Source organism: Lactuca sativa, chromosome 3, assembly GCF_002870075.4.
Source record: "Lactuca sativa cultivar Salinas chromosome 3, Lsat_Salinas_v11, whole genome shotgun sequence".
NCBI classification, from domain to species: domain Eukaryota; kingdom Viridiplantae; phylum Streptophyta; class Magnoliopsida; order Asterales; family Asteraceae; genus Lactuca; species Lactuca sativa.
Window position 1 is genome coordinate 24,160,592 of NC_056625.2, and position 72,089 is coordinate 24,232,680.

Consider the following 72,089-nt stretch of genomic DNA (forward strand, 5'->3'; position numbering starts at 1 on the left):
GAGTTTTGACAAGTTTCAAAACTTGGCCTCAAGTTTTGGAATTTGTAAAGTCACACTAATAAAACTTAAATTCCAAGCCCTAGAGTTTTAAATGTTAAAATTCAACCCTTATACTTTATAATATTATAAGTTTAATAATATATATATATATATATATATATATATATATATATATATATATATATATATATATATATATAGATGTATAAGACAAGTTGGTCTTACCGTTAGTAGGCCTCATTCACAAAGCTGGTCTATAATGGGGGTATAAAGTTACTGCCTATAAAATGGTGGTTTAATGGGTGTTCACTCTCACCCACCGCTTCCTTGACTAGTGGAGGGTCGTTAGCTGAACGGGTAGGATAGGACATTAATTCTCCCTCATTAAAAGTATAACGATAAATATAAAGTAATGAAACTTTTATTAAATTCCCAATCTTCGTTACTTTGGAAAATGTGAAAATAGTGCTAATCCATGAAATTACACTTTGCACCTTGTTAATTCGTTAGTGGAGCGTGTGTGGTTAACCGGCACACTAATCTGGGACTAAAAATTTGTGGCGAAGGGTAACTTGGTGTTAATCATAGATCAATGGAGCATGCGTGGTTAACCGACACATTGATTAGGTGATCTATAACATTGGGTATACCAAGCTAATTTGCATGATTATTCACGCCTTATTTGTGATCCTCGGCATCCCAGTCATAAACTTGAAGGGCACAATCGAGATTTAAACATGCCATTGAAAATTTCAATGAATCTCAAAGGATCTAGGAATTTCAATCCAATTAAAACTTAATAATCTATTTCGTTTTTCATGCTGGAAATTGATAAATCGTAATTTACCTACCTTCAAATATTTTACAATTGGATTATGGCATTCCTTTTCGCAATTGTAGAATATTGTGTTGGGTCCTAGCCTTAATATTTTATTTGGGTGTAATATTAAGGATTATCATCTGACCTAAACTTTTTTTCTTCTTTTCAGATGTCTATCCAAAACAATGCTTCCAACCTAATTCCTTCAAGCTCATTCTGCTTCATGAACCTATGTGGGAGGGTCATTCTCTAACTTCAATGATTGGATTCGAAACATCCGAATGGCTATTCGCTATGAGGACAAAGAATATGTCCTAGATAAAGAGCTCAAGGAGATTGATGTCACCACCACTACTCCCGAACAAATTGTTGAGCATACTACTCATGTGAGTGATGCCACAAAGGTGTCGTGTCTAATGATTGCTACCATGACTGTTGAGATGCATAAGTCCTATGAAGGCTACTATCCTTTTGAAATGTATAAAAAATTGATGGAAAGATACCATCAAAGTGCTCGACAGGAGAGGTATGAGATCATTTCCTCCATGATCACAACCAAAATGAAGGATAGTGAACCCATCATGGCCCACTTGCAAAAGATGCAGAGATTTCTGGATCGCTTGCTTAAATTGAATGTCAATTTTGATGAGCCATAGATATTATTCTATACTCTTTACCTTCTTGTTATGATCAGTTTCGTATGACCTATCATATGAACAAGGAGGAGGTCCCTCTTAGCAAGATCCAAGGCCTTCTAAGGACTGTAGAAAGAAACTTGAAAGGAAAGTCGGTTGTGTAACTCCTACTACTACTTATGCCCCTATTCTGGCAATCGGACATGGGAAGAAGAAGAAGGCTCCCTACAAGAGCCACAAGGGAAAGTCTCTTGATGGATCCTCTTCAAGTGGTACCAAAGCTGGTTCTGCTAATCCATCTTCCAATTTGAAGGATGCAGAGTGCTTCCACTGCCATGAAAAAGGGCACTGGAAACGAAGTTGCCCCAAGTGCCTAAAGGACATAAAGGATGGCAAGATCAAGCCCTCTTATGCAGGTATTTACACTATTCAATCTAATAACTCATCACATGCTAATTCTTGGGTCCTTGACACAGGTTGTGGATTTCACTGGTTCTTGTGACAGGGGTGAAGGTCTGTTGGATCTCATACACACTGATGTGTGTGAACCATTCAGAACCGCCACAAGGGATGTTAACCGCTTCTATGTGACTTTCACTGATTATTACAACATATATGGCTATATCTACTTAATTAAGCATAATTCAGAAATCTTTGAAAAGTTTAGAGACTTTAAGCAAGAAGTGGACAATCAATTCGCAGGAAGATAAAGATGTTGCGATCCGATCGAGGAGGAGAGTATCTTAGTATAGAGTTCCTTTACTATCTTAAGGAATGTGGAATTGTTTCACAATTGACGCCACCTAGGACACCGCAACTTAATGGTGTGGCGGAGAGGCGCAATAGAACCTTACTAGACCTGGTTCGTTCCATGATGAGTCGAGCTTCGTTACCTATCTCATTCTGGGGTTATGCCTTAGAGACTGCAGCCCATATCCTGAATCTAGTCCCTACTAAAAAGGTTTCCAAAACACATCACGAGATGTGGACAGGGAAGATTCCCTCGTTAGATCACATCAAAGTTTGGGGTTGCGAGGCTTTCGTGAGACGCGAGAATCAAGACAAGCTCGAACCTCGGAGTGAGCGATGTATTTTCATCGGCTACCCGCAAAAGTCGTATGGATATCTCTTCCATAGACTGAGTTACAATGTTGTATTCATTGCAAGGAGAGGAGTTTATCGTGAGAGAACGCTCATATGCCAAGGGAACAGTGGGAGGCAAATTGACCTTAAGAGCTTCAAGAGTTAAGTGGTGAAGGAACCACAAATGCTAGCAATCAACCCAAGGAGGAAACTCCGATTGAACCAATTGACGAGTCCGTACCTCTAAGGCGTTCCAGTAGAGTTAGAGTTCCACCTGTGTTATATGGTTTTCATATAATAACTAAAGGTGATATATTTATCGGTGATAGCACACTGGTAAATCTGGATGAACCTAACAACTACAAGGAAGCCATGGTAGGCCCCGAGTCTGCAAAATGGAAAGAGGTTATGGACAACGAGATTCAGTCCATGTATGACATCAAGTTTGGAACTTGGTTGACAATGTACCAAGTCGTAAGACAGTCAGGCGCAAATGGATCTTCCAGAAGAAGACCGACATGGATGGGAAAGTACATACATATAAGACGTAACTGGTTGCGAAGGGCTTTACTCAAACAAATGGAGTTGACTATGATGAGACCTTCTCACCGGTAGCAAAGATTAAATATATAAGGGTTATGCTAGCCATAACTGCATTTCTAGACTATGAAATATGGCAAATGGATGTCAAAACCGCATTCCTTAATGGAAAGTTGGCTGAAGATGTTTACATGAGTCATCCATAGGGTTTTGTCAATGCAAAGTACCCTAATAGAGTGTGTAAGCTTGAGAAATCCATTTATGGATTCAAACAAGCATCTTGCAGATGGAATCTTTGTTTTGATGAGAAAGTCAAAGAGTTTGGATTTTCGAGAAGCGATGATGAGTCATGTGTATATGTCAAAGCTAGTGGGAGTATAGTGAGCTTTTTGGTATTGTATGTAGATAACATACTACTTATAGGAAACGACATCCAAACCTTGCAGGAGGTTAAGTCCTGGCTTGGGAAGTGTTTTGCTATGAAGGACCTCGGAGAAGCTGCTTACATTCTAGGGATAAGGATATTGAGATACGGGAGTAAAAGACTAATAGGACTTAATCAAAGTACCTACTTGGACAAGGTGTTGAAGTGTTTCAGGATAGAGGAGTCCAAGAAAGGTGACTTACCTATCCAAAGCAATACCAAACTGAGTAAGACTCAGAGTCCGAATACAGAGGTTGAGATAGCATAAATGATTTGAATACCATATGATTCCGCAGTTGGCTCGATCATGTATGCTATGACTTGTACTCGCCCTGATGTGACCTTTGCTTTAAGAATGGTCAGCGGATATCAAGGGAATCTTGGTAAAGCTCATTGGACTATGGTTTAGAACATTCTCTAGTACCTGCGGAGGATTAAGGATTGGGTCCTTACCCTTGGTGGGAGTGATGACTTGAGAGTGACAGGGTACAGCGACGTCAGTTTTCAAACCGACAGAGATAATTTCCGCTCTCAGTCGGGTTGGGTGATTACCCTCAATGGAGGAGCAGTAACATGGAAAAGTCCCAAGTAGGAGACTGTAGCTGATTCAACATGCGAATCAGAGTACATTGCAGCAAGCGAAGCATCGAAGGAGGCGATATGGTTGAAAAACGTCATCGGAGACCTTGGAGTCATTCAATCCATAAAGGAGCATGTGGATATTTTCTGCGATAATGAAGGGGCGGTTGCTTTAACCAAGGAACCGAGAGACCATGGTAGATCCAGGCATATCGACAGAAAGTACCACTTCATAAGACATCATGTAGAAGAAGGGAACCTCGTGGTAAAGGGGATATTGTCAGAGGACAACCCAGCAGATCCACTTACCAAGGGACTGACTAGGGTTAAGCACTTGCACCATGCAAGGGGCATTGGGCTAATGGAAGATATTAGTTTTAGCAGTTAGATAAATAGAAACTAGTAATAGCTAAATTGTAATTGACATTTGATGATTAAATAAAAGGAGTTTTATTTATAAGTAAAGTTACTGTCTTGTGCCAATTATTTACTATTGTTTCACTTTGCATGATTTGACTTCCCGAATAATTAAATTATTCAAACCACCCATAGTCGATCATACGTTGGAAGTAATTATGAAAGAATACTATCATCAGTTGGCTTGTAGATTGTCTAAGGTGTTAGACATATCAAAAGTTTGCTACACCATTCATGAGTGCTTCTGGAATAACATTTGAGTATTGGAATCAACCCGCGTTCACCTGAATTACTTCATGGAATTCATTACGAGTAATTTTGAGATGATAATATCATATAATCTTCAAACCAAGATATATGAGCTGTTGACTATGAGTTGGTTGTGCATTGATGGCATGAAAACGCATTAGTAACTTGATGTTATAAAACGTGTCGTTATGCATGATTTGATGAGTAGTTAGTACAAGCATATAATGTCAAAGTTTATGTGCTCCTTTTATCATAAGAGGATTAAAAGCAATATCTTGGCCCCTCGATGACTCTGTTTTAACTATGTGCCAAGCCCGATCAGAACTAAATTGATGTGTTCAGTTATGTTCTATGTCAGACGAATCGGAAATCAGGAAAAATTGAAGGACAATAAGTACGACTATGTTCCATGTGTGTGCCTTCATATCTTTAGAACAGAGGAATATATGATCCCTTATCTGAAGGACGCGTCACCGACTAGGTCAAAGTTCGACAGTGGCTTTTGAAAGCTTACGATTGCTAAGTCGGATCCTGAAGTCACATTGGAAGTAATAGTTATTAGACTTATTCAATTGGGAGGCTGTTGGATTTGGTGTCTAAGCCCATAACTATAACTGGGATGTACTTGAACCGATTGTAGCATGGTCCTTTTGGGTTTCCTTCACCAGTGCAACTTGATAGGATGGACTTTTAAGAATAAGGTTATTCATCATTTATTAATATATTACAAGTATAATATATTAATATGAAATCATATTATTTAATTAGTATTGATCAAGAATTATTTTGGAATTAATTTTGTGATCCAAAGAGACAAATTAAATATATGGGGATTGATTATGTAAATCAATTATTCTTATAGTGTGGGCCAATGATCCATGATTATGTACATGGGCTAAACCAATGAGATAATCCATGGATAATCTATGGAGGTTAAACCCATTCAGCATAAGAATGTGAAAGCTCATGGAGCATTTGGGTTTACATGGATGTAACCCTAGCTTAACAACACTATAAAAGCACACCCCTAGAAGCCATAATCGGTTACAAGATACTTTCTAAAAGGGCAAAGTTGATTTTGTGCAAGTAACCAATTCTCTCAATCCTCCTTTTGCATATTGGTGTTTGTGAACCATTAGATGCATCACACTTGAGGTGCTCAAGCTTTCAAGGGACATGAACTACAAGTCCTTCTAAGAGGTAAGTCATCTAACTAGTTGTATCATTCAATTGTTCAAATGTATGCTAGTTAGGAGAATGCTTTGGAAATTGAAAATATGCATGTATAACTAGAGAAAACATAGATCCAAAGCATTTAGGGTTGCATGTGCACCATAGGAGTTTTATGGTGCTTAAAACCCAACACATTTTACCCTAAGGAGAATTATCAGTTTTTGAATAAGTGTTTTTGTGAAATCAATAGTTGGGTAGTTGTGGGAGCAGGCGTCTGAGATTCCTCACACGAGATTTCACGTTTAGCATACGAGGTGAGTTTTCTCCTGTAGGAACGGGTCTAAGGCGCCACGGCCGGCCCATTTAGATAGTAGTAGTTCTGGGCTACGGTCTGATCTCGGGCGCGGATCGATGTAGGTTTATTTGCTATTTTGGGTTTCCATCCGATGTCGAGGCGGTCCCGAGGAATGCTTGTATGCTTAATGTCTTTCTGATTCTAGCATGTGTTTGTATTTTTATATTTCAATGCTTTGGTCCTATGCCGGGTCGGTTCCCGAGGAATGTTAATATGCTTCCAGTTTTCGGTCCGATGTTGGGTGAGGCCTGAAGAATGTTTATATGTTGGTGTTAGTTGCTTATATTATGTATTAGTTGATATGCTCATATGTATGCCGAGATCTGCTCGATGCCGTGTGGGGCTCGATATCGGGCGGGGCCCGATGCCGAATAGGGTTCGATGTCGGGCGGGGCCCGATGCCGGGTGGGGCCCGATGCCAGGAAAGCTGATGTCGAGCCTGACTTGATGTAGCAGGGGTGGGGCCCAAGATATGTTTATGTGATATGTGTATGGTATCTGGTAGTTGGGGAGACTCACTAAGCTTCGTGCTTACAATTTTAAGTTTTTGTTTCAGGTACTTCCGGTAACAAAGGGAAGAGCTCAGGATGATTGCAGTGCACACACTATTGTTTCAGCATGGGATGTTTAGACTCTGATATTTGGCATGTGATTTTGATACAATATTTTATTATGATAATTTTAGATACATTACTTATGTTCTTTTTATGAGATGACAAATGGTATCTATGGTTTTTATAAATAATCAAAACGAAATTTTTGGACTGATTTTTGAGATGTTTCATTTGGGAAGTTTGAAACCTTTGTAGATGTATTTATGGAAAGAAAACTCTCGAAGTTAGGGAAACAACTTTGTTTTGTTATATTTTAGAAACTTAGAGATGAGAATGCACTAGTGAAGAACATTTTTTCTATATAGATTGCAAACCACCATGTTTTTTCTTCAATTGCTAGGTTTCTTCCGGGTTTAAAGAAAGAAGTACGTTCGGCGGATTGGGCTGTAAATCAAGTTCCTGTCAACACTAGTCAGAATTAGAATAATAGTAATTATTTGAAAACATGTGTTCGTGTGGTGGCATTTAATGGGAATAATGGTTTCCATAGTGTTAGTTTAGATGGTGGGAAGTCAGTTATGCTTGATTTGGGACCTCTTTTTGGTCCAAAATTCCATGTGTATCGTTAAAGGTTTTAATGACATGGACATAAAGTTCATTGGAGGTTATGGGTTTGGTTAGAATTCAATTCTTTGGATGCTTAGGCAAAGTTTAAACAACATGACAGGGTTAAAACATTATTCAAAGTGGTGAGACAAATCACAAATAACTTTACTATTAAGGAAAGATTAGTTTGGGTGAAAATTGGCAGAAGATCACTGTATGCATGGACCATGAGTGCTCTAAAAAAGGTCACAAATAATTGGGGAATGTTCATGTTTATTGATTATGATTTATATGAGAACGTAAGTTGTCTAAGGGTTTATATCAAGGCTATTATAGTTATTTCATTTCTAAGATGATCATAGCTTCTTTATGTGAAATACAATTTGATATTTCAGTATGATAGAACTCGATATGGATACCATAGATTATGAATGGAACATAAGTTTACGATAAAGAAGTCGAAGTTCCTACGATTTGTACAATGTATTGGAAGATGATCATAATAATAATTTAGCATAGTTGAGAGATGTTGTGTAATATGGATATGATTTTGGATTTTTTGGGGACAATGAGAGTGAAAATAAAGAGAAACATACTTCTATACTTCTACCCAATTACGTCCTCTTTTAATGGGAAAACCTTTTATACCTAATGGAAAAAGGATCGTACTTTAGTTAGAAATTATGTACCCATTATTACAAGATCTATAGATGTTAGGACCAACTTGACAGACCCAGTTATGGAGAGCATCGGTCGACTTGTGTCAGTTTTGACCTAAAACAGAATCTAACCCGATAGTATCGGTTTTCGAATATTTAAAACCAAATCCTATACCCAAACCAATAGGTTCAATTTCTTTATTTTTGGGTTTTATGAGTTTGGTTTCAGGTTTAAACCTAAACACATTCCTAGTGAAAGTTGGTGAGAGTTGAGAACTTTATGTTGCCTTATATAAGAGATGAAGAGGGCATATGTTTTATGTGAGATCTGATGTAGGACAATTTTAATAGATAAATAAATAGTTTACAATGAATGTAGGAAAAAATTGATGGGTTTTGAGCATTCTAACACTCCTATGGTGTGCATGCTACCCTAGAAACCTTGGATCTATGTTTTCTCTATTATACATGCGAATATGATATTTCCAAGGTTCTCATCCTAACTAACATACTATGGGGTACTTGTAATATAAAACTTAGTGGGATGACATACTTTTTTCTTATGGTTGATTCCTTGGAGCTTCAAGAGCCTAGCACCAATAATGTGGATGCCTCAAGAGGAATCACAAATCACCAAAACACCTTGGAAAACTTGAGAGAATAGTAATCACAATAGAAATCGGCCCACTCTTATTCACTCACACACTAGTGACATTTAATGTGCCAAATACCTCTTTATATAGTATGGAGGATTAGGGTTATATTCATTTAAACCCTAATACCCACGACCTTTCATTTCCATAGGATCCATGGGTTAAAAACTCCATGGACTCTCCATGAAAGCTTAGCCCATCCTAAATGAACTTGGACCATTCTATATATATATATATATATATATATATATATATATATATATATATATATATATATATATATATGTAAGAGTCCATATTTAATTAGTTCCTTTTTATCACTAAATTAATTTTAAATTAATTCTTGATCAATACTAATTAAATAATATGATTTCATATTAATATATTATAACTTATACTATATTAATAAACCATAGACATCGTATTCTGAAAAGACAATCCATACAAATTGTTCTGGTGAAGTGCAACCCAAATGGACCATGCTACTCTCGGGTCGAGTACATACCAATAATAGTTATGTGCTTAGACAACTAATCCAACAGTCTCCCACTTGGATAAGTCTAAAACTATTATTCAAGTATGACTCCAAGATCCCAACTAGCAATCGTAGCTCTTAAAGCCGCTGCCAAACTTTGACCTAGTCAAATGATGCGTCCATTAGATAAGGGATCATATATTCCTCCATTCAAGATATCATATGGACTGAGACATGGATTATAATCATTCTATCTGTCCATTTGTTGTTTTCCGATTTTTGATTTATGACGACTGACTAATTAAACAAATCAAATCAGTCCAGGCTTGGCCAAGCACTTAGGGGTGTCATCACTAAATCATTGAGGGGCCCACATATATCGCTTTTATCCCTCCAAGGGTAAAAGGAATGGATAAACTTCAACCCAAATGTTCGCTTGTACTTACTCATCAAATTACACACAACGATATGTTTTATAACAACCAAGTTAATGGTTGTGTTTACATATGTCAATCTGCAAATGACGCGCAATTACAACTCACACGTCTCCGTTTGAAGAATATAAGATATTATCGTCTCATGATCACTCGTGATAAAATCCATGAAGTGATTCAAATGAGCGTGGGTTTAATCCAATACTCGAATCTCATTCCAGGAACACTCTTAAATGTTGCAGCAACTTTTGCTATGTCTAAACACTTTAGACATCTACAAGCCCAATTCATGACAGTCTTGATTCATACCTACTTCCAAAGTACGATTGATTGTGGAGAGTTTGAATAACCTAGTTATTCGGGAAGTCAAAACATATAAAGTGAAACACAAGAATAATTGAATCCAATATGGTCTTAGAACTTATGAATATAAATAAAACACCTTTTATTTATCACCATGATGATTACACATTATTCATAGCATAATGTTTTAAATAATCAACCTAATACTTGAACTGAAACAATAGTCATGCTATGCTCCAAGCATGCACACTATGTTTGTCCAAACAATACTTATGCCATACTCCAAGTATGCACACTATGTTTTGTTGGATTAGTATCTAAGCCTATAACTATATTTGGCATGTACTTGACCCGGTTGTGCATGGTCCTTTTGGGTTGCCTTCACCAAAGCAACTTGACAAGGTAATTAAGGAGAGAGAGAGAGAGAGAGAGAGAGAAGATATTATGATTTATTAATATATTATATACATAATATATTAAAGGAGAAATCATATTATTTGATTAATATTGGTCATAAATTAATTAGGAATTAATTTAGTGACTAAAAAAGATTAATTAAATAAAGGGGCTTAAACTGTCAAATGTGTGATAGTTGGATTTAGGGTTGGGAAACCTTATGGATCAAATGGGCGACGAAATTATGATGGGGATCCATCAAAATTTCGTCCATAGGCCCTATTCCAGAAGGTTTCATGGGTTGCTTGGTGATTAAGTTGTCCATTAGGGTTTTGGCAAAAACCCTAGCAACCTACAGTATAAATAGAGATCCCTATATGCAATTTTCGGCCACTTGATCCCAAGAGAAACCCTAGGGCCGATTTTAGCATTCTCTCTTCTCTCTCATAATTGCCTTCTTGCTTGTGTGGTGTTTGTAAGCCATTAGAGGAGTTACATTTGTGACTCTAAGCTCAAGAAAGAAGATCAACAATCAAGACAAAGATTTAAGCTCATGTGAAAGAGGTAATCTTCTAGATCTATTTAGTTACATTGATTATGTGATATGTATGCTAGATCTATGGTTCTTAGTCTTGGGTGAATGCATGTACAATAGTAAAACCTAGATCCAAGCGCTAGGGTTTTCATGAACACATAGAATGTTGTTGTGTATAAATTCCATCAGTGGTATCAAAGCCTTAACTTGTTTTAATTGTATTTGATGCTTGTATATTCGTTCATGGTAGAAAAGAATTTTTTTTCATAAATACCCAGCTCACGACGTGAACCCAGTATCAGGCTGGAAATTCGTTTTCTGATCTGATTTTGTGTATGTATAATTACCATAATTGTTTTGAATAAGAAAAATCTGATTTTTGATTAATTCCATGTAATTATCCATAACAAAACAAAAGATAACTTCAAATTATTTAAATAATAAATTCCTTATAAGATAATATTTGACTATTTAAATTATTTGGTAATTATCTTCTGAATAAAATTGGATTAGATCAAATATAGATAATCACCAAATTAATTGTTTAATTTATATTATTTTTTATTTGATCCTTTGTGTTTTGAAAAGTTCAAAACTTGCCCTCAAGTTTTGAAATTTAAATTTTTGATTAAAAGTTTAATTTTGAATTATTTAAATTTCAAGCCCTTCGAATTTTACAAGTTTAAAATTTAATCCCATACTATTATATTATTACAAGATTAATTAATATGTATGTATAACTTAAAATGCTAGTCTTACCGTTAGTAGGCCTCATTCACGAAGTCGATCTATAAGGGGGTATAAGGTTATGGCCTATAAAATGGTCGTTTAATGGGTATTCACTCTTACCCATTGCTTCCTTTATTGGTGGAGGGTCGTTAGCCGAACGGGTAGGATAGGGCAATCCTCTTCTCATTAATATGTATAATGAATCAATATAAAGTAACTAAATGTTTTTTTTTAATTCCCAATCTTAGTTACTTTAGGCAAAGTGAATGGATTCAAACCCATGAAATTACACTTTGTACCCTTGCTAAGAAGTTAGTGGAGCGTGTGTGGTTAACCGGCACACTAATTGGTTCTAAGCAAAGGTGGCAAAGAGTGACTCATTGTTTGTCATAGTTCGATAGAGCGTGAGTGGTTAACTGGCACATTGAATAGGTGACTGTAACAATGAGGGCACCATGTACATTTGCATGGTTATTCATACCCGCTTTGTGATCCTCGGCATCTCAGTCACAAACTTGAAGGGCATATCGAGATTGAAACATGTCATTGAAAAGTTCAATGAATCTCAAATGAATCTAGGAGTTTTCAATACATTTAAAACTTAATTTTTTTTGTTTTTCATGGTGGAGAATTAGTGAATTGTCATTCACTTACCTTCAAATTATTTGCATGTTAGATTACAACATCCCTTTTTTAATATGTAAATAATGTTGTTGGATCCTAGCCCTAATTTCTCATTGTCACACCCCAAAACTGATAACAGCGGAATACGTTCCGGGGTGGAGGACGTCATGTACAGTATCATCACAATTGCATAATAGTAAAATCAAGAAAACAACAACCATTTCATTTACATAATGAGTTTAATTACAAGCGTGTTCTGTAAAGTTTCAATAGACACCAAAAATATAACAAAAATAAGAGATGGATCTTGTATGCTCCATCTTCTCCAAAATGTTGCACCAGTACCTGTCTATCTTTGACCTGAGGATACAAGTTATTTTGAAAACGAGTATCAGCATAAAGCTGGTGAGTTCATAAGAATTTAGTGACTTTCTTGTATAAAATTGCTTCCAACTTATAGAATAAAAGCTGAAAATTTATGTTTATAAGTAGTAGAAATCCCTAGAAAATCCTATATTTTCCAGAAAAGTACTTTGTAAGTTAAATCCTTTGAGTTGTGTGTAAGTATTTTCATTGAAAACCTTCAGTCGTAAAAGTACATTAATAAATCTTGTGTGAGTAACATAGGTGAAGAGAAGTTATGCCTGTTATCAGTAGTAGTGGTGCAAACTTCCATTAGTAATAGATATTTACTTACTTCGGGATATTAGCTTAGACTTAAGTCTTAGTGTATTATGTTGGATAAAGGGGTAACCCCCTCAGGTGACCAGACTGATATAGTAGTAGAGAACCCGATGACCTTCCCGGTCATGCGTAGTGTAGTGACGTAGTGCCACCCCTGAGCCTAGTCGGCTCAAACTGTAGCTAGCAGTCGGGATGTTATAGTGTCTTTCCCGTATAGATCTATACGTGTAGTGATGCCTTCCATCCGGAAAGCCTTGGTCACATAGTGTAAGCGTAGTAGAGTGTCTTATAGGGAGATAGTGTGTTATACCCTGGATTCATGTATTCTTCGATATTGTAGTATAGTAATCTTTTGTATAGTTCTTAGAGTGTTGTCTTATACGTGTATTTACTTGTGGTAATAGCCGTTATTGTGAGTATAGCAGTAGTAGAGGTAACCAGTAGTAGTCTTAGCTATACCTATTATAGCTAACTAGAGTGTATGGTTTCCGGCCTTTGAATAACAAAGGTATTGTATGGTATGAAGACTTTCATATCTAACACTAATATATATGATATATAACTAAGAAATCAACGACAGTCAGACGGCTAACAGATACCCTAGGACCACATCAAACAAGAACAGGAAATAAGGCGAGCTATCGGTCCTAAGTCCTTCAAGTCTTAATTATATAAATATATTAGTGTAGATATATTTTAAAAAGAAAAGTAATTTAAACACAGTTTTAAAAGCAGTTTAATAACAAATAAATCTTAAAATGCATTTGATAATCAACTAACACAGTTTTACTAGAAAGCAGTTAAAAGTGTACAATACCCCTTTTTGATGAAAATTTGTGAATCACATATGATTTAATAATAAAAACTTGTATAATTTATACTTGTATCCCCCCTAAAACATTTAAAAACATTTAGAAAGGTTCATTGAGGGGTATGAACTCACCTGAAATTAGTAAATCGGGTGAATGTGTCGGATGAGCGTTTGGTGTCAAGTAAGGACTTGAACACCCTTTATGACCCTAGTAACATATGAGATATATGTTTTACAAGTAATTAGTGACTTATACTCTTATTTAAACATATATACATTCTAATGTGATTTAAGGTCTTATGGTTGAGTGCTAGAAGGTTAATGAGTTATATGGAAGGAGTGTATGACCTCACATTGGAGTTTACTCTTCTAAAACTCACCTTAAGTGAGTTCACGGTTGGGAGGCCAAATCCCCCATGATTTTACGGCCGTAAACTCATGGGAGGAGTGTTTTTGGTTTTTGAGTGTTTTCAAGTCTCATTTGGTTCTAGAAATGGTTCTAAGGAATTATACAAGGCTATAGGGGTGTTTAAGGGTCCAAGAGTATACTCCCTTGGAGTTTACGGCCCAAAGGCCACTCCTTGGGAGTTTACAGCCGTAAACCTTAGGGTTTATGGTAGTAAACTCTTGTACACCCCATTCCTTGATTTCTACGCCTTTGGTTTAATTCTAACAAATTCTAGTAAAGGTATAGGGCTCTTTAGGGGGCTTAAACTCCCATTTTGCATGATTTAGGGGAGTTTACGGCCTAAGCACATGCTTGGGCCGTGAACTCTATTTTACCCCACAAATGCATGTGTTTAAATGTTCCAAATCAGAAATGGCAAGTCCCTAATTCATATCTTCAGTCTAAGGGTGGTTTGGGAGTGTTTTGGATTTGTTTTACATGGTTAGAGGGTGTTTACGGCCTAAGCATGTGCTTGGGCCGTAAACCCTCTTTTATACCCTAAAAATTGTTGTTTTGAGGTTCAAACACTTCTAGGTTAAATGTACAACTAGTTTCTAAGCTCAAATGGGAGAAATTTAGGACTTTGGGCACCATTTTAGGTGTTCACGGCCTAAGGAGGTTCTTAGGCCGTGAACTCCTTTTTCTTGGCCATTTTGAGTGGTTTTTGGACTATAGCAACAAGAAATGATGTTTAGAACAAGTTAGGGTAGAAGATCTTACGTTTTGGAGGCGGAAACTTGCGGTTTTGAGTCGAAAACGAGCTAGAGAGAGAGAGAGAGAGTGGATCTAGAGTGGTAAAAAGCTTCCATGAAGTGTTCAACCTCCTTTATATAAGTCTCGGGTATTGCACCCGGTATACGACTACCCGATGCTAAAGCTTAATGAGGTTTAAACTTTTTACCCGGGTTAAATGGTCGTAATAAAATTACTTTATCCCATTAAGTGGAAATGAATTTTACGAGTTGTATTTGTTTTGATATGACAATAATTACATGAAGCGTAATTAAATAAATAAACATTTATTTATTTGACGACCACAAAATGACGGAACTTTTTATAAAATGACATATTCCGTTAGAGGAAACAGGTCAATATAACGGAATAAACTTTGGGTTGTCACATCATCCCCCCATTAAGGGAATTTCGTCCCGAAATTTAGAATTTAAATAGTTAAGCTATTACAGTACTACTAAGCAAAGACATGGGGATATTTAAGCTTCATTTGATCCTCACGCTCCCAAGTGAACTCCGGTCCTCGTTTGGCGTTCCATCGGACCTTCACAATTGGGATGCGGCTTTGTTTCGTTCGTTTTACTTCTCGGTCCATAATCTCCGCAGGCTCTTCCACGAAGTTGAGGCTCTCGTTGACCTTGATCTCGTCGAGTGGAATCACGAGAGTCTCGTCGGACAGGCATTTCTTCAAGTTTGAGACGGGGAAGGTAGGATGTATGTTACTTAGCTCGCGGGGTAGGTTGAGTTTGTTAGCTACGGGACCGATTTTAGCGAGAATCTCAAAAGGCCCTATGTACCTTGGATTCAACTTTCTACGCTTTCCAAAGCGTATCGTGCCCTTCCAGGGTGAGACTTTCAAAAGGACACGGTCTCCCACCTGGAATTCCAAGGGTTTTCTTCGTTTATCTGCGTAGCTTTTCTGTCGATCCCTAGCGGCTTTTAATCGTTCGCGAATCTGCACAATCTTTTCGGTCGTCTCTCTGATAATCTCCGGACCCGTGAGAGCGCTGTCAGGAACTCGTCCTTTAGCTAACTAAGTGTCACCCACCTCAGCCCAGCATAGAGGGGATCTGCACTTCCGGCCGTAGAGGGCTTCAAATGGAGCTGCCTTGATGCTCGTGTGATAACTATTGTTGTAGGAGAACTCCACCAGGGGTAAGTGTGTATCCTACGCCTTACCAAAGTCAATCACACAGGCTCGCAGCATATCCTCTAAGGTTTGGATCGTCCTCTCACTTTGTCCGTCAGTCTGCGGATGGTAGGTTGTACTCATGTCCAGCCTTTCCCTAATGTTTTTTGCAGTGATTGCCAAAATCTCGAAGTGAACCTACTATCTCTATCAAAGATAATAGATATAGGGATACCATGCAGCCGTACTATTTCCTTAATATATATTCTTGTGAGTTTCTCCATCTTGTCTGTTTCCTTGATGGGTAGGAAGTGCGCGGACTTGGTCAATCTGTCGACGATGACCCATATGGTATCCAGCCCACCCGTTGTCTTGGGTAGCTTAGTTATGAAATCCATAGTGATCCACTCCTACTTCCACTCCGGTATCTCTGGTTGTTGGAGGAGACCTGATGGCTTCTAGTATTCAACCTTGACCTTTGCGCAAGGCATTTACTCACGAAGGTAGCAATCTCTGCTTTCATGTTAGGCCACCAATATAGCTTTTTGAGATCCAGATACATCTTATCTGAACCCAGGTGAACGGAGTATCGAGTGTTGTGTGCTTCCTTCATGAACAAGTCTCTGAAACCTCCGTGGTGCGGAGTCCAGATTCGGTCCATGAGATAATAGGCTCCGTCACCCTTGACCTCCAAGTTCTTATCCATTCTACTCGCGAGTTACACATCAATAAAATTAAATATTATATATGGTTTAATATTATTTATAGTTGTTGTTATTGTTAACTAATTTTTTAAAATTTATTTGATTGATGTTTGAATTTCTATCATTATAATTATTTAAAACATCAAACATTATTTTTTTTTATTTTAAAGATAACAATATAATCATTTATATAGAGTTATTTTTAACTATTATTATTATAAGTTATTTTAAGCTACTTATTTGAAAACTTTTAACGATTATAAAAATATATTTAGGAAATTTTTTAGTTAAACTGATATTACAATTTAGTTTTTGCATTTATCACTATAATTTATCACTTTTAACAATTTATAAAATATTATTTGGTTTTTTTAGTGGAACTGAAATTTATATTTAAGTTGACACTGTAATGTTATATTTAAATTAACAATTTAATTATTTTGTCCAAATTGTTCAAAAGTTGTAGTTTTAAACTGATAATGGTTTACATGCAACAACATTTGAAATCTAATAAATTAAGTATAATATGTTAAAATTTAAAGACATAACTTTATAAATACAAGTAAATATATTATTTTAAAATTGAAATTTAGTCTATTTATGATTACACTTTAGATTTGATATTTATTTAACCTTATTAACCAACTTACAATCATTATTAGAAAGACACTACCATTTAGCACTTTTAACTATTTATAAAATAATATTTGGGTTGTTTAAGTTAAATAAAATTTATATTTAAGTTGAGCCTATAATGATATATTTTAATTAATAATTTAAGTATTTTATACAAATTGTTCAAAAATTATACCTTTAAAATGATAATGGTTTACATCCAACAATATATTAAAACTATTAAATTAAGTATAATATGTTAAATGTTAAAAAAAAAATAGTAGGAGTAAAGATATTATTTTAATATTGAAATTTAGTTTATATATGATTACACTTTAGATTTGATATTTATTTAACCTAATTACCAAATTATAATTATTATTATAAAGAAATTGAAAAGTCATGAGAGTTTCAAATGAATGTGGTGAAAGGAAAAAAGAATGGGGGTTTCAAATGTATGAGATTCAAGAAAAAATGCTAGTTTTATAAGTATGTATGATTTTGAGCAAAAAAAATGCTAATTTTTTACTAAAACCTAATAAGTAATTAAGAGATTCGTTTTGTAATTTCTCCAAAATTTTATTAAATTATTATTGTTTTCCAAAAAATAAATCTGACTTTAGCCATACAAAAGAAGACAAATATTTACAAACACAATCTACTTTTTCCCTTTTAAGAAAATATGGAGGTACATGTCCTAGGGTTGTTTACTTAACCTGGAAGAAACCATAGTCTCTGTCCCCTTCAATGGAAGAATACCCCCAGAAAGTTAGGGCACCATACCCCTCATTTCAGTCATGAAAAAGCCTACATATGATGCCAGGATCATATATCCATGCTGTGGGGAGTACACTGCGTTTTCATTTTCTTTTGGGGATAAACAGGGGAAATGGGTACTTCAGTATTGTCCATCAGTCAACGGTTGAACTATAAAGAATTTAGATTTTATGTACAAATAATGTGTCTTTACTTTTAATTTTATTCTTGATAAAGTAATTCCAGAACAAGTTTTTAGAGCACGTTGCATAAACTTATAATTAAATAAAAACAAATCATTGGAACTTTTATTTTATATCATTGGGTATCATCAGTATATTCATAAAAAAAAATTAATTAATAACTAGTATTTTTCCTATGCGCTGCAGCATGACTAATCCGTTTTGTAAATTGAATTTTGACGAGGAGGTAATCATCGGTGGAAACTTCCACCTAAAACGAAAACGAATACAAAATTTACGAAGAAACGTAAAGAAAGTCAAATTATATTGATACTTACATAAAAATAAACAAGTAAGATTATTTTTTTAAGTTAACGAACCGAAGTACAAATTTAAGTCGAAAAATAAACATGAAACGTAAAAAATTTAAGTCGAAAAATAGATGAACTTGAATTTATATCGACACTTAAACAAAAAAACCAAGTAACCTAAGTTCTAAATTTACGTCGAAATATTGACCACTTTTAATTAATAACGAAACATAATTTTTTTTATATAAGTTAACGAACGAAAGTTATTATGAAAATTCAAAATTGTAAATAGTAGGGTGATAAACACAAATGTTTAGAAAATAAATATGGTAAACAAGAGATTGAAATCACTAAAATCGAATTAGGACCAAAAAAAGAAAAAAATCAAAAAAAAGGAGGAACGGAAGAGGCCACAACTAAAAGTTGTCACCGACCTTGCTAAATAATATAAAGTTGATTATATTTATTAAACTAGGTGTAAAATTCATGTATTATATGTGTTAATTGATATATATATATATATATATATATATATATATATATATATATATATATATATAGGTTTAAATATTTAAAAACTTTAGATTTATAAAAAAAATAAGCAAATAATAAATTATTAAAATTGATTTTTTATCTTTTGAATTTAAATAAATAAACAAAATAAACTAATGAGCTTTAAATTTGTGAATTTTGAAATAAGAATTTAAATACATTAATGAAATTGATATTCATTTATTATTATATTTATTCTAATTAGTATATTAAAGTATTATCTGCAATTTATTAAAATAAAAAACTCATAAAATAATATATGAAAAAGAAATTAATTCAAAATAACCACAACATAACATTTAACAAATTGACTAAGATTGTGAAATGTGGCAAAAAAAAACATTACCACCTTCAAAAAATACAAATCAAGTTAGAGAAAAAAAATACAAATCGAACTAATCACATTACCACCTTCAAATATTTAAGCTAAAAATTGCCTATTTGACGAAAATAATCATGATTTCGAAACTCTTGTCATTTGTAAAAAAATTATGAAATGAAACTCTTTTGAATGATTTTTGGAGAAGATATTTGTCAAAAATCCCAACTTTCTACGAAAAGGTCAAAAACTATATTTGAAACAAAAATCTTTTTTTTTTTTTTTTTTTTGCAAATTTTATTTGTGAAAACCAGGTTTTACTTCTGAAAATTTTAGAAAAAAAAAAACATAAATTTTGACGTTGTTATTTTGTGTTAGAAGTCTTTAAAACCCATTACTAAAAAAAACAAAAACAAAAACAAGCTAAGTACGATGGTTTCTCTGTAAAAATTCTCAAAAGGGGTATCGTGTCAAAGATTTTGCAAACGCTATCTGCAATTCGTTTTGTTATTTTCATAGGTTACTATATTATTAAACTTTCATTTGTTAATGAAAGATTTTGAAAACTTATAACAAATAAAACTTTAAAAATTATGTTTTTTTTTTTTTTTAATTTCGCATGTAAAATTAGGGATGAGCATGGGTCGGTTTTTGGCTAAAACCAAACCAAACCGTAGAAAGTCGGTTTTTCGATTTTTAAACTCATATAGGTTCGGTTTTTGCATGGTTCGGTTTTTCGGTTTTCCGGTTTTCCGGGTTGGGTTTATGGGTTTTCGGTTTTAAACCGTGGGTTTATGAGCTCCTATTTTTTTTTTTTCTAGTTTTTGGGTTCAAACCTAGTGAAAATACGTTGCGATAAATAGTATTGTATCTACTTTAAATATACCAAAATAAAGAGTACGAATTCTAGTATTATAAAAACATAAAAATGTTTAAAATATCAAAGTTTAACACCATTAACAGTTTATTGAAAATAAACATAAAGTATTAAAGAGATAAAGTCTAAAGTCTAAAACTAAAAGTTTAAAACATAATAAATAATATATATGTGGGTCGGTTCGGTTTTTATGGGCGGTTTTATATGTCAAAACAGAACCAAACCGTTATTTTTCGGTTTTTGTAAAATTCAAACCTAAACCGTCGGTTATTGTTTTGGTTTCGGTTTTTCGGTTTTGGTTATATCGGTTTTTTTCGGTTTTTCAGTTTTTCGGTTCGGTTTTTGCTCATCCCTATGTAAAATTGGGATTTTCGCAGACCGCATCACCGAATGTTTCTTGATTTTTTATCAAATCTTACTTTACAACTCATATTTTGCAAATGGTTGTGATATTTTGGCAGATGTCATCCGCAAAAATCCTCAAAATAGTGTCATTTCATTGTTTTTCGTAAATATTATACGCGAAAATCATAAGTATTTTAGTCCAATAATTTGTTTTCTCTTTTATTTTTTTTATAAAATCTTGGAAAATAAGTAATGAGATTAGCCCCTGGTTTTTCTTTATAAACAAAGTATTTTCTTAGAAAGTGTTTATATACACTTTACCAAATGCGTAAGCTAATTTTGAATGAAAACAAAATACGAAAACTTTTATATGTAGAGTGATACCAAATGCGTAAGTTAAGGATATAATTTTTTTTTTGTCTAAATACACATTCTACATGATTAACTATTATAATAAGAATAAATTATTGAAATGGTCCCTATGGTTTGCAAAAATTTTGAGTTTGATCCCTATGTTTTATTTTAAATGTTGGTCATCCCTAACATTTGCTTTTAATATGCGTTTGGTCCCTACGTCCATTTATCATTAGTTGTCTCCGTTAATTGCCCCATGTGCCTGACACGATAAGGGTATTTTTGTCTTTTTAAGCATGGCGCCTAATATAAACTAGAGTGTAGTCTATTCCCATTCCGATCGCCTTTTTCCTCACGTCAAAACCTTTTCCAAAATCGATAACCTTTTTCGGAAAACCCTAAACCTTTAACGAAGTTACGATGGGGTAACATCTCGAGCTTTGCAGGTCTATTTCGAATCTCTCCTCTTTTTATTATTTGCTATTTGTAGTCCCTGGAGTTGGTTGAGTTGGACCATGAGAAGTATAAGGGCTAAAGTTGCAACTTTGGGTCAGGAAGGAGTACGTTGAGCGTACATAAGGGTACGCTGAGCGTACTAGGCGCGCCCTAGTATGCTGTGCGTAAACTCATGTATGTTGGGCGTACTCACGTCAGGTGAAAACCCTAATATTTAGCGTTGGGGACTATATAAACACCCTTATAGCTCATTTCCTCTGATTATCCTTAGCCTCCATATCCCAGAAAGCATTCCAAACCCTAGTTTTGTGTATGAGTGTGAGTTTGTGTGTATTTTCAACCTTTGAAGGTGAAGACATTGCATCAAGTAGTTAGAGAAGGAGAACAAGACTATAGATCTGAAGTTGTGTTGTGTCCTAGAAGCTCCAGAAGGTAAAAAGCTTGGAACTTTATACTTGTATGATATAGATCTAGTCATTTTAACTTTATGGAAGCATTCTTGTCCCAAAAGTCTCAAAATGGTGCATGTTATGATTTGAACGAAATGAGTTGTCCTTTCAGACCTTAGAAGAGGTCCTAAGTGATAAAAATGGTGTCCTAATAGCTAGATTTGTCTCATGCATGAAGTAGGAAGGTCTTAATGGATTAAGACCATGTTTTAAGAACTTTCTGTACGTCCAAGGTGATAAAGTTCGAGTCTTTATAGTCCTATGGCACATTTGGTCGATGGATCTGGAGTTTGGGCTTAAGTGCTTAAGCCATTAAGCACTTATTAGGGTTTTGGTGAAACCCCGCGTACACCCAGCGTAATTCCTGTACACCTAGTGTACAAAGTCAACGACCCTGATGACGGTCAACATAGAGCAGGAGTACGCCCAGCGTACCGGTGGAGTATGCCCCGTGTACGTCCTCTATTGGGCTTTTGACATTCGGGCTTCGAGTTTGGGCCGCTTTTAGACTATTTAGACTTGGGCCTTGTTGGGCCCTGAATAGTTAGGCTTTCTCTATAAGTGAGGGCTGAGCGATCACCATGCATGTGTATATTAGGGTGTTATGATGATACTTGAGACAAATATGGGTAGGTGTGGAAGGTAGTATGGGTCTGTACTACTAAAAGCACAGGACCCGTACGCGTGTCAAGGAAGTCATAATCCCAAGGGTTATGTGACATCCCCAATTTCATGGCCAGAAAAGACCGATTTGTTTATGCTTTGTTTTTTTTTAAATCAGAGTAATCGTTTAAAGAAAATTGTTGCGGAATTTGTCCCCAAAATAAAAAAAAAATATATGATAAGAATTTATCAAAGCATTTCTTAAAGAAAAGTATTTTCATTATATAACAAAATCTCGGGATGTCATGTTCCGATACAGACACATAAGCATAAACAGAACTTACATTTATTTACACTAATGATTTATATCTCCTTTATTCTCTCAGTGAATTATGTCTTCGTATTGATACCTGTGATACAAAGAAAACTGAGTGGGTCAGGCTTGGGAGCCTGGTGAGCATATAGGGTTTTCAACCCACAATAATACATTTATTAAATTCAATTATCAACAATCAACCCAAATACCCATCCCCATTATATTCTTTATTTATTAAGGCTTTACCCTAAGAATCGATTATACTTTCTTCATTCATTCCTAAGGGTTTACCTAAGGAACTGGCACACAGTCCATTTGCTACCACGGTTTATACAACAGGCACTACGTCGCATAGTCACCAGGGTTCATACAATTGGCACTACGTCTCATAGTCACCAGGGTTTACACAATAGGCACTACGTCTCATAGTCACCTGGGTTTACACAAAAGGCACGAAGTCACATCGTCACCAAGGTTTATCAAATAGGCACAAAGTCGCATCGTCACCAAGGCTTACTCAATAGGCACGAAGTCGCATTGTCACCAACAATTCCATCTACCCATGTTCTACCCAACATTTTTGTAGATATAAATACAAACACAATTTAAATCATTTAACACCTGTATAAAAACATCAATTCCAAATCCATCTCAAATAGATAATTAATATATAACATATAGCATGTATTTTATAAAATACTTCATATTTATGTGTAAGATGAAAGTGACTATACACTCACTTGATCAGAAGATGATCGGGCAGCACTACGGCTTGCAGAAGTAGTGTTTCTCCGTAGATCTGGAAGATTTTCACAAAAACCGGCTCCTCGCGGGCAACGCTTCGGCTCGGGAATAACGCTCTTCGGGATCCTCGGGGCTTCGGATCTTGCTTCGGGGCTTGGGAATAATACTGGGGCTTCGGGATATGATTGGCATGCAAATCGAGGCAAAAACTTAGAGATAAAGTAAGAAAAATCGCAAGGAAATGGCTGATCTCGAGTTCTATTTATAGGTTGCTGGGTCTGGGATTACGTGGGGCGTACTCGAGTTACGCAGGGCGTACTTTGACGTCATTACGTGCGTCGACTGGTGGCACTCGAGTATTGGTCAGACAAGTTGCACCCCTTTGAGTACGATGGGCGTACTCAAATTACGTAGGGCGTAATTTGACTCGTCGAACTTCTAAATTGCGTAACTTTCGCATACGAGCTCTGTTTTCGACGTTCTTTATATCCACACATAGGTGAGACTACACTCTACCACTTTCGTTTAGACTCCGTTGGCTAATTTTGACTTTATTTTTATTATATTATTTTTAGTAGGTCGGGACTGGAAAACTCCGTTATAAATTCATAGCTTCTTCATCCAACGTCCGTTTTCGCCTATCTTTTTATCGTTTCACTACAATTGACGAGATCTTCGATTCTCGTTTAGATTGTTTTGGCTAAAAACCGCTCGATCTCAAATCGAGTATTCGGGCTGCATACTGTTAAGCTGAAACTTAGAAAAATCATAACTTCCTCATACGAAGTCAGATTTTGACGTTCTTTTTATGCACGATCACGGTTTAACGAACTCTACAACTTTCGTTTAGATCACTAAGGCTAAATATCGCTCTAACATAAATTCACTTTTTACGTCGCGCTGTGTTGTGCTGGTTCTGTCGCGAAACTTCGACAGGTCATAACTTCTTCGTTATAACTCGGATTTCGGCGTTCTTTATATGCACGAAAACCTTGTAACATATACTATAACTTAGTTAAGATTATTCATTATAAATAATATTTCATCAAAAATTCATTTTTGACGCCTATCGTCTCTAAATTGACTAGCCCTGATCTACGAGCGTTACAATTATCTCCCCCTTAGGATGATTACGTCCCAAAATCATCAATGAAAATAGAACTTGTATAATGATTCCATACGCTATATCTTCATCCTAGGTAATAACCGTAAATTCTATGTTTCCTCGAAAGAGTATTTAACTCTATGGATTTCTTGATCGCAGACGATGCTCAATCTTGCCTCTGCTTATCGTACTATGCTGTACTTTCAATCGCAACCTTCGAGTTACCAAATAAGTCGTTATTATGGACTCCTTCTTCTTCTCAGGATAAATACTTTCCTTTATCTATTGTAACAAACCGATGGGTCGTGCTCTACTGACCTCTCATCGAATGATGTAATGCTTAGACTCAGTTCTCTTAGAGTTAAATTCCAAAATGGAATATACCTTCCTTCATATTCTAATGTGATATAATCACATTTCAGCATGTAGCATTTCTGCCTACAAACTTCTTTTAACAACGAGCGCGACATTATCAATCGCATTAACTTCAACCTTCTGAGTTAAGTCAGATGTTACATCTAACTTGGTCCTCTAGACCACGTAACATACTCCTCGTAGTCGAACTCAAATTTAAACATGACCACTAGGGTCGGAACAAGAACCATCTTACTAGTCATTACCGAAACAATGGTAATGACATACCAGAATAAAATGGAATCAATCACTAGCTTCTTGGTAACCTTGTGACTTTCCCTGATCCAAGTGCGAGTCCTGTGCTTCCGGTAGTATATGCATCTACTACCTTTTACACCTACTCATACTCGTACCAAGTATTGTCTCTCAGTCGAACCAAGTCACTATACAAAAATTCACACAATCATTTAACACATCAGGTATAAAAACCATAAATATCACATAAATATTAAAACCAGGGTTTACATTATAACTTGAAATGATTACACAAAAGTTCAAGTTCACCCTATACTATGCCTTTAATTGGCTACATCATAAGTTGATCCTTGGATATAAATTCCTCATCCTTGATTCGCTTCGTCGTGGATCATGTGGAATGCCCTTGGCTGTGGCGGTGCGTTTTTCTTTGGGCAGTCTCTAGAAATATGCCCTTCCTCGTTACATCCGTAGAACACCTTTTTGTTGGATGCACACTTGTTGGCGTAATGCCCCGTCTTCCCACATTTGTAGCAAGTCATATCCTCGCTACACTTCCCGAAGTGTTCCTTTTTACACTTCTCGCACCACTTAGCTTCATCTCTTCCTCCATATTTCGAGAATTTGGTTTCTTTGTTGATTATTGAAGACCCTTCATGTTTCCTCTTCTCTCCAACTTCAGCTCTCTCCAGACCCTTTTCTTTTATTTGGGTTTCAACATTTTTGGCTGCCCAGATGGCGGCTTTCAAAGTTGTTGCTTGCTTGACTATCGGACCAAAGTCCGCTGGTAATCCATTGGCAAACTTGTTGACCTTGGAAAGTTCAGTTGGAAGTAGGTATGGAATAAGCTTCATCTTTTCCGTAAAGCTTGTGGCGTATTCAGTGATGCTCAATTTTCCCTTCTTCGGATTCTAGAACTCATTGTTGATTTCCAGGAGATCCTGCTCAGAGCAGTATTGCATTTTTCAATTGTACCACGAACTCTTCCCAAGACATCTTGCTAGCTTCCCCCTTGGGCATCAAACCGGCCAGTAACTTCTACCAGCTCAGTACTCCAGATTTTAATAGAGGAATTGCAAGAGCGGTCTTCTGTCTGTTACTACACTCGCAACTTTCAAACATTGTCTCCATCTCGGAGATCCAGTCCATGACTTGCACCGGCGTCGGGCTCCCAGATAAACACGGTGGTTTGGATGCCATGAAATCCTTGTATTTACATCCTCTTCCATCATTTCCTCCAACACAATTGTTTTGTCTAACAATTGGTGGGTTGGCTTGACCAACGGTACCACTGAAGTTTCCACCTTCCGATGGCCCTCCATTCACTTCGGGCTCTTCAACTTGGATTGAAAGTTCTTCACGATTTTGTTGAAGCAGATGTCTAGTTTCTTCCATCTGACGATCCAACATCGTCTGAATCATCAATTGTACACCAGCCATTGTTATCGGCTCAGGTGTTGCTGCTACGACAGGTATTTGCTCAATCACGGGTGGTTGATTCCTTTTTCATCAGCATTTCCAACTCCACTTCTTGTTCTCACCATTTTTGATCTACACACCGAATAAGGTGAAATAATATCCTCATTCACGATAGATATTCAAATCGTCCTTATCACTCCGAAACGTTTATATGCTAGTTCTAATATCGTAGCCATATGCTTAGAATCCTAAACACATAAGGTTTCCAGATCCGTTCGGCAACAAACCATAGATCCGAACAAATAATAGCATCAATATAGCTATCACACAAAACATTTTGCACAAAAAAGCATTTTAGGCATCATTCCTAAAATAAACTAGTGCTTGTGTCAATTTAGGTGTACTACCTAACATATTTTAGACATACTCCTCACAATCATTACTTAGCATTCTAAGTTTAAGTCTAGAAATTTCCTACAAACTCCTAGTTCGCTTAAACAAATGCTTTGATACCAACTGTGACATTCCCAATTTCATGGCCAGAAAAGACCGATTTGTTTATGCTTTGTTTTTTTTTAAATCAGAGTAATCGTTTAAAGAAAATTGTTGCGGAATTTGTCCCCAAAATAAAAAAAAATATGATAAGAATTTATCAAAGCATTTCTTAAAGAAAAGTATTTTCATTATATAACAAAATCTCGGGATGTCATGTTCCGATACAGACACATAAGCATAAACAGAACTTACATTTATTTACACTAATGATTTACATCTCCTTTATTCTCTCAGTGAATTATGTCTTCGTATTGATACCTGTGATACAAAGAAAACTGAGTGGGTCAGGCTTGGGAGCCTGGTGAGCATATAGGGTTTTCAACCCACAATAATACATTTATTAAATTCAATTATCAACAATCAACCCAAATACCCATCCCCATTATATTCTTTATTTATTAAGGCTTTACCCTAAGAATCGATTATACTTTCTTCATTCATTCCTAAGGGTTTACCTAAGGAACTGGCACACAGTCCATTTGCTACCACGGTTTATACAACAGGCACTACGTCGCATAGTCACCAGGGTTCATACAATTGGCACTACGTCTCATAGTCACCAGGGTTTACACAATAGGCACTACGTCTCATAGTCACCTGGGTTTACACAAAAGGCACGAAGTCACATCGTCACCAAGGTTTATCAAATAGGCACGAAGTCGCATCGTCACCAAGGCTTACTCAATAGGCACGAAGTCGCATCGTCACCAACAATTCCATCTACCCATGTTCTACCCAACATTTTTGTAGATATAAATACAAACACAATTTAAATCATTTAACACCTGTATAAAAACATCAATTCCAAATCCATCTCAAATAGATAATTAATATATAACACATAGCACGTATTTTATAAAATACTTCATATTTATGTGTAAGATGAAAGTGACTATACACTCACTTGATCAGAAGATGATCGGGCAGCACTACGGCTTGCAGAAGTAGTGTTTCTCCGTAGATCTGGAAGATCTTCACAAAAAGCGGCTCCTCGCGGGCAGCGCTTCGGCTCGGGAATAACGCTCTTCAAGATCCTCGGGGCTTCGGATCTTGCTTCGGGGCTTGGGAATAATATCGGGGCTTCGGGATATGATTGGCACGCAAACCGAGGCAAAAACTTAGAGAGAAAGTAAGAAAAATCGCAAGGAAATGGTTGATCTCGAGTTCTATTTATAGGCTGTTGGGTCTGGGATTACGCGGGGCGTAATCTCAAATTATGCGGGGCGTAATCTCAAATTATGCGGGGCGTACTCGAGTTACGCAGGGCGTACTTTGACTTCATTGCATGCGTCGACTGGTGGCACTCGAGTATTGGTCAGACAAGTTGCACCCCTTTGAGTACGCTGGGCGTACTCAAATTACGCAGGGCGTAATTTGACTCATCGAACTTCTAAATTGCGTAACTTTGGCATACGAGCTCCGTTTTCGACGTTCTTTATATCCACGCATAGGTGAGAATACGCTCTACAACTTTCGTTTGGACTCCGTTGGCTAATTTTGACTTTATTTTTATTATATTATTTTTAGTAGGTCGGGACTGGAAAACTCCGTTATAAATTCATAGCTTCTTTATCCGACGTCCGTTTTTGCCTATCTTTTTATCGTTTCACTACAATTGACGAGATCTTCGATTCTCGTTTAGATTGTTTTGGCTAAAAACCGCTCGATCTCAAATCGAGTATTCGGGCTGCATACTACTAAGCTGAAACTTAGAAAAATCATAACTTCCTCATACGAATTCAGATTTAGACGTTCTTTTTATGCACACTCACGGTTTAACGAACTCTACAACTTTCGTTTAGATCACTAAGGCTAAATATCGTTGTAACATAAATTCACTTTTTACGTCGCGCTGTGTCGTGCTGGTTCTGTCGCGAAACTTCGACAGGTCATAACTTCTTCGTTATAACTCGGATTTCAGCGTTCTTTATATGCACGAAAACCTTGTAACATATACTATAACTTAGTTAAGATTATTCATTCTAAATAATCTTTCATCAAAAATTCATTTTTGACGCCTATCGTCTCTAAATTGACTAGCCCTGATCTACGAGCGTTACAGGTTAGTTGGGAGTTGGTTCCTAATTATTATGCGGATTATCTGATATTCTTCTTTGTATATTTTCAATATGGTTGTTACGAGACGCTTTGGGGCTGGATCCGGACCGAGATTAGGATCAGGAGCTGGTGGTCAAGATGGATCAGTACCGCCCGAGGTCATTGGTCAGATAGGGATGGATGAGTTGGATGTCAGGATTCGTGAGATCCTGCATGATGAGGTTGCTACTTTGTTCCGAGCACAGTTACCATAGAAGTTTGGGTCTATTAAGACCGCCATGGTTGAGTACTTTGACGGGCACTATGCAACCCTTGCTAAGACGGCTGCCGCTGCAACGACATCGGCTGTAACAGCGACAGCGGGAGGAGCCGTCCGAGCTTTCCAATACCGGGACTTCGAAAACACGAAGCCCCCTACTTTCGACGGGGTTCAGGATCCGATCATCGCTATGAGTTGGTTTTTTGACGTGGAGGGATGTTTCTTCACGTGTTCATGCCCTGCTAATCAGAGGTTGAGGTGTACTCTGAACCTGTTACGGTCCGGGGCGAAGGATTGGTGGAGATTGGTTACCAGATCATACATTGATGAGCAGCGAGTTGAGATTACATGGGATCATTTCAGGGACATGTTTAGTCCCCGTTATGTTCCACGGGTGTAGAGGGAGAGGCTAGCACAGGAGTTCTTAGATCTGCGTCAGGGCACGGAGTCGGTGACAGAGATCACTAGGTTGTTTACTGAGAGGGCAATGTTATGCCCGGAGTTTGCTTATGAGCATGCTCAAGACTGATATCAAACAATTTTTTGCGACACAAAGATGTGATACCTTGTTGGAACTTTAGGAGGCCGCGAGGCGATGTGGGTTGGAGATTGAGTTACAGTTACGAGAGTTGAGAAAGGCCCCAGAGCAGGCGTAGCCGGCGCCAAAGCGGTTCAAGGCTGCTGATTCCAAGATGAGAGGGCAACGTGCCTGCACTTGTGGAAAGTGTGGGAAAGTTCATACTGGAGCATGTCGATCAAGTACTGGATGCCACAAATGGGGCAAGGAGGGTCAATATGCACGAGAGTGCCGCCAGCCCACCCCTACCCCGGATATGAGGATTTGCTTTCACTGTCATCAGGTTGGTCATGTGAAGACCAATTGTCTGTAGCTAGCTACCAGGCCGGCATAGGCTCCAACGCCGGCTACATTAAGGATCATTGATGGGAGACAGTGCGGAGCAGAGCTCCGAGGGCTCGGGGACATGCCTTCCAGCTTACAGCCGAGGAGGCCAGGGCATCACCAGATGTGGTGGTTGGTATGTTTCTATCCTTTTATCTTGTTTATTATATCTATCTTATGCTTATATATATATATATATATATATATATATATATATGTGTGTGTGTGTGTGTGTGTGTATACCTGTATTAGGTACGTTTTTAGTGAACTCCTTACCTGCCTTGGTATTATTCGACTCGGGTGCGAGTCGGTCGTTCATCTCTCAGGCTTTCAGTAGATAGTTCTGTTTGCCGGTCGAGGAGCTTGAGTGTCCGTTCCTAGTCTCTATCGCCAATGAACATGGGGTTTCTGCTTCTCCAATCTACCGAGGTTGCACATTAGAGATATTCGTGATGGGTTTTGGACAAAAGAACATCCTATGTGCTCATGCAAACCCTAAAGCTTGGATCTAGGTTTCTCTATTATACATGCAATTCATCCAAGACTCAAGAACCCTAATCTAGCATGTGAACTTCGAAAATATCATATAAGAACAAATATAGATGATTAACTCTTTGATAATGGCTTGAATCTTCCTGTCTTGGAGCTTAGAGTCACAAATGTCACTTATCTAATGGCTTACAAACACCATAAGCAAGAGAATGACTTATGAGAAGGAGGAGGAGGCACCAAAAACGTCTAGGGTTCTCTTAGAAGTGTTAGCCACGTTTTTGGGGCCTTAGGGTTCCTTATATAGGTAGGCTATTAGGATTTTCAACTAGGAAACCCTAATTTGACTGCTTAGGCGCTAAGCAGCCCATGGACTCCCTTTAGAACACCCCTTGGACGATTTCTTTATGGTCTTCCCATAGAATTCGTCCAACCTATGTTCCAAGGTAATCCATAGCCCAGTTACAATTATCTTATAATTACAATTCCAGTCCCCTAAGTTTAATTAATGTCCTTTAGTCACAAAACTATTTCTTAATAAATTCTTGACTAATATTAATTAAACAATATGATCTCTCCTTTAATATATTATTCATATAATATATTAATAAATCATAATTATTCCTTTTTCTCCATAAATCATCCTATCAAGTTGCTTTGGTGAAGGCAACCCAAAAGGACCATGCACAACCGGGTCAAGTACATACCAAATATAGTTACGGGCTTAGACACTAATCCAACAGTCTCCTACTTGGATAAGTCTAGTAACTATAATGTAAGTACAATCCGCTTAGCAATCGTAGCTCTTAAAGACGCTGTCGAACTCTGATCTTATCAGCAACCTGTCCTTTAGATAAGGGATCATATATTCCTCCATTCTAAATATCGTATAGACATAAGACATGGATTGAAATCATTCTCTCAGTCTATGTGTTGTTTTCCAATTTCCAATTTATGACAACTGAAAATAGACTACAAGCGAACACATCAACTTAGTCCCGGCTTGGCCAAGCATTTAGGTATCATCACTAAATCATCGAGGGGCCCACATATATCACTTTTATCCCACTTTGGGTAAAAGGAACGGATAAAATTTGACTCAATGCTCGCTTGTACTCACTCACCGAATCACACACACCAATACGTTTTATAACAACAAGTTACTGGTGCGTTTACATATTATCAATGTGTAACCGAATCGCAATATACAACTCACACATCTTGGTTTCAAGAATATAAGATATTACCGTCTCACCAATCACTCATGATAAAATCCATGAAGCGATCCAAGTGAGTGTGGGTTTAATACAATACTTTAATCTTATAGCATCACTCATGAACCATGCAGCAAACTTTTGCTATGTCTAAAACACTTCAGATATGATAATCTACAGTTAGATTCATGATAGTCTTCTTTCATACCTACTTCTAAAGTATGAGCGTCTGTGGAGGGTTTGAATAATCTTATTATTCGGGACGTCAAAACATGCAAAGTGAAACACAAGAATAATACTAACCCTATATGGCCCCAAAATTTTTAGTATAAATAAAACACCTTTTATTTAATCACCATATTGATTACTCATTATTTGTTTTTTCGGGTAATCAACTTCTTACTTGAATTATAATAACAATTGTCCCATGCTCTTAGCATGCACACTATATTTACCTATGGTCCTTACTTTGTGAAATAGTATAATAGAATAACATTTTCAATCACACTCATTTCACAATTCCTAATCCATTAGTACAAGAATACAAAATTCTCGCAACTACTAGAATATGTTAGATTCTAATCATTTTATGCAACAATCCTTTCGTAATATCATAGCGCTAAAGTCACCAAGACTTTGCCAATGAAATTACAAAGTACTCTATTGGAGATTTTTACAAGTCAATTCCATACTCATGAAGTCTCACATTCAAAGTACATTCCTTTGAACATCCTTCTTGCATAAAAGTTTCTAATCTTAGACATTAATTCTCGATATCCAACTCCCAATATGGAAACATTTCGATATTTGCCATATGACAACTCATTCTAAATAGAATCTTATCTATTCGTAATAATGTCAATATGGTCCATCCAGGACTATACTTCCAACTGTCCACAAGCGACCAATCCTTGGCGAACCTTAGATTGTCCTTGACAGTTGTTTAATTATTTTAGTCAAAACCGGTTCTATTCCCTTTTCCCTCTAAATGCCCTAGGCATTTGGAAAATTTTAGAACGGTCGAATATTACAGCATATGCAATCGATCCTATACCCGAAACGTATGGGATACGATTCGCAGCGAAAAATGTGATACTTTACCAGTTTCTTGCTATAATATTTCTATTTGTTGTGTTCTCAAAATTCGAACTTTGAAAAGGGATGCCGTAATCATAATCGAACTTTGAGAATGCAAATAATAAGTATACCCTTGACTAAATTCAATTAAAATTTCTCGATCTAAGCTTTTAGATTGGAAACGAAGTATAACATTCTCTCCCTTAATTATAGCAAAAACAACTTTTCTACCCCTACAACTTTGCAAAGTGAAACTTTTGTTTTTCTCTAATTAATATTGCCAACATGCAATACTTCAATAATAATCATGCTCCCTCTAACATGATGATTATATCCACTGCAGCATAACATTTATGCTCCTACTAGCTTTGACAAAACAATACTTATTGACTTCCAAAGCTCATTGTTTCTAATATGATATGCTTCGATAAGCCTTTATCTAAGCGTCTCAAAATCACACACCTTTCCTTAGACAGGTCACATGTGTGTCTAAACTAATTCAGAACTTATTTTACTAAGTCCCAAATGTTCAGACTAATTGCCAAATCTCGACAATTCGAACTATGAAGAGGGATGCCGTAATCATAATCGAATTTGAAAATGCAATTTACATAATTACTATCTCCTTAAAATTTCTCTTAGTGAAAGCGTTTCCTAACAATCATTTTCATGAAGGAGAGAAACCTTATGACACTTAGATTTTATGGTGCATGTGTTCCTATCCATGTGAATTTGTCATAAGCATAATCATAAGATAATGTTTGTGACGAATTCAAACTCTTATGGACAGAACCTGTTCATTCTTAATTTCTTGCTATCAAGGGTCCCACCATTGCTTCCAAGTTATCTAGCAGCTCACCTATTCCAGTCAATGTACTTTCATTGAATAAGGTGCTTGCCTTATGCATTCTATTGAGAATTCATAGAACTCATATGCATAGTTTACTAAATCAGAATGGCACAGAAACAAGATCATGTCAACACAATGGGTTACAAACCTCATGTCGTGTGCTAGTGTTTAATAATAGGTTTACTCTTGATTAGTTCTCGAAACTTTTTCAAGATCATTTAGACTCCCACTGACCTCTTGACATATAAGATTCTCTTATCAAGAAGCATTTCTTGATAAACAAATATTCAAGAGTTAGTGTGTGTCTATATCAAGACAAAACATTACACACATTTGGTCTTAGTTGGTCTTTGTCCTCTCCAAGACATCACAACTTACAAATTTCAAATGTGCAAGAGTAAGAAAAAACAATTTTCTACTTCACATTTGATTTGTGTGTGTCACTCAATTCACAATCCTGGAGTACGATTCTAAGACTTGATTTTGAAACGAAGTAAGATTCATCCTTTTGATTTAACCATTTCAACAATTTTCGATTCCTCCTCTTAGTTATACTAGTGAACTAAGATGTCCTTAGATGATCAATTGTGATATGGTTCATAATCATTAAGACGATCATAAAACTGATATAAAAGTACTCTCCCTTCTTCTTAGATTTGAGAAACGTTTTATCTTTCTGCCTTCATTGATTCTTCTTATCCATTCTGCTATTCATTGAAACTTTTCAATGATTCAGAATTACACTTAATCTTGTAAGTATAACCACATTTACAATACTTTTGGTAAATTATGACGAATAGTCTCATTGTTATTTGTGGTGGACTTGACTAGTGCACAACATTGTGTTCTAGTCCTTTAGTCCTTCACTTGACTCACATACTTGTGTGATCAAGGAATTAGTCTTAATTTCCTAAATACCAAGATTTCCATACATCACATGATTCAAATCATATGATTCCAAGTTTCTGTCCAATTGAAACTTGGGTGATGGGAATCTTACCTTACTTATAAAATTTTTGACACTACCATAACATAAATAAGAATGACATCCATTTATAAAAATACACAAACATCAATTTTTCACAACGATTTCATTGCAAGGATATACATAAATAAGAGAAGTCAAAATTTATTTTATTCATAAAAGCAGCGGAAACATGTCCTTACAATGCAAAATCAACTGAAAAACTATGTAATATTCCTAACAACTCTATAATAACTTCCTAAGCTCAAAATCTGATCTTCAAATCTATGCGATCGTGATCCATTTCTTCATGATCAAACTCATCTTGCTCTTCTATCAAGCTTCCTCTCTTTTCTCTGATCCTGCAAGACATTCAAATGCAATCTTATCACATTATGTATTAAGAATGAATGAATAGGAACTTGATGGAGTTAGATAGTGGATTTTACCTGAAGTAGAGTAAAACGTCTTGACTCTCCCATCTCTTAGATCTCTCAGGTTGACTGGGCAGCTTTGTCTCCAATGCCTCTTCTCTTGGCAATAAAAGCAAATTAACTCCTATGGAACAACACACGGAACTACTTCAGACTTTGCCTTTCTCTTATGATCAAACCTTTTGACCATGGCATGCCTTTCGTTGCCATTGCCTATATCCATAGAGATCTGGAAGGCAGATCCACCAATCAACTTTGCTTTTCCATAGCGCCAAATCATCGCTGATTCAACAACAATAAGCAGATAGGTGAGATCGATGAGGGTCACATTGTGGTCTATCATGTTTACATGCCAAAAGGGGTAGAGTGAGCTTGAACTTTTCAATCCTTTAAACTTGTGGGTTAGGTAGAACAATAGGAGGAGGTGGAGGAAGTGAAGCATGATCTTGTGTTCCTCGATCGAATCGTGGAATATCATCTTCATGTGGAAAGCTTGTTCCACGGGATTTGGGAAGACCATAGTTGTCATACTTTGACATCTACAAAACGAGAGAAAAAATTCAAGTTAGTTGATTGATTGGGTCCATAATAAATCACCCAAATGAGATATTAAGCCTAGGACCCAACACAATATTCCACAATTTGGGAGAGGGATGCCGTAAACCAAATTGCAGAACATTTGAAGGTAAGTGAATGAAGATTCACTAATTTTCAACCATGAAAAACGAAAAACAGATTGGGTTTTAAATGTATTGAAAAACTCCTACATCCTTTGAAATTCATTGAACTTTTCAATAGCATGTTTAAATCTGGATATGCCCCTCGATTTGTGACTGGGATGCCGAGGATCACAAAACAGGGTGTGAATAACCATTCAAACTTACATGGTGCCCCCAATGTTATAGTCACCCATTTGATGTGTCGGTTAACCACACACGCTCCACCGAACTATGACAAACATTGAGTCACTCTTTTCTACCTTTTCTTAGAACCATTTAGTGTGTCGGTTAACCATACACGCTCCACTAACGTCTTCGCAAGGGTACAAAGTGTAATTTCATGGAATTGCATCAATTCACTTTTGCCTAAAGTAACTAAGATTGGGAATTTTGTAAAAACATTTAGTCACTTTATACTTCATTATACTTTTAATGGAAAGGGTTTGCCCTATCCTACCCGTTCGGCTAACGACCATCCACCAATCAAGGAAGCAGTGGGTAAGAGTGGACACCCATTAAATGACCATTTTATAGGCCATAACCTTATACCGCCCTTATAGGTCGGCTTCGTGAATGAGGCCTACTAACGGTAAGACCAGCAGTTTAAGTTATACATATATAATATTAGACTTTTAATGTTATATGTACTATAAGGTTGTATTTTACACTTTTAAGATACTAGGTGGTGTAATTTAATAAATTACACTTTTAATTTAATTAAATGTAAACCATATCACTATGGATTTATTAACTTTCTTTTAATTATACACTTAATTAATTTAATAAAACCATAAGGGTGCAATTTGAACCTTTTTCAAAATCAGGGTTTTAGAATTTAACATTTTAAAATTAAACTTTTAATTAAAATTTAAATTCCAAAACTTGAGGGCAAGTTTTTGAAACATTTCAAATCATTAGGGTTTAGAATTTATATATTTCAAAATTAAACTTTTTAATAAAAAAATTAAATTCCAAAACTTGAGGGCAAGCTTTGAAACTTCTCAAAACTATTAGATCAAAATACAAATAAGGCAATTAAAGAATTAGTTGGTGATTATCTAGTTTTGACCTAATCCAATTTCATGTAAGATAATTGACCAAATAATTCAAATAATTTAACATTTATCAAAAAAGGTAACAATTATCTAATTAGATGACCAAAATCTTTTATTTTGACAAAGATAATCATCAGGAATCAATAAAATTCGTATTTTATTAATTTAAAGCAATTATGGCAATTATCCTAAGTCAAAATTGGCAGAAATCCCGAAAATCCGTCTGTCTGACAGCTAAACTCGTCGAGTCACTATATAGACTCGCCGATTTCATCGTACTCGACGAGTCCACATTGGGACTCGACGAGTTTGTCAAGTAGATGGCCAAAAACTTGATTTTACAGCAAGAATGAATATACGAGGCATCAATACAATAGAAACCAATCAAGGCCCTGATACCACTGATGGGTTTTGGACAAAAGAACATCTTATGTCCTCATGCAAACCCTAAAGCTTGGATCTAGGTTTCTCTATTGTACATGCAATTGATCCAAGACTCAAGAACCCAAATCTAGCATGTGAACTTTGAAAATATCATATAAGAATAGATATAGATGATTACCTCTTTGATAATGGCTTGAATCTTCCTGTCTTGGAGCTTAAAGTCACAAATGTCACTCCTCTAATGGCTTACAAACACTATAAGCAAGAGAATGACTTATGAGAAGGAGGAGGAAGCACCAAAAACGTCTAGGGTTCTCTTAGAATTGTTATCCACGTTTTTGGGGCCTTATGGGTTCCTTATACAGGTAGGCTATTAGGGTTTTCAACTAGGAAACCCTAATTTGACTGCTTAGGCCCTAAGCAGCCCATGAAATCCCTTTAGAACACCCCTTGGATGATTTCTTTATGGGCTTCCCATAGAATTTGTCCAACCTATGTTCCAAGGTGATCCATACCCCAATTGTAATTATCTTATAATTACAATTCTAGTCCCCTAAGTTTAATTAATGTCTTTTAGTCACAAAACTATTTCTTAATAAATTCTTGACTAATATTAGTTAAACAATATGATTTCTCCTTTAATATATTATTCATATAATATATTAATAAATCATAATTATTCCTTTTTCTCCATAAATCATCCTATCAAGTTGCTTTGGTGAAGGCAACCCAAAAGGACCATGCACAACCGGGTCAAGTACATACCAAATATAGTTACGGGCTTAGACACTAATCCCACAATTCGGGGTGCCCTTCCCGATTGACCTAATTCCTATCCCCATGGGGGATGTCAGCGTGATAGTGGGTATGGATTGGCTAAGTCGGTTCGGTGCCATGATCGACTGCAAGGGTCAGCGGGTTGTAGTTCGAACCCCAAGTAGGGGAGAACTAGTGTTTTATGGTGAGGGCGCCAGATCGGGTTTCGGGTTTTGTTCAGCTGCCAAGGCTCGGCAGTACATTCAGCACGAGTGTGCAGAATATCTAGCGTATGTGGTGATTACACGGGGTTAGGGATCAGCCTTCAGTTTCAGAGGTCCCAGTAGTCAGGGATTCGTTGATGTGTTTCCGAAGGAGTTACCCGGAGTGCCTCCGGAGAGACAGGTTGAGTTTAGGATCGACCTAGTGCCTGGTGTAGCCCTTGTCGCCAAGGCGTCGTACCCGTTGGCACCATCGGAGATGCAGGAGCTGTCGTCACAGCTGTAGGAACTGTTGGGCAAGCAGTTCATTCGTCCGAGCAGTTCTCCGTGGGGAGCACCGATACTCTTCGTGAAGAAGAAGGATGGGTCGCACTGGATGTGCATAGATTACCGCGAGTTGAACAAGTTAATGGTGAAGAACCGTTACCCACTCCCAAGGATAGACGACCTATTTGATTAGCTATAGGGAGCATCGTGGTTCTCAAAGATTGATTTGAGATCCGGGTACCATCAGGTCAGGGTGAGGGAGGAGGACGTGGAGAAGACCGCATTTAGGACTCGTTATGGACATTAAGAGTTTGTGGTGATGCCTTTTGGGCTCACCAATGCGCCGACGAGATTTATGGACCTGATGAATCGGTTCTGCAGATTGATGCTCAATCGCTCGGTCATAGTGTTCATTGATGATATCTTGGTGTATTCCAAGACCCGAGAGCAGCACAAGGAGCATCTACGGTAGTTATTGGGGGGGGGGGGGGTTTGAGGTGAGAATGAATTTATGCCAAGTTCTTGAAGTGCGAGTTTTGGTTACGAGAGGTCGAGTTCCTGGGGCATCTCGTTAACCAAGATGGGATTTTGGTCGATCCGGCCAAAATCGAGGCGGTTATGCGGTGGGAGGTTCTGAGATCTCCCTCAGACATTAGGAGCTTTTTGGGTTTGGCAGGGTACTACCGAAGGTTCATACAGGATTTATCCAAGATTGCAGTACCCCTCACTCGTCTGACGAGAAAGGGGGTGGATTTTCGGTGGGGCCCTGCGCAGCAGAGGGCGTTTGAGATGCTCAGACAACGATTGTGCGAGGCCCCAGTCTTGCCCTCCCCGAGGGAATGGAGGATTTTGTGGTATACTGTGATGCATCCATTACAGGTCTTGGAGCGGTCTTCATGCAGAGAGGACAGGTGATAGCCTACGCATCGCGGCAGCTAAAGCCAACCGAGACGAGATACCCCACACATGATATGGAGTTGGGAGCGGTGGTATTCTCTCTCAAGATTTGGATACATTACCTCTATGGGGTCCATTGTACCATCTACATGGACCACAAGAGCTTGAGATACATTATGGATCAGCCGAACCTGAATATGTGGCAGCGCAAGTAGATGTAGTCAAGGACTATAACTATGAGATCCTTTACCACCTTGGTAAAGCGAACGTAGTTGCGGACGCTCTGAGCCGCAAGTCAGACGGGCCTTCTACTTTAGTGACATGCATGAGGATATCAGTGGATTCCCCACTCGTGAGCTTGATCAGGAAGCTCAGGCAAAGGGTATGGGTCAGGAGAACTAGAAACTGGAGAGGATTAAGGGTGAGAACACCCGGTTTGTGCAAGATAGCAGGGGATTTTTGACCCTTTGTGTCCGGGTCTGGGTTCCGATGTTTGGTGGGGTCAGACAAATTGTTCTGGAGGAGGCTTATAAGTCTCGTTTTTCTATTCACCGGCGGGCCACCAAGATGTATCGGGATTTATGTTTGAGTTACTGGTGGTCGTGCATGAAACGAGAGATTGCTTGGTACGTGGAGAGGTGCCTGACCTGCAGGATGGTCAAGGCTAAGCACCAGAGGCCGCATGGCAAGCTGCAGTGTAACATCCCCCCTCTGGCACGTATCACAATATTGTCCACTTTGGGCCACTCGGCACGAGGACTTCCCAGGGGGTCACCCATCCTGGTACTACTCCCGCCCGAGCACGCTTAACTGCAGAGTTCTTATGGGATCTGCTGCCCTCACGGCTTTAAAATGCGTTGTGACAAGGAAGGTATCCACACCCCTTTATAAGGAAATGTTTCGTTCTCCTTCCAAGCCGATGTGGGATCAGATCTAACCCACTTTCACCCCCCCCCCCATTATAGGGTTCGACGTCCCCGTCGAACACATCGAACCGTGCCCTGGCTCTTATACCATTTGTAACATCCCCCCTCTGGCACGTATCACAATATTGTCCGCTTTGGGCCACTCAACACGAGGACTTCCCAGGGGGTCACCCATCCTGGTACTACTCCCGCCCGAGCACGCTTAACTGCAGAGTTCTTATGGGATCTGCTGCCCTCACGGCTTTAAAACGCGTTGTGACAAGGAAGGTATCCACACCCCTTTATAAGGAAATGTTTCGTTCTCCTTCCAAGCCGATGTGGGATCAGATCTAACCCACTAATTGTAACGTCCGTAGATCAGGGCTAGTCAACTTAGAGACGATAAGCATCAAAAATGACTTTTTTTTATGGAATATTATTTAGAAGGATTAATCTTAACCAAGTTGTAGTCTATGTCACAAGGTTTCCGTGCATATAAAGAATGCCAAAATCCGAGTTATAACGAAGAAGTTATGACCTGTCGAAGTTTTGCGACAGAACCGACACGACGTAGCGCGACCCAGCGCGACGTAAATAGTGAATTTAAGGTTGATAGATAGCTATCCTTAGTGATCTAAATGAGAATTGAAGATCTCATCGATAGTAGTGCAACGATGGAAAGACAGACGAAAACGGACGTCAGACGAAGCAGTTATGAGTTTATAACGAAGTTTTCCTGTCCCGGCCTACTAAAAGTAATATATAAGTAATATAATTATAATATATTAAAAATAAAGTCAAAACTAGCCAATGGAGTCTAAACGAGAGTTGTAGAGCATAATCTCACCTTCGCGGCGATATAAAGAACGTCGAAAACGGAGTTCGTATGCGAAAGTTATGAATTTCTGAAGTTCGGGGCGCAAAACCCCAAAACTGTCAGATGCCACGACGTGGCAAGCAGTGCCACGACGTGGCAAATCTCCTGTCACCTCCGGAAGGCCCCCAGATGCAACTTGGGATGACGCATGCAGTGACGACCAAGCCCACGACGTGGAAAAAGGTTGCCACGACGTGGCAAGGGCCAAATTTGCCCTATAAATGGATTTGAAGGGCCAGCCGAGTTTGGTTGCTCATTCTCTCTTCTCTCTCCCGTTTTGCATCGTTTTGTGTGCCCGAAGTGTCCCGAAGCCCCAGTCTCAATCTCGAGTCCCGAAGCAAGATCCGAAGCCCCGAGAATCCCGAAGATCGTGATTCCCGAGCCGAAGCTCTGCCTGCAAGAAGTTCAATTTTTGTGAAGATCTTCCAGATCTGCTGAGGATTACTACTTCTGTAAGTCGTAGTGTCGTCCGATCATCTTCCGATCAAGTGAGTGTATACTACCTTTCATAAACACGATAATAATACAAGTATGGTTTGAGTGTATTAAGTATATTGTTGTTTATATGCGTGAGTGTGTAGTTACTTTCTTCTAACACATAAATATGAAGTATTTGCTATGAAATGCGTGCTATGTGTTTATATATTATTTGTCTATTTGAGATGGGCGTGGAATTGATGTTTTACATAAGTGTTAAATGATTTAAACTGTGTAAGTATTTATATCTACGAAAATGTTGGGTAGAACTTGGGTAGATGGGATAGTTGGTGACTACGGAGTTAGCGCCTATTGTATAAACCTTGGCGACGATGTGACTTCGTGCCTATTTGATGAACCTTGGCGACTATGGAGTTAGCGCTTGTTGAGTAAACCTTGGCGACTATGGAGTTAGCGCTTGTTGAGTAAACCTTGGCGACTATGGAGTTAGCGCTTGTTAAGTGAACCTTGGTGACTATGGAGTTAGCACCTGATAACTATGGATTTAGTATTAGATAAATAAACTTTGGCAGTAATGGAATTCGTGCCAATTCCTTATGAATAAATGAATGAAGGATAGTTGATTCTTAGGGTAAAACCTTAAGAAGATAATGGGGATGGGTAATTGGGTTGATTGTTTGCTGATTAAATATAATAATTATATTATTATGGGTTGAAAACCCTATATGCTCACCAGGCTCCCAAGCCTGACCCACTCAGTTTTCTTTTCATTACAAGTAATGGCACAAGGGTATAAGTTGGCGGACTTGACGAGAGATTTTGGATTATAGATCAGTAGTTATAAATAACTATTGTAAGGTCTATTTTATATTGTTTATGCTTTTGGTCTGTATCAAACATGACATCCCAAGGTTTTATTATTTAATGAAAATACATTCTCTTTGAGAAATGTATGGATAAATGGTTATCATATTTTTGTTTTTGGGAATAAATTCCGCAACAGTTTCCTTTAAACGATTACTCTGATTTTAAAAACAAAGCATAAACAAATCGGTCTTTTCTGGCCGTGAAATTGGGGATGTCACAGTTGGTATCAGAGCATTAGTTTAAGCGAACTAGGAATATGGATTTATTTGTAGACTTAAACTTAGGATGCTAAACGATGATTGTGAGTTGAGTGTGTCCATTATATTTTAGGTATTACACCTAAATTGACACAAGCACTAGTTTATTTTAGGAGCAGTCCCTAAAATGCTTTTATGTGCTAAATGTTATATGTTGCCATATATGATATTTTTTGTTCGGATCTATGGTCTGTTGCCGACCGGATCTGGAAACCTTATGTGTGTAGGATTCTAAGCGTACGTCTACGATATAAGAGCTAGCATGTAAACGTTTCGGACTGATAAGGATGATTTGAATATCTATCGTGAATAAAGATCTAATTTCACCTTATTCGGTGTATAGATCAGAATGACAAGAACCAGGAGTGGAGCTGGAAACGTGAACGAAAACAGGAATCAACCACCTGTGGTTGTGTGAGTGGCTGTGGTAGCAGCAACACCTGAACCAATCACAATGGATGGAGTGCGAACCATGATTAAGGCCATGATGGCTGAACAAAAGGAGGAAATGAGACAATTGCTGCTGAACAATAGGAGTGAACCCTCAATACCAGTTGAACAGCCTGAGCTGAATGAGGGGCAGTCAGAAGAAGGGAACAATAGTGGGACCATTGGTCAAGCCAACCCACCAATAGTTCGTCGACACAATCATGATGGAGGCAATGATGGACGTGGATGCAAGTACAAGGTGTAGGTGTTAAGTTGTAAAAGTCGAATAGTGTCTTGTAATGATTCACATTCTGTATGTATTTTACTAAGTCAATTTTAAATGCGAAGTGTAGCATGCGAAGTTTCAGTGTATTAGACTTAGTATACTTTTTGTAAGTTCCCTATAAATAGGGACTTAGGCTTGAAGTAGAAGATAGAGATCGAAACACAAAAACTCTCTTCAGCTTATTCTGTAATCAGTCTTAATAAAAACGAGATCTGATTAATATTTACTTCATGTGTTCTTTATCATTCATCATTCAAATCTATTGTTTCACATCTTAATTCTCGATAACAATTCACAACAATTGGTATCAGAGCAGGATTCAAACTGCTTAGATCTGATTTTCGTATAAGAATCAATTGCTTTTTGAGTTACAAATTTTACTCAAAATTTTCCGCGTAATTTTGGTTTTGAAAATCACTTTTGATCTTCAGATTTGAATTGATTCTGCATTTGAATTGTTAAGTCGAGTATTCGATTAGCGATTTTTGATCAATTCACTTGATCGATTTCTGAAATTCATCAAATTCTCAAGTTTTCTGAAATTTTTGTTTGTTCATCAATGGCGAACTTCAACATAAACACGATGACTTCTTTCTCTCATTTGCTTGGTTCTTCAACCAAAATTCCGATGTTGATTCCAGAATACTATGATCAGTGGGCTGATAGAATGGAAGATTACTTAAATGGAATTGATGAAGAACTTTGGAATTGTATCGATGGAACAGTTCAAGCTCCTGCAAATGTTCAACAAATTGGTTCATCCACTGGATCTCCTGATGTTGAAGATCAACGAAAACGTCTGAAGGATAACGAAAAGAGATGCATGAGGGAACTAAGAGGTGCTCTTCCTCCTGTGGTTTACAATTACATTCGTAGTTGTAAAACAGCAAAAGACATCTGGAATACTCTAAAAGAGAAGTATCAAGGTAGCGAAAAGACGAAGATCAATTATGTGAAGCAATGTCTGATTGAACTGAAGGAATTCAGATAGAAGGATGCAGAAACTCTCGAAAGTTACTATGATCGTCTGAATGAGCTTGTGTTCCGCTGCAATAGGTACGGTATCACTAGATCTATCATGGAATTCAATTTAACTTTCATAATGGGACTTCGCAAGGAGTGGCGAAGTGTGAGCATGATGATTAAGAATCAACAAAGTTTTGATTCAACCAAATTGAATGATCTCTACAATCAACTGAAAACACATGAATCTGAGGTCTCAGAAATGTATGAAGAATCAAAACTCGTTATTGGTGGTCCTTTGGCTCTAGTTTCAAAGGTATCTGAAAATGATGAAAAAGATGGATCAGATGATGAAGGATTTTTGATGAATTCCGATGATGAAGCTGTGGCATTCTATTCAAACAACAGAGTTAAAAAGTTTTTCAAAAAGCCTTTTAATCCAAAAGGGAAGATGAATGATGCGAAGAATGTTATCACAAGGACTGGAGGGGATGAGAGGAAAAAGATGGAGAAAATTGAGGAAAAACCGAAAAATGCGAATGAAGAGAAAAAGTTGAAAGGTGATTCAGGAATCTATTGTCATTATTGCAATGGTGCGAACCACTTCGTAGCTGACTGCATGTTGCGAAAGAGAGAAGAGAAGAAAGAAAAAGTCAAAGATGAGGCATACTATTCTGAGAAGATTGAAGAGTTACGTGCAAAGACCAAAGGAGTGTCATTGGTTGCGAAAGGAGAAACTACTGAAGAAGAGAGTGGAACTTATCAGATCTGGTCTTCAGGATCTGATGATGAAGAAATGAGGCATCCCACACATGGAGCAATGTTCGCAAGCTTTGAGGAATGCGAAGGGAACATTTCAGGGAAATGCTTTGTGTCAAAATCCACTGACAAATCACCCATGACAACCAAGGTACGTACAATTCTTGAATCTTTTAATATTCCTTTATCTGCTTATGATGCTGAAATTGTTTCATTTGATGATACTGTAGCTTATTTTGATTCTGTTATTGTGTCTGCTAGTAATGAAGCTAAGAAATTAAATGTGCAACTTAGTGAGACACGAAGAGAGTTAGAAATAAAGAAGAGCAGAGTTGAAAAATTAGAATTGCAAGTCAAAAATATAGACTGTGATAGGAATAATCTTACTAATGATGTTAGGTTATTACTAGCACAGAGAAACATCTATTGTAATTCTGCAAAACGCTTGTATGCAAAATTAACAGCTTTACATCACTCTTCTGATATTAGCAAAGAACAACATAGAAAACTTTTACCTTTTCTTGAGTATGAACGTGAAAAAGTTGATGTTGTTTCTTATGATTGCGAAAGCACAATTGCTCAATTTGACAAAATACCTGATGATAGATATGCATATGGTATTGTCAAAATTGATGAATTTCTGAATGCTGATGAATTGGTTAACATTGTCAATGAAAGTTTGACAAAGAGTGAACAAGTGAAAATCATAAAGAAAACTGAAAATTCAAAGCTTGTCTCACAATTGAATTATGCTGATATTGATGAAAATTTTGATAATGTGAGTGAAATCAGTGAGATAGAAGAGGAAGAAGAGGTTGATTGTTCTCAATTGTCAATCATTAATATCACATCTAAGATCAAAGGTAAAGAAATAATAGTTGATTTAATAGTAGAGGATGAAATTGATAAACCTTCAACTTCGCAACATTGTATGTTTGATAATGTGGAAGTTGAAAGCTGGAAATCTGATGACACAGATGTAAATAAAGAAGAAACGAAAGTTTCAACTGAAACACCTCAAAGGATTGTTGTTGATTAAGTGTTTGAAGATACAAAAGAATTTGATAAAATTTTAAATGATAAAGGCGCACATTATTTGGAAACCAACACTGTGGTATATCCAAATTTTGTATGTACTAATAACAAAATTTTCCCAAATCAAATTTTTGTCACTACTGGAAATGCTGAGAAAGTTCATCCTGATTTTAATAAAATGATTGAAAAAGATAATCAAAAGTCCACAACTGAAGGTTTTTTCGCAAATCAAAGCACAGAAGAAAACAATTTAACCAAAAATCCTTATGTGTTTCAAAAACAAAAATCAACACAAAAATGGGTGGTTAAAGGTGAAAACTCAAACAAAGTTTTTGAAAAAGATGAAAAATCAAAGGTTGAAGTGAAACTAAATTCTCATGAATTCAAAATTATGGTTGGAAATTTTTCAACAGAAAATAATGTTTCAAAAAGAAAAGCAAGAAAAGCAATATTCTGGCAAGTTGTGTCTAATGAAAAATCAAAAGATGAAAAAGAGCAAATTTCAAAAAATCATCAAGTTTTCATAAACAAATCAACTCTGTTGACAAGGTTCCATATGTTCGCAAATATGACAACAAACGAAAATTTGAGAATTCACAAAAATTTGCGAATAATCAAAAGTTTCACAATGTTGGCAAATTCACGAATACTTCATCAAGTTTGAAGAACTCAACTCAAATCAAAAAGAAATTTTCACCAAAACAACCAAATTTTCCAAATCCTTCAATATCAAAACCAAACAAAGTTTTATATACAAAAGGAAAATCTGATGTTAGAACGTTCAATCATTGGTTTGAAGGAAAAGGACAGAAATATCAAAATGGAAAATTTTCAGAAGAACAAATCAAAAGTGCATTTGATAAATATACAAATAATTCTTCAACTGAGAGTACATCATCTAATAATTCGCAAGTTCCAGTTCAAAAATGGAAACCAGTTATCAAAAATGCGAATGTTGTGAAGGATAAGATTACAATTAATGGAAATCCAAAGTTATTGAATGATTATATTTCAAAATCTAGAACTAATGATGTTGATATTATTGATTCAATTACAAACAAAGTGAAAACATGGTTCTTAAATTCTAAAAATTTGTTTCATTCTACTAATGATGGACCCAAAAAGTCTTGGGTTCCTAAATTTTTTTCAATAAATACAGGTGATATGTGACGAGCAATATGACATGAAATGGTACATTGATAGTGGTTGCTCTCGTCACATGACTGGAAGGAAAGAAAATTTGCGAGATTACAGAAGCTTGTAAAATGCTGGAGTTGTCAAATTTGGAAATAATCACAAGTGTCAAGTGAAAGGATATGGGAAAGTCACAAATGGAAACTTCACAGTCAACAGAGTGGCATATGTTGAAGGACTTCAACATAATTTGATAAGTGTATCCCAACTTGTTGTGGGTACTAGAAATCAAGTTGTATTCAATGAAGAAGGTAGTATCATTTCAAATGTCAAGACGAATGAAATACTCCTCAAATCCAAAAGATATGGTGATATGTTTACGCTGGACATGAAACCGATTGTGGGAAAACCAGCTGTGTGTTTACTATCAAAAACATCAAACGATCTTAGTTGGCTTTGGCATAGAAGATTGTCACATTTGAACTTTCGAAATATAAATAAACTAGTAACTGAAGATTTAGTTCGAGGATTGCCAGTACTGAAATTTGATAATAATACTTTGTGTGCAGCTTGCGAACAAGGAAAACAACATCGAAAGGGTCATCCGATTGTGATAGATTCAAAAATAGTAGAGCCATTAGAACTTCTTCACATTGATCTATGTGGACCATCAACTGTTCCAACAATAAACAAAAAGCGGTATATTTTAGTTGTTGTAGATGATTTCTCTATATTCACGTGGGTGTTTTTTCTCAAGTTGAAATCTGAAGTTGCTCAGACGATGATTGATTTTATCAAAAAGATTGAAGTTAGTCTGAAGAAGAATGTGCGAAAAATTAAAAGTGATAATGGTTCTGAGTTTAAAAATCAAACTCTTGACAGTTTTCTCACAAGCAAAGGCATCTCGCATAATTTCTCATCACCATATACACCACAACAAATGGTGTAGTTGAAAGAAGAAATCGATCTCTATGCGAAGCTGCCAGAACAATGTTGACATATGCGAATCTACCTCAATATCTTTGGGCAGAAGCTGTGTCCACACCATGTTTTACTCAAAAGCGATCATTCATTCATCGAAGATTTAATGTTACTCCATATGAAATAATCAATAATCGGAAACCTAATGTAAAATTCTTTCATGTTTTTGGTTGCATGTGCTTTATCATGAATCTAAAAGATAAGTTGTCCAAGTTTCAAGCTAAAGCTGATGAAGGCATCTTTTTAGGATATTCACAGAATTCAGTTGCATACAGAGTGCTAAACAAACGAACAAGAAAAATTGAAGAAACATTCAATTTAACATTTGATGATTACTATCTTAAACAGATTGATAGTAAATTTGAGAATAAATCAATACTTGTAGATTCACATAATCCAATTGATAATTCTGAAATCAATGATTTTGATTATGACTTGATTTTTGGGATTCCTGACAGGGCCATTGATGCAGAAGGTAATGCTCATGATAATCAAACATCAGAATCTTCAAAACATACTGATGAATCAACGATAACTTGTGAAAGCACATTAGATATTCACAAGGAACAAGAACATTCAGTTGAGGGGGAGCATTCGCAAAATCAACTAGAACATCAAGTTGAGGGGGAGCCTTCGCAAAATCAACTAGAACATCAAGTTGAGGGGGAGCATTTACAAAATCGACAAGAATATCAAGATATGGATCATGTTGAGGGGGAGCATGATGAAATAGAGACAATTAATCTTGATAATAATGATGAATTTCATGAAGTTAATGATAATTTTTCTGTTGCAGGATCTGAAAATGAAGATATGTTTGAAGATGCACCATTAGAATTTGATCCAAATTTTCCACCACTCGAGAAATGGACAAGAAATCATCCAAAAGTACAGGTAATTGGAAATCTACAAGAAGGTGTGTTGACTAGAGCTCAACTTCGTGCGAAAAATGAGGTACTGAATGCAAACCAAGAACTTTGCATGTTTAATGTTTTTATTTCGAAAATAGAACCAAAAACTGTCAAGAATGCTATGGAACACTCAGATTGGGTTGTTGCTATGCAATCTGAATTGGCAGAATTTGAACGAAACAAGGTTTGGAGATTAGTTTCTAAACCCTTTGATGTTTCAATTGTTGGTTTAAAATGGATTTTTAAAAACAAAACCGACAAAGATGGCAATATTATTCGAAATAAAGCAAGATTAGTGGTAAAAGGTTATTCGCAACAAGAAGGCATTGACTATGAAGAAACATTTGCACATGTTGCAAGACTTGAAGCAGTTCGCATATTTTTAGCCTATGCAGCTCACAAAGATTTTGATGTTTATCAAATGGATGTTAAATGTGCATTCTTAAATGGAAAACTCGAAGAAACAGTGTATGTTGAACAACCACCAGGGTTTGTAAACAGTGAGTTTCCTGATCATGTATATGTCCTTGACAAAGCTGTATATGGGTTAAAACAAGCACCAAGGGCCTGGTACGCAACACTTACAAATTTCTTGAAACAATCTAAATTTAAACAAGGATCAGTTGACCCCACATTATTTCGCAAGAAAGTTGGGTGTCATCTAATGCTTGTTCAAATTTATGTTGATGATATTATATTTGGTTCAACTGATCCAACATTGTCAATTGAATTTGAAGATTTAATGAAAAGTCAGTTTGAAATGAGCATGATGGGAAAAATTAATAATTTTCTTGGTTTAAATATAAGGCAGAATAGAGAAGGAATCTTAATCACTCAAGAAAAATATACGAAGAACTTGCTTGAAAAGTTTGGAATGCTAAATAGCACAAAGCTCAGAGTACCTATGGCAGTAGGAACAAGACTAACTCCTTCGTTAGATGCTCCTGCTGTTGATCTGACACTGTATCGTAGCATGATAGGGTCTTTATTGTACTTAACTGCAAGTAGACCTGATATTATGTTTTCGGTTTGTTGTTGTGCTAGATTTCAAGATAATCCAAGAGAGCCTCATTTGATTGCAGTGAAAAATATTTTTCGATATCTCAAGGGAACTGTTTCTTTAGGACTATGGTATCCTGCAAAAACAGGATTTTTCATTCAAGCTTTTTCAGACTCAGATCTAGGAGGATGTACTTTGGACAGAAAAAGTACAACTGGTGGATGTCAACTTTTGGATGGAAAGTTAGTGAGTTGGCAATCAAAGAAACAAACTTGTGTGGCTATATCAACCGCTGAGGCAGAATACATATCTGCAGCTGCTTGTACTTCGCAAATTATCTGGATTCAGAGTCAATTTCGTGATTATGCAATAAACATGAAAAAGATTCCTTTGTATTGTGATTCGCAAAGTGCAATTCGCATTTGTCACAATCCAGTACAACATTCAAAGACAAACACATTGCTCTTCGATATCATTTTATTAAAGATCATGTGGAAGATGGGAATATTGAAATTCATTTTGTCAAAACAACTGAACAAATTGCTGATATTTTTACAAAACCTCTTGATGAAAAATCCTTTGTTCGAATTTTAGCAGGTTTGGGGATGATTCATGCGAATTCAATTTTCTCAACACAAGAGTAAAAGCTTTGTCCAGCAGCTAAGAATCGAAATCATTCAGAGGTTACTGTTCATTCAGAATGCTTCGCATGGCTTCGCAACCATAGTTTTTCGCATCTGGTTCCAAATTACTATGGTAAGGTTTACGCTTACTGTTTTAGTTATGAAAAATCGAAAATACGAAAATATTTTTTTAAATTTGAAAAATCAAAAATACAAAAAGAGTTTATTTGTTTTGTTCTTTCGTTTTTTTTGAAAAATTTCAAAATCACAAAAATATTTTTTCTATTCTTTAAACTGTGTGTTGAGAATTTGATACAGGGATACAATGCGAAGAGGTCATACATTTATGTTTCTATGGGAAGGAATTCAATTTTTTTTACAAACTAGTTAGGATGTCCCTAGAAGCATGCTGCTGTATGTAGACCTCAAACCTCGAATGATTCTATGTGTGACAAATGAAAGCCTTGATGAAATTATCTCATGAACATTTCTACCCAACAAGGCTTGTATTCGCATAAATCAACAAGAGCTACCTTACTCTTCTCATATGAGTTAAGAGTTTTCTATTTTGTCCACATCATAACAGAGGTACAATTCGATTCTTAAACAATCTTTTTAAACCAAAATGTTCTTCAAATCCAAAAAAAAATTTGAAAAAGATTTGTCCTTGAAGTCTTTGGTAAAACCAATCAAAACCTAGACAAATCAAAACTCTGTGTTTAAGATCTAACATCATGAGACCGTGATGGAAGTGAAACCCAAAAATCATACACCTTTAAGGAATTGACGGGGAACTTTGTTCCAGATTTTTACGAAACCTTTGTTTCAGTATCAAAAATTTCGAAACTACACAAGCTGTTGATTATCTCTCTTGATAATTAACGAAGCAACCTTTGCCTGGGGTTTTACTGCATTCATGTCAAATTAAATTTTTGACATCACTATATTCCAAAAATTTCTTGATTCTTATCTTATTTCGTTGACACAATGCACACACGAAATCCTTGAGGTTCTGAGTAAAACCAACTCAGACTGATGATTTCGCAAGTCTGGCATATGACTTCGCTTTAAATCCCAAAAGTGAAAGAGTCTTGCTTCCATGCGAAGGGTTTTATCGGTTCGTATTCTATAACGGTTACTTGACAGGCTGTCTACTAAAAATGGTTGGTATTCTATCCGGTTTTCGAGGAGATGTGACAGTTACTTTTTGCAGCATAGTAATCTTTTACAGTGATGATCCGAGATTCAAGGTGCCACATCGGATTACATTAAATGCATCCCGCTTTAATTTCAAATCAAAGTTTGAGTAACCTATAAAAGGGGCATGAAGAACACTGTGTACGGTTACGCAAACAAGAATTCTCACAAACCTTCAAAGCTTTCATCTTGATCCTATACTTCAAATTTCTTTCAAACCCTACAATGGCAGTCACAAACTCAAACACTGATGAGGTCCTTTCTCAATCCCTTATGAAGATTCAGAGCACAAACTATCAGGTTGATCCCAAAGTATCCGCTTACCCAGAAGAATTGAAGATGCTCATTGTGGCTTTGAAACGATCACCGTTGTCAACTGCCATGTTCCGATCCTTCCCAGTTCCGATGATCTGGTTATCCCGTGCTGCATCCACGGCTTCCTACAATCACACGGCGGATGTGATTACTTTCAACCTCGTCAACAACAAGAGGGTGAAACTGTCCAAGAACTTGTTCGTGGAGTTCTTGGAGATTCCCAACAACCCACCTTTTGTGAAACCGGTCAATTCCCAGATAATCCACATGTTTAACGAGATGGGCCATCAACCGGAGTTGGAGAAGATCAGTGATTTCCGGAAGTCAGGATTGCCCTGTATTTGGAATTTTCCTCAGGTGTCTTACAGGAAGATCTGTTGGTCTAGACAGAGGAAGAGTCGAAGTGTATGCCATGGTAATGGGTATATACTATGACATCAACGTTGACTACGCGACTCAACTGTGGAAGGAATTCGTAAAAAGTCTTGAAAATACGAATTCAGAGAAGGGCATATCCTGTGCCAGGTACTGGAGTCTGATCCTGGAGAAAGTCTACAAAAAAGAAGCAATTCCGGTCGTAGCAGATGTCGAAGTGGCTGAGTTTTCACTTTACCAATTTCCAAAAGTGGTAGAAGATGATGAGGCCATATTCACCAGGGTAGCTCGCATTTCGGATGCGATGCTTCGCAAAGTGTCTCCCACTCACAAAGTGATGGTGAGGTATTTGCGAAACATAGACACAACTGATCAGACGGGTGTCTTACCTGATGTTGCTTCTCCATCAAAGAAGAAGAAGGGGAGCAAGAAACCTGCGAAGGGTTCACCTTCACCAACTGTTCAAAAAGAAGAGGTGAAGAAAGATGTTTTACCCTCCAAATCTGGAGTGTTAAAACAAATTCGCAAGGCGGAGGTGAGTAGTAAGGGAGTTACTATTCGCAGCATTCCTGCACCCGTTTCTCCTGGGAAGAAAAGACAAAGGGCGGAAGATGTTGCGAAGAATATGCAACGAACACTGGGAAAGAAGAGGAAGGTGGTGATTCGCAATGAATCATCAGACGACGAAGTTGTCCCTGAAACTACACCTATTTCTCTACCTATCACAACCATGGTAACTGTTTCTCTACCTATTTCTCAACCTTCGCAAATTTCACCAATTATTTCTCAAACCCAACTACTCGAAATAGATCTTACCAAATCAATTACTGAGGAGGTACCTATTTCGGATACGGTTGTCAACGTATCCGATACGGGGGCACCTATCCCGAGTGTTGCATCCACACTACCTATCACCACCACTTCATCCATATTCGACCATGCCCTTCAGAACCCATTCACCACCCTTTTCCCATCCCAATCACCTGAAACTCCTATACCTTTGCAACAAATGTCAGATCCAGAAGTCGAAGGAAGTGCTTTTGGTGGTGTCCTTGATGACATTTCTTTTGATTCTGATGAAGAAGAAATTCCTGATCATATGCTGATGACAGGAAAACAGTTCAAAATTCTTAATCAAAAATTGAAGGCCTTTATTCAATCACAAGCCGATTCAGGGAGAATGTCTTCGATTTCAGCATTGGAGGTAGATATAATGATTAAAGGGGCTGAGAAACGCATTTTGGAGAAAGTTGATCAGTCTGACAAAAATAACGAACTCCGAGTGCAAGTTCAAGGGAATAATTTCACGACTACCCTTAAAGATCTTAAAGCTGCAAACAAAGAAAGACATCTTCTCTTTATCCAAGATGTAAAGAAAGTTCGTGAAGACGTCAACTTCAAAATTCAAGAGTTGAAGTCTGACATTGCGAAGGATCTTCAAGCAGTGAATACAAGACAGGAAGATCTTCACAAGCAGATTGAGGAAATATTGTCTCAACTCCACAAACTCAACAACATTCCTGTTGCTGATGATCAAAACGCTGCTACCATGGAGAAGTTTGATATCCTGATCAAATTGGTCACGGAGCTCAAATCCGCAGTTTCGCAGTCTTCTACTTCGCAAATCCTTACTCCAGAATTCTTGTCTCTAAAGATTAACACTTTAGAACAAGCCATTCAGAAGGCTCTAGCTCAAATATCGAACTTTAGTTCTTTACTTCCGAAGGGTGCTCCACCTGTTTTCACAGGGGCGCAAGGGGGAGAGAAGAGTCGAAGTAAAGAAGTTGATGCGAAAACAGTGGGGAAGGTCATTTCGACTCAACTGGTTGCAACTCTTCCAATCCCTACCAAACCGATTTCTTCAACAACAATAACTACAAAAACAATTTCTAAGGGAATTGTTATTGGAGGAAACGAAGGAGGATCGAGTTCTCAACCTCAGAAGGATGTATCAGGGAAGGGAAAGGGCATCCTTTATGAAAAATCGAAAGAGGAGTTAAAAGCTGATGCTGAAGCTGAAATAGAAAGGATGAGACAGGTCCAAAGCATAATGCGACAACGTGCAAGTGATCCTCCCTCAATGAACAAAGGCGATCCTGCGAAGCTTTACTCTTACGAAACGATAGAGTCTAAAGTAGTAGGAAGGGAGATGTACGAGTTCGAGAAGAAGCCGAAACAAAGTTACGACATTGCGAACTCAGATCACTGTCAGCTGGACTTCCCTATCAACGAAATGCTGTTCATCACAGCACAGTACAAGATCAGTGAGAAATTTGATAATCCGGATGACTACACTCACATGAAAATCAGATTTCATGCTGTTCTTGCGAAGAATCCTGACGAAGTCTGGTCCCTGATGAAGATCAAGAAGGTGCTCACGATAAAGAAAGATGTTCTGTTCGAAGACATGCTTCAGAACTTTCGATATTTTGTCATCAGGGCAGACAACAAACAATATGACTTCACTATTGCTGACTTCCCACTGATGAACTGCAATGATCTTATTCAAGTAGCTTTGATTCTGAAGCACATGGAAGAGAACAAACTTAAAGGCTCAGAGACTGATGTTTTCAAAGTCGGGTTCGCACATGTGAAGACTTACATCGACAACTACTTCGATTGTCTTGCACTGACTGATGAGGAGTTGGCGAATGTGCTTGGAAGAGAAGTGAAGGTTCCATGGGAAGATACTTTGACACAATCAGCATTGTCGAAGTATGTAGTGGGTGAGATTTGCCTTAAACCATTCGGCATGGTGTTTTCGGGAAGAGACACTAAGGGCAAACCGAAGAAGTTCTTGTTCAAAGCTTCAGAGATCGAAAGATACAATTCTTCTCAATATACGCACTTCATTGTACGTATGAATAATTGCAAGAAAAACAACGAAGGTGACAAGAAGGACTTGAAGAAGGTGATCTCCTGGTATGGAGAAGTGCGAAGAACAATTCACTCTGCAATTCAAATGCTTTTAAGTTGAATTGTATCGATTGTTTACAAAGGGGGAGAATGTAGGTGTTAAGTTGTAAAAGTCGAATAGTGTCTTGTAATGATTCGCATTTTGTATGTATTTTACTAAGTCAATTTTAAATGCGAAGTGTAGCATGCGATGTTTCAGTGTATTAGACTTAGTATACTTTTTGTAAGTTCCCTATAAATAGGGACTTAGGCTTGAAGTAGAAGATAGAGATCGAAACACAAAAACTCTCTTCAGCTTATTCTGTAATCAGTCTTAATAAAAACGAGATCTGATTAATATTTACTTCATGTGTTCTTTATCATTCATCATTCAAATCTATTGTTTCACATCTTAATTCTCGATAACAATTCACAACACAAGGATTTCATGGCATCCAAACCACCATGTCTTTCTGGGAGCCCGACACCGGTGCAAGTCATGGACTGGATCTCCGAGATGGAGACAATGTTTGAAAGTTGTGAGTGTAGCAACAGACAGAAGACCGCTCTTGCAATCCCTCTGTTAAAATCTGGAGTACTGAGCTGGTGGAAGTTACTGGCTGGTTCGATGCCCAAGGGGGAAGCTAGCAAGATGTCTTGGGAAGAGTTCGTGGTGCAACTGAAAATGCAATACTGCTCTGAGCAAGATCTCCTGGAAATCAACAATAAGTTCCAGAATTTGAAGAAAGGAAAATTGAGTGTCACTGAATACGCTACGAGCTTTACGGAGAAGATGAAGCTTATTCCATACCTAATTCCAACTGAACTTTCCAAGGTCAACAAGTTTGCCAGTGGATTACCAGCGGACTTTGGTCCGATAGTCAAGCAAGCAACCACTCTGAAAGCCGCCATCTGGGCAGCCAAGAATGTTGAGACCCAAATAAAAGAAAAGGGTCTGGAAAGAGCTGAAGTTGGAGAGAAAAGGAAGCGTGAAGGATCTTCAATAATCGACAAAGAAAGAAAATTCTCTAAATCTGGGGGAAGAGATGAAGCTAAGTGGTGTGAGAAGTGTAAGAAGAAACACTTAGGGAAATGTAGCGAGGAGATGACTTGTTACAAATGTGGGAAGACAGGGCACTACGCCAACAAGTGCGCACCCATCAAGAAGGTGTGCTATAGATGTAACGAAGAAGGGCATATTTCTAAAGAATGCCCAAAGAAAAACACACCTCCACAGCCAAGGGCATTCAACATGTTCCTCAACGAAGCAGAAAAGGATGGGAGGATTAAAAGATGAAGACTTCATATTAATATATAAAGTCTGTATCAGGAAGCATAGCCTGTTAGAGGCATAGTATAGGGTGAACTTGAACTTTTGTGTAATAGTTTCAAGAATTAATATAAACCCTGGTTTTGTTATCTGATGTGTTGAATGATTATATGATTTATGTATGGTGACTTGGTTAACTGCGAGACAATGCTTGGGACGAGTATGAGTAGGTGTGAATGGTAGTAGAGATCTATACTACCGAAAGCATAGGACTCACGCTTGGATCATGGGAAGTCACAAGGTTACCAAGAAACTTGTAATTGAGTTTGTTTTTGTTCAAGTATGTCGTTACCATTGTTTCGGTAATGACTAAAAAGATGATTGATATCCTGACCCTAATGGTCATATCAAATTGAGTCCGACTATGATGAGTTTGTTACGTGGTTCAGAGAACCGAGTTCGATGTAGGATTTGACTTAAGTCAGAAGATTGAAATGCTACATGCTAAAATGTGATCATATCACATTAGAATATGAAGGAAGGTATATTCCATTTTGGAGTTTAACTCTAAGAGACTTGAGTCAAAGCGTTGCATCATATGATGAGAGGTCATTAGAACGTGACCCATCGATCTGTTACAATAGATAAGGGGAAGTACTTATCCTAAGAAGAAGAAGGAGTCCTAAAAAAAGGATTTATTTTGTAACTTGAAGGTTACGATTGAAAGTCCAACATAGTACGAAGAGCAGATGCAGGATTGAGCATCAAGGTTATTACTTAGGATGGAGAGATAACTTATGGAGTCAGTATACGAATCCTGTTTCGTTGATGATTCCGGGACGTAATCATCCTAAGGGGGAGATAATTGTAACGTCCGTAGATCAGGGCTAGTCAACTTAGAGACCATAAGCATCAAAAATGACTTTTTTTTTATGGAATATTATTTAGAAGGATTAATCTTAACCAAGTTTTAGTATATGTCACAAGGTTTCCGTGCATATAAAGAACGCCAAAATCCGAGTTATAACGAAGAAGTTATGACTTGTCGAAGTTTTGCGACAGAACCGACACGACCTAGCGCGACCCAGCGCGATGTAAATAGTGAATTTAAGGTTGATAGATATCTATCCTTAGTTATCTAAATGAGAATTGAATATCTCATTGATAGTAGTGCAACGACGGAAAGACAGACGAAAACGGACGTCAGACGAAGGAGTTATGAGTTTATAACGGAGTTTTCCTGTCCCGACCTACTAAAAATAATATATAAGTAATATAATTAAAAAATATTAAAAATAAAGTCAAAATTAGCCAATGGAGTCTAAACGAGAGTTGTAGAGCATAATCTCACCTTCGCGGCGATATAAAGAACGTCGAAAACAGAGTTCGTATGCGAAAGTTATGAATTTCTGAAGTTCGGGGCGCGAAACCCCAAAACTGTCAGATGCCACGACGTGGCAAGCAGTGCCACGACGTGGCAAATCTCCTGTCACCTCCGGAAGGCCCCCAGATGCAACTTGGGATGATGCATGCTGTGACGACCAAGCCCACGACGTGGCAAGGGCCAAATTTGCCCTATAAATGGATTTGAAGGGCCAGCCGAGTTTGGTTGCTCATTCTCTCTTCTCTCTCTCCTGTTTTGCATCGTTTTGCGTGCCCGAAGTGTCCCGAAGCCCCGGTCTCAATCTCAAGTCCCGAAGCAAGATCCGAAGCCCCGAGAATCCCAAAGAGCGTGATACCCGAGCCGAAGCTCTGCCCGCGAGAAGTTCAATTTTTGTGAAGATCTTCCAGATCTGCTGAGGATTACTACTTTTGCAAGTCGTAGTGTCGTCCGATCATCTTCCGATCAAGTGAGTGTATACTACCTTTCATAAACACGATAATAATACAAGTATGGTTTGAGTGTATTAAGTATATTGTTGTTTATATGCGTGAGTGTGTAGTTACTTTCTTCTAACACATAAATATGAAGTATTTGCTATGAAATATGTGTTATGTGTTTATATATTATTTGTCTATTTGAGATGGGCGTGGAATTGATGTTTTACATAAGTGTTAAATGATTTAAACTGTGTAAGTATTTATATCTACGAAAATGTTGGGTAGAACTTGGGTAGATGGGATAGTTGGTGACTATGGAGTTAGCGCCTATTGTATAAACCTTGGCGACGATGTGACTTTGTGCCTATTTGATGAACCTTGGCGACTATGGAGTTAGCGCTTGTTGAGTAAACCTTGGCGACTATGGAGTTAGCGCTTGTTGAGTAAACCTTAGCGACTATGGAGTTAGCGCTTGTTAAGTGAACCTTGGTGACTATGGAGTTAGCACCTGATAACTATGGATTTAGTATTAGATAAATAAACTTTGGCAGTAATGGAATTCGTGCCAATTCCTTACGAATAAATGAATGAAGGATAGTTGATTCTTAGGGTAAAACCTTAAGAAGATAATGGGGATGGGTAATTGGGTTGATTGTTTGCTGATTAAATATAATAATTATATTATTGTGGGTTGAAAACCCTATATGCTCACCAGGCTCCCAAGCCTGACCCACTCAGTTTTCTTTTCATTACAGGTAATGGCACAAGGGTATAAGTTGGCGGACTTGACGAGAGATTTTGGATTATAGATCAGTAGTTATAAATAACTATTGTAAGGTCTATTTTATATTGTTTATGCTTTTGGTCTGTATCGAACATGACATCCCAAGGTTTTATTATTTAATGAAAATACATTCTCTTTGAGAAATGTCTGGATAAATGGTTATCATATTTTTGTTTTTGGGAACAAATTCCGCAACAGTTTCCTTTAAACGATTACTCTGATTTTAAAAACAAAGCATAAACAAATCGGTCTTTTCTGGCCGTGAAATTAGGGATGTCACATGCAGCCTCTAGAGGTTCCCATGTGGAAATGGGAGCAGATCACGATGGATTTTATCACCAAGATGCCGAAGACGGCAAAGGGTTTCGACGCCATATGGGTCATCGTGGATCGAATGACCAAGAGTGCCCATTTCCTGGCCATTCGGGAGAGCTCATCGGCCGAGAAGTTGGCCGAGGTATACATCCACGAGATTGTCGCACGACATGGGGTTCCGGTCTCTATCATCTCAGACCGTGATGTTCGGTTCACCTCCCGATTATGGCAGAAGTTCTACGAGGAACTGGGCACACGACTGCACTTCAGTACAGCCTATCATCCGTAGACGGTGTCACACCCCTAAACTAGACGGCGAAAACATTCGGGGGCTTGATGTGACGTCATCTTTGTAGTATCATCACAGAGTATATAATTGAAACATAACATCATCATCATCACACATGTAATATAACAACATTCCTTGTTTACATCAAGTATTGTGTTTCAATATTACATGCCAAAATAGTCAAAGTATGGTGAAGTATAACAAAATATCCATGAATTCTTTCTATCCAACCTGCTCAACGGTTTCCTAAGAATACAAGTTAATTTAAAAGGTCAACATAAGAATGTTGGTGAGTTCATAAGCATGTTTGAGAAAATGATTTGTATTACTTTGTAAACACCAGAAAATTCTATATTTTCTGAAAATAGTTTAGTATGTTTGTGTCCGATCTTGTATTAATGCATGTGTGTTAATGTTCACAAGAATGCAAAGAAAGTATGGAGAGAATGACAAAGAGAATATAAAGAGAATGACCCCAGACAACCCGATCTTGTCTGTGAAAGAGAGTGCTGGTATCTCAACCCCCGAGGTTGAGTACAAGAGCGGGTATGTTACCGAGTAATCCAAAGAGAAAAGAGAATGGTTTCCCGTAAATTTTATAACGTTAATTCCTCTAAGTGAGTCATTATAACCATACTAGATAATGAAAATTTCGCCTGTCATGGTGTTTTTGGACGCCGATGGAATAAGGTAAGGTTTTTGTTACCCTAAACTGGTCTAGTGTAACTGTAGCGAACAACTCAGGTGTGGGGTGTCATCCCCGTATAGATCTATACACAAACCCATGCTCTCTTTCCAAGAGACTCTCGTTATAACTACATGCTACGATCGTACACTCAATAGGTGTCAACCAACACGTCTCACTAGATCCTTAATCCAATTTACGCGAAAAGAAACATATAAGGTACATTCCAGGCCGAATGAACACGTAAGTGGACAACTGAGGCCTACTAAGCATGCAAATCATTTATAGGCTCAAAAGGAATGAGAATGTATATTTATCTCGGGCCCAATATATATGTAAAAGGACAACTAAGGCCCATTTAACATGTATATTATTTATAGGCCCAATAAGCATGTAAGGAGTATCCAAGGTCCGTCGATCATGTAAATGGGTCAACAAAGCCCAATAAACATGTAAAGAGTATACATGACTTATCAAGCATATAAATGGGTCACTAAGGCCCAATAAACATGAGAATGACGTAATTAGCCCGTTTGTTATTATATTGCTTGTTTTAGCTCAATTATTTACCAAAATGACGTAAAAGGCCCACTTTTGTAAAAACGACATTCTTGGCCCATTAAGCCGAAGATTTACAATTAAGGCACATTTTTGGTAAAAATAACATTTTAGGCCCCTTTTAAGAACAAAACTTGCAATTAAGGCTAGTTTTTATAAAAATAACATTTTTAACCCCCTTTTGTCAAAATATCATTTTTGGCTTGGTTTTTATGAAAATGTGCATTCTTGGCCCATTTGAAAATAATTTTTATCTCTTTGGTCCAAGTTCTAACAATTTCATATAATTAGTTTTTCTTAGCAAAAATTTACATTTTTGACACAACTATGCTGAAAATGACACTTAAGCCCACAAAAGCCTAAAAAGCTACAATTTTTTGCCCAAGGTCGTGAGAAGCCCAAATAAGGCCCAATTATGATTTTTTTTTTTACATTTTTAGTCCGTGTAGGGTCTCAAATGTCGTAACTAACCATGTTTATCAAAAATAATCCTTTTGAACCCCTACTAACCAATAATTACATAAACATACCCATTTTTGGTCGTTTTGTAACTTTTGGCCCTCTTATGTAATTTTTCTTAGTTTTAAGTAACTTGTATGTATTCTAAAACCATTTCCTTGTAAGATAAGTTGAAATGAGTGTTATGTTCTACAAATAGCATCATCTTTTAGTAGATCTTTAAGTTCATGGAGTTTATAACACATAATTACATATAACATGAAAAACATACAAAATCATGCATACACACATAGATCTACACAAAACAACTTGTATTCTCCCACAAATATTAGTAAAAACTGAAAATAGGGGGTATGAACTCACATTGCTTTGGAGATTTCGGTTTTGGAAGAAGATTGGAGAGGTTTCGGCTCTAACAAGATTCCTTGAAGAGGTTTTCGAGATCTATGAAGATTATCATAATATGAAATGGATATCCACTAGACAATTATGAGGTGTCAATGCTCTATTTCACCCTAGTTTTGTTTTTTTGTTTTTTTTGTTGTGGGCTGAGAATGAGAGGGAAAGAGAGAAGAGAATAGGAGTTTGGGCCTTTTTCTTGATTATGTTCGAAATTGTGTGGCCCATATTGAAGGTTCTCGTCCTATTGGGCCCTTCTTGAGGGTTCACGGCCTAATGGTGGTGAAAGGATGGGGTTTACGGCCCAATTCTGATGAAGAGATGGGTTCACGGCCCAATTGAAATGAGAAGATGGGTTCACGACCCATCATGGTTCAATAGAATGGTTCACGGCCCATCATGGCCCATAATAAATAAGTGAGTTATTTTAGGCCCAACATGGCCCAATTGCTATGGTTTGACGAATGTGGGTCCAATTAGAGCCCAAATGGGTTTCATTGGCCCAAAATCATTAAATGGAAGGTTTACTGGCCCATTAGGCCCACTAAGAGGATCCTAGTGCATACTAGATTTGAACCGGGTTATTAGGGTTTTAAACCCACAATTGAGTATCTGAGTCATATTAAATTAGGTTTTGAACTTCACTCGGGAGTTTTGATTCAAATGGATGTTTTTGATTGAGCATAGAACGTGATATCCACTTAGATTACAAGTTTTACAAGAGTTGATGTTTATATGAAAATAGAATTTCCTAACTAAAAATGCTAGTTGTGACAGACGGACGGCTAGAGTGAGCGGACCATACAGACTCTTGAGGACATGTTGAGAGTCTGTGTTATTGACTTTGGTGAGAGCTGTGACTCCTACCTACGCCTCACAGAGTTCTCATACAATAACAACTTTCATTCTAGCATTGGTGCCCCGCCTTATGAGCTGTTGTATGGGAGGAGATGTCACACCCCAGTCTGTTGGGGTAAGGTGGGTCATAGGGTGATGGATCGGACTGAGGTACTTCTACAGACTACTAAGAGGATTCAGCAGATCAGACAATGACTGTAGACCGCTCGGAGTCGGCAGAAGAGCTACGCTGACCGGCGCCGATCTGAATTGGAGTTTCAGGTTGGTGATATGGGGCTCCTGAAGGTCTCGGCCTGGAAGGGTGTGATCCGCTTCAGGAAGAGGGGAAAATTGGGTCCCCGATATATTGGACCATTTCGAGTTATTTCCAGGGTTGGCAAGGTTGCTTATACACTCGATCTTCTGGAGGAGCTTAGTCAGACACACAACACTTTTCATGTTTCCCAGTTGCGGAAGTGCATATTGGATGAGGATGCGGTAGTGTCGTTGGATGATGTTCAGGTTAATAGGCGCCTGAACTATGTGGAGCAGCCGGTGGCTATTTGGAAAGGAAGGTAAAGGTTCTGCGTAACAAAGAAATACCTCTGGTAAAGGTGCAGTGGCGACATCAAAAGGGATCTGAGTGGACATGGGAGCCAGAGTCCGAAATACGAGAGCACTACCCGGATCTATTCGTTGCAACAGTATTCGGGGATGTAGTCTAGGTCAAGTAGGGCAGAGTTGTAACATCCCGAGCTTTGCAAGTCTATTTCGAATCTCTTCTCTTTTTATTATTTGCCATTTGTAGTCCCTAGAGTTGGTTTGAGTTGGGCCATGAGAAGTATAAGGGCTAAAGTTGCAACTTTGGGTCAGGAAGGAGTACGTTGAGCATACATAAGGGTACACTGAGTGTACTAGGCGCGACCCAGTATGTTGGGCATACACTCATGTACGTTGGGCGTACTCACGTCAAGTGAAACCAATCTAGGCTCTTATACCACTAATGGGTTTTTGGTCCTAAGAACACCCTATGTGCTCATACAAACCCTAATGCTTGGATCTAGGTTTCTCTATTGAACATGCAAGTTATCCAAGACTATAAACCCTAATTCTAGCATTCAAGTAATCATATTAACATAAGAATAGGTTTAAGATATTACCTTGATTGTTATGTAGCAATAACAATCCAATTCCTCCTTGTATTGACTTTAGAAAGCTTAGAGTCACAAATGTCACTCCTCTAATGGTTCATAAACACCAAGAGCAAGAGGATGAAGAGAAAAGAGGAAGGAGGCTGCCCTAAAACGTGTGAAACCCTAGAAGGATGCTTAGCCACGTTTTTGGGTCGTAAGGGATCTATATATATAGGAGGCTATTAGGGTTATCTAATAAGGAAACCCTAATTTGGATGCTTAAGCCCTAAGCAACCCATAGATTCCTTTCCTTAAGGCCTTGGACGATTTCTTATGGGCTTCCCCATAGAATTCGTCCACTCCTTAATATAAGGCAATCCATGGCCCAAATTGCAATTATCTTATAATTACAATTCCAGTCCCTTAAGTTTAATTAATCTCTTTTAGTCACAAAACTAATTACCAATTAATTATTGACTAATATTAATTAAACAATATGATTTCTCCTTTAATATATTATTCTCATAATGTATTAATAAATCATATTTAATCCTTTCTCTCCATAATTCATCCTATCAAGTTGCTTTGGTGAAGGCAACCCAAAAGGACCATGCACCATCGGGTCAAGTACATACCAAAATAGTTATGGACTTAGACACTAATCCAACAGTCTCCCACTTGGATAAGTCTAATAACTATTATGCGTATGACTTCAAATCCTGATTTGCAATCGTAGCTTTCCAAAGCCGTTGTCAACTCTGATCCTATCAGATACGCGTGTCCTTTAGATAAGGGATCATATATTCCTCCATTCTAGATATCGTATGAGACATGATTTCTAATCATTCTCTTTGTACTATTTCTTGATTTTCGATTCATGATGACTGACTAATTGAACAAATCAAATTAGTCCTAGCCCGACCGAGCATTTACGTTTGTCATCACTAAATCATCGAGGGGCCTAAAGATATCGCTTTTATCCTACTTTGGATAAAAGGAACGGATAAACTTTGATTCAATGCTCGCTTGCACTCACACACCGAATCACACACAACAATATGTTTTATGACACCAAGTTACTGGTGCGTTTACATATTATCAATGTCCAACCGATTTGCAAGATACAACTCACACATCTCAGTTTCAAGAATATAAGATGTTATCGTCTCACCAATCACTCGTGATACAATTCATGGAGTGATCCAAGTGAGCGTGGGTTTGATCCAATGCTCAAATTCATATTCATTAGCACTCATGAACGTTGCAGCAACCATTTGCTTATGTCTAATACTCTTTAGACAATCCACACACCAATTCACGAGAGTCTTTATTCATACCTACTTCCAACATATGAACGACTGTGGCCCGTTCGAATAATTTGACTGTTCTAAACCAATTAGATTATTCAGGAAGTCAAAACATGCAAAGTGAAACACAAGAATAATACTAATCCCATATGGCCTCAACCCTTTGAGCATAAATAAAACACTTTTTATTCATCACCATATCGATTACTCATTATTTGTTGTTTCGGGTAATCAACTTCTTACTTGAATTATTACACTTGTCCCATGCTCTTAGCATGCACACAATGTTTACCTATGGTTCTTCCTTTGTGAAATAGATCCAATGAACACATTTCCAATCATACTCATTTCACAACTCCTAATAAGTGTAAGAATATCAAATTCTTGCCACTCATAGAATATGCTAGATTCTAACATTTTGTGCAACGATACATTAGTAATATCACTGAACCAAAGTCACAAAGACTATTGCCAATGAAATTACAAAGTCCTCTATCGGAAATTGTTACAATACAATTCCTTAGATATGATGTCTCTCACTCAAAGAACATTCCTTTGAACATCCTTTTGCATAAAAGTTTCTAATCTAGACATAGATTTTCAATATTCAATTCCCAATATGGACACATTTCCATATTTTCCATATGACAACTCATTCTTAATAGAATCTTATCTATTCATAATAATGTCGATATGGTCCATCCAATATGGAAACATTTCCATATTTTCCAATACTATACTTCCAACTACTCACAAGCGACCAATCCTCGGTGAACTTTGGATTGTCCTTTGATAGTTGTTTAATTATCTTAGTCAAAACCGATTCTTGTCCTTTTTCCCTCTAAATGCGCTAGACATTTGGAAAATTTTAGAATGGTCAAATATTATAGCATTTGCAATCGATCCTATACTCGAAGCGTATGGGACGCGATGCATAATGTCTTACATAAAGATTTGATACTTTATCAATCTTCTGCCATAATATTTCATTTGCTATGTTTTCAAAATTCGAATTGTGAAAAGGAATGCCGTAATCATACTCGAAATTTTAAGAACACACTATATACCTTTGACTAAATTTATTAACATTCCACAACCTAAGCCTTTAGATTTGAAATGAAGCATAATATTCTCTCCCTTAATTATAGCAAAACAACTTTACAACCCTTACGAATTTGCAAGGTATAACTCTTGTTTTCTATAATTAATATTGCCAACTTGCAATACGTGCCTTAATAATCATACAATCATAACATTTATGCTCCCACTATCATGAAAATTATTATAAACATAACACTTAAGCTCCCACTAGCTTTGACATGTATTCAGAAATAGCTTAACTTTCAGAAAAACAATGCTTATTGAATTTCTTAAGTTCATGTTTCTAATACTTAGTGCTTTGATAATCTTTTATCAAGGCTTATTGAACTTATACACCTTTGCCTTAGATAGTTCATATGAGTGTCTAAACAATTGCCAAACCTCACAATTCAAATTATGGAAAGGGATACCGTAACCATAATCGAATTCGAGAATGCAATTTTGCAATCACTATCTTCTTAAAATCTCTCTTAGTGAAAGTATTTCCTCACAATCATTTTCATGAAGGAGGAAATCTTATGACACTTAGATTTGAACGGTGTATTTGTTCCTATCCATGTGAATTTGTCAAAACCAAAGTTTACGACAAATTCAAACTCATATGGACCGAACTTCCTTAATCTTGATTTCTTGCCTTATGGTAGCACAGCTGCCCACCATGTCTTCCAAGTAGTTAAACAACTCACATTTTTCCTATCAATGTACTTTTCTTTGATCAAGGTACCTGCCTTTTATGCGTTCAAATGAGAACTCATAGGACTCACACGCATAATTAACTCAATTGGAACATCACAGAAACAAAATAATGTCAACACGATAGGTTGTAAACCTCAACTCGTGTGCTAGTGATGATCGATAAGGTTTATTTTATTTGTTCTTGAAACCTTTCAAGTCCATTAAGACTCCCACTGGCTCCTTGACATATAAGATTCTCTTGTCAATAAACATTTCTCGACAAACAAATATTCAAGAGTTAGTGTAGTTTTTATCAAAACACTTCATAAATTGGTCCTAGTTGGTCTTTGTCTTATCCAAGACATCACAACTTTCACCATTTGATGAATGTTATAAACCTTCTTAATACTTATCACTTAATGTCACAATCTTAACTTTAAGACTTGTTTTGGAACGAAGTATGATTGACTTCTTGATTTAACCATTTCTTCAATCCTTGATTCCTCTTCTTAAACATACAATTGTACTAAGACTCACTTAGAGGATCAATTGAGATATGGTTCTTAATCATTAAGACCTATCATAAAGCATAAAAGCTACTCTCCCTTCTTCTTAGAATGGAGAAACTTTTATCTTTCTGCCTACTTGATTCTTTTTATTCGTTTTTGCTATTCATTTAAACCTTTTTAATCAATTCCGAATTACACTTAATCTTATAAGTATAATCATATTTACTAAACTTTTAGTAAATCATGACGAATATCTTGTTACTCTTATGGTGGACTTGATCAACACGCAACTTTGTGTATTCGATCTCCTAGTCCTTCACTTGACACTTTGTCAATGAATTAGTCTAATTTCTAAATATGAAATTTCTCATTCATCGTGCAACCAAGTTGCATGATTCCATGTTTCTGTCCAATTGAAACTTGGGCGATGAGAAACTCTCCCTATTTGGTAAATTCTCGACATTTCCACAAATAACATAACTAAGAATCAAATCCATTATTGCTAATCATTCAAAACATCAATTTTTCATACACGCCATTGCAAGGATAAATAAAATCAAAATTTATTTTATTGCGGAAAAAATTTGTCCTTACAATGCAATTCTTTGAAAAACTATGCTAATACATCTTTCTTAGCAATCTTATTCTAACTCTAAGTAGTAGCTCAAGAATCTAATCTTCAAGTAATGCGATCGAAATCCATTCCTTCACGGTTAGATTCTGCTCACTTCTTTCCTTAAGCTTCCTTTCTTTTCTTCGATCCTTCAAAACATCAATTGTAATCTTATCACATTATGTATTAAGAATCTAGAATAAAAGCTTAAAAGAGTTAGTCAATGGATTTTACCTAAAGCAACGCCATACGTTTTGACTCTCCCATCTCTTAGATCTCTTAGGTAAATAGGGTAGCTTTGTCTCCAATGCCCCTTCTCTTGGCAATAAAAGCAAATTGACTCTTTTGGAATAGGACATGGAACTACTTCAGACATTGCCTTTCTCTTATGATCAAACTTTTCGATCATAGCATGTCTTTTGTTGCCATTGTCTATATCCATAGAGGTCTTGAAGGCAGATTCACCAATCAAATTTGCTTTTCTATTGCGCCAAACCATTGCTGATTTAGCAGCAATAAGCATATAGGTGAGATCTATAAGGGTCACGTCGCAGTTCATCATATAGTACTATCTTACGAACTCACTACATAGGTTAGGAAGTGACTGGAGAACCCAGTCAACAACCATCTCCTCGCAGACAACGGATCCCAACATTCTTAACCTATCAATGTGTGACTTCATCCCAACGACGTGTGCACACACCGACTTTCCTTCTTTATGTTTACTTGCCAAAAGGGCTTGAGTGAGCTTGAACTTTTCTAGTCTTCGAACTTGTGGGTTAGGGAGAATAATTGGAGGAGGTGGAGGAAGAGAAGCATGATTTGTTATTCCTTGATCGAATCGTGGAATACAATCTTCATGTGGAATGCTTGTTCCACGGGATTTGGGAAGACCATAGTTGTCAAACTTTGACATCTACAAAACGGTAGAAAACGAATTCAATTTAGTTGATTGATTGAGTCCTTAGTAAATCACCCAAATGAGATACTAAGGCTAGGACCCAACACAATATTCTACAACTCGGGAGAGGGATTCCGTAACCCAAATTGCAGAACATTTGAGGGTAAGTGAATGACGATTCACTAATTTCCACCATGAAAAACGAAAAAGAAATTTAAGTTTTAAATCTATGAAAACTCCTAGATCCTATGAGATTCATTGAACATTTCAATGGCATGTTTAAATCTCGATATGCCCCTCTTGTTTGTGACTGGGATGCCGAGGATCACAAAGCGAGTGTGAATAACCATGCAAACTACATGGTGCCCCCTCATGTTACAGTCACCTATTCGATGTGCCGGTAAACCACACACGCTCCACCAAACTATGACAAACATTGAGTCACCCTTTGCTACCTTTTCTTAGAACCATTTAGTGTGCCGGTAAACCACACACGCTCCACTAACGTCTTTGCAAGGGTATAAAGTGTAATTTCAAGGAATTGCATCAATTCACTTTTGCCTAAGTAACTAAGATTGGGAATTTGAAAAACATTTAGTTACTTTTGTACTTCAATATACTTATAATGGAAGGTTTTGTCCTATCTTACCCGTTCAGCTAACGACCCTCCACTAGTCAAGAGTGCGGTAGGTAAGAGTGGATACCCATTCAATCGCCATTTTATAGGCAATTTCCTTAAACATCCCTTTTAGACCAGCTTCGTGAATGAGGCCTACTAACGGTAAGACTGACTTTTACTCATACATATATATAATGTTAGACTTTTAATGTTATATATAGTATAGGGTGTATTTTACACTTTTAAAATATTAGGTGGTCAAATTTAACAATTATACTTTTAATTCAATTAAATTGTAAACCAAAACTTTATGGATTTATTAAGCCTCTTTTAATTATACACCTTAATTAATTAATAAAACCATAAGGGTGTGATTTGAACTTTTTCAAAACAATACTAGGGTTTTAGAATTTAACATTCCTAATTAAACTTTTAATCAACTTTTAAATTCCAAAACTTGAGGGCAAGTTTTGAAACATTTCAAAACATTAGGGTTTAGAATTTAAATATACATCAAAATTAAACTATTAATCAAAATTTAAATTCCAAAACTTGAGGGCAAGTTTTGAAACCTTTTTCAAAACATTAGGGTTTCAACTATTTAAATTTCAAAACAACAAAACTTTTGAGGTCAAATTTAAACTATAAAACCTAAAGGGGAAAATATGAAACATTTCATAACACAAGGATCAAATAACAAATAATCTAAAAACAATTAATCACATAATTATCCATATTTGATTTATTTAATGATTTCTTGCAAAACAATTTACTAATTTAATCAAAATAATTAATCAATTATCACATAAGGAACAAATATTTTATTAATTGATAAATATCTTCAATTAGATCAAGAATATACTCATATATATCTAAAAATCGGATTTATATTGATCTAATATGATAAGGCAAGGATCCTCAAGAAAAAACAGCAAGAAATCCCGGTTTTCCCTCTTACTGACCAGCCGACTCGTCGAGTCAGGCATGGACTCGTCGAGTTAGCATGAACTCGGCGAGTTCATCTAAAAAACTTGGCGAGTTCAGCCAGCAGAACCACAAAAAACGAAATTTTTTCCACATACAAGGCATCAATACAATGGAAACCAATCTAGGCTCTGATACCACTGATGGGTTTTTGGTCCTAAGAACATCCTATGTGCTCATACAAACCTTAATGCTTGGATCTAGGTTTCTCTATTGAACATGCAAGTTATCCAAGACTATAAACCCTAATTCTAGCATTCAAGTAATCATATTAACATAAGAATAGGTTTAAGATATTATCTTGATTGTTATGTAGCAATAACAATCCAATTCCTCCTTGTATTGACTTTAGTAAGCTTAGAGTCACAAATGTCACTCCTCTAATGGTTCACAAACACCAAGAGCAAGAGGATGAAGAGGAGAGAGGAAGGAGGCTTCCCTAAAACGTGTGAAACCCTAGAAGGATGCTTAGCAACGTTTTTGGGTCGTAAGGGATCTATATATATATATATATATATATATATATATATATATATATATATATATATATATATATATATATATATATATATATATATATATATAGGAGGCTATTAGGGTTATCTAATAAGGAAACCCTAATTGGATGCTTAAGCCCTAAGCAACCCATAGATTCCTTTCCTTAAGGCCTTGGACGATTTCTTATGGGCTTCCCCATAGAATTCGTCCACTCCTTAATAT